This window comes from Salvia hispanica, chromosome 4 (assembly GCF_023119035.1).
Source record: "Salvia hispanica cultivar TCC Black 2014 chromosome 4, UniMelb_Shisp_WGS_1.0, whole genome shotgun sequence".
NCBI lineage: Eukaryota > Viridiplantae > Streptophyta > Magnoliopsida > Lamiales > Lamiaceae > Salvia > Salvia hispanica.
In genome coordinates this window covers 2063680-2132478 of record NC_062968.1, presented here as the reverse complement: position 1 = coordinate 2132478, position 68799 = coordinate 2063680, and the positions used below count along the sequence as shown (strand labels likewise).

Genomic DNA, 68799 nt, shown 5'->3' with positions numbered 1-68799 from the left:
ACATCTACCACTGAAATATATTTAGTGAATAGTGTGAAGGTTTTCATGTGAAGGGTTGTCGAAAGAGAAGACAGAATTGAAAGTTTTCAGTTTTCACCAGAGGAAAACAAATCAGTTTTCAAATAGTTTATTTTTATTATTAATAATTTTATTCTAATTGTTAGATCGTGCTTATATCAACATGTTTTACTTTAGAAACCCTTCATTTCGTTGTCCGACTTTACTAAGCGGATGCAAATCATATTTTATTAAGTACAAATTTTTTTTCTTTCTAATAATGTGGGTATCATATTTTCCACTGCCAACACTCTAATCACTTTTTCCTTTCGAATTCTTTCTTATTTTACCAGTTATTATTTCGTCTCGTTTCAAATATTGTCTATTTTCTAAAGACGGATGAAGTATGAAATTCGATATAATTTTGGACATAAATATAAAGGTACATTTTAACAAAACCTCTTCAAAGATACCTTGGTGAGATAGCTAATCTCACAAATAACATACAAAAAGAAATAAACAAGAGTAGAAGCTACTAACAATCTAAACAAGAATGCGATACAGATCTGATGACACTCATCACAAGTAAAATATGTTAGCACGAGTAAAAGATAGCAAATAGAAGCCATCGGAGATGAAATCTAGAGAGAGAAAGAGAAATGAATATAAATGTGAGAGCGTATGGGACAGAACGAGAGAGTCAGCGAGACAAGTGAGACTAAGAGGATTTCTCAGCAACCGTATGGAACAACACGTGGCAACAATCGTACAATTCTTAGATAAGTATGAGTCTAAAGAGGATCGATGTGATACACTCAATTCACACATAAATTAAATAATTATGTTGGGCCGTATGGGCCCAAACATCACAATGTGAACATGACAATTATAGTATTTTTTTGTGGCGTTTAGTTGTCATGACAAATAATCATGAGACTATTCATCTAGGATTATTTTAGTTAGAGGGGAAGACTATATATGATTAATTATCATGAAACTATCCATCCAGAATTAAGTTATGAGGATTAATCTTATAAATCAAACTTAATACATATTTAATCATGAGATTTAGTATGGCCAACTAAACACTCTTTCATTTATTTGAAAGCTGGAGACGAGATATGCTAAATTAGGCATGAAAAATATCACGTGATGTATCAGTGAGGGGCAATTAATGAGAAAACTATTCCAAAAAAAATCGATAAATTATCCTGTTTTTTTATGTATTTGAAAGTTGGAGACGAGATATGCTATATTAGGCATGAAAAATATCACGTGATGTATCAGTGAGGGGACACCGCTGCAGCAATAAAGAACATCTATATGTATACAAATCAATCATTTCTCTTTCCATTTTTCAGTATAATATTTTTCGGACAATCATGATATTTAGGCATTGATTCGTTTTATTACATGGTAGTAGCTCTCAAATTTTCCGGAGGTTCTACTAATTTAATTTTAATTAAATTTATCTTCAATCAGCATAATTTGATGTGTTTCCCTCAAAATTGAATCCTAGTCTTGCACTCGTATGAAACCAAATAATTATTAACTTACTTATAAAATTCGATCGCGATACTTATTTAATAATTAATTGTCAGATAAGCACAACGTTCTTTTAAATTTGCTAGTTTCAAATACTAATTGCTAAAGTACTATAATTACAACTTGCATTTTCAATTTTCGTATTTATGGTATCCCAATAAAATGAAGTGTTTCGAAATTTTAGTGAAATAAAACTATTTCAACATATTGTATGCCTATTCTAGCAATTCACTTTTTCTCAATATAGTAATTACAAGCTCAATTGGGTACCCAATATATGCAAATAAGCACAACCGATAAAAAAAAATCATATTTTCATTTACATTCATGTATAGGCTTCACTCTAGAAGACGATACTACTAATTTTACTAAAAATTCTATAATCACATAAAAAAGAGAGAGAGAGGGGCATGGATCCAAAACCAAAAGCACAACACTTTTCAAAATATTTTTTGGATTGTAGGGGCGAAATATAAATAAAGAAAAACACATAGAACATCCAAACTTTATCACATTCTTTGTTTGATGCAATAAATACACCTATTTTTAATATGGGTTGTCTATGTTTGCCTTCACACATGTACCAATTCCCAAAATCCAATTTTATTATTGTTTTCTACTTATGATTTTTGGCCTTATGAACATATAAATCATTTCAAAAAAGTGTATCGGTTTTCCTATCTCTAAGTACAAAAATTTTAATTTTTTACTTATTTCAAGTAAGAATATAAACATACCTAAAGAATCTAGCATTAGTACTTCATTAATTTAAGAAGCCAACTACACTGCGGGAGTTGAGCCAAATAAGGATGGCAATAGACCAAACAAACAACATTACATTGTATTTATTGTTTTACAAAGCCAACATGCAAGACATTTCTAAAATAACTATGGAACAAATCACTAAAAAAAACTTGTTATCTACGGATACAAAAATCAAGATGCAATATGGATTAGAAATTTTTATAAAAAAGCAACAATTTTGGACGCAAAAGAAAGTGTGAATATATTAAGGATAAATTAATTTAATCATTTACTTCTATTTTTATAGGATGTTTCCATTTGCATCCTCTAATTTTAGTTGAGACACTAGTAATAAGGACGTTTTTTTGAAGCATTGGTGCTATATTTAGAAACACAAATCTTTAATTTCTTAAAAAAATATCCTTAATGAATTTTTTTAATTGTAGTGAATTAAAAATGTATGGCATTTTTCTCAATAGTTTAGTTGGTTACACTTTCAATAATGTGCAATTTTTGGATTTAAATTGTGTCAATTTTCAGCTTTCAATTAGTTGCAAGTTTAGTAATGATAAAAACATTTCTTTATGCTAATGAATTAGCATTTCTTTTATTAAAAAATGTACTCCATAGGTTATATAAATTGAAAAAAATAGTACTCCATAAAATATGAGAAATGAAAATTTCAAGAAAATGTCATAAGGTTCGGCTCTGTTATCATTTCAAGTGAATTTTTTCACTGACATATTTTTTGATGTGACCTTATGTAGGAGTAGAAGTTAGGAGATTGTCACAGTAGTATAATTTGGACAAATTTATATATATATATTTTTTTATGCGTATGACTGTCCTATGGCAATTTAATTAGTTGATTCAAGTGTATATGTATTTTTCATATGAGACGGAGCGAGCAATAATTTAATTTTCTTTTCTTGGCTTGATTGTAGGTGTTCTGAAACGATCGGATTGATTCTGCTCGATCGGACTTGCAGATTAAGGCCGAAAATCTCCCCGCTGATAGTGGGGTTTGAACCCACGACCTCAAGGTCTCCACAACTCTGCATTGCCAAATGTGCAACAACCCGTTGTTGGTATGGAATTCAATATTTTAGTTAAGGGTAACTTATAAATACTACTCCCTCCGTCTTATAATAGATGTCACACTTTCCATTTTAGTTTGTCCCACAAAAGAAGTCACATTTCTTTTTTTGGAAAAAGCTACCTCTCACATTAGTGTAAATATACTAATTTTTCTCTGCACCTAACAGACAAAACAACATCACTTAAAATCATGTGTTAATCCTAAAATGTACTATCTATTATAAAACGGAGGGAGTACGTGACTAGGGTTATGGTCATAGATGATAGGTTGGATATTTAACACCAAACTTATACAGATCTTGAATTCTTGATAATTCTTGAATTCTTGATAGGTCGGAGAACAGTAAATTTAGAGACTATTTTGCTATAAATGTTCGATCTTGAATTCTTGATAATTCACACGAATAATTCTTAGATATACTATATTATTAATGTTTTTAAGTTGGTCTCCAACATATGCGAATCTTTTAGTAATTTTTTATGTTTGCCCCAAAAGTAGTGTAGGAAGCTTTTGTGAATCTCTCTAATTACCAAGTACATAAAAATTGCCCCAAAAATTACTATTACATTTTTATTTTAGTAGTCGTACTATTCCGGTATAATTTTTGTTTTTTTCTGTAATTACAACAAATTACTTTAAAGTACTTAATGCATATATAAAAATAATTTAGTATTAGCAACAAATTACTTTACCGAACCAAACATAAATGATAAAAAAAAAATTAATATACTACAATTACGATATATATTTAAAATAATACGTGTAGAAATTATAACTATTTGTATTTTTAAAGAAAAGCTCAAGTCAAAAAATGGACGAGTTGAAGAAATTCAATACAATCAGAGGATCGACAATGAAGCAACAAGAATGTGCAAAGGAACATAAAAACACCTAACAGATTAACCGACACACCCCGACACTATCCTAACAGTATAACAACCTCAATCTATCTCCACTATTACAACCAAAAGCAAAAAACAAGTATAGACAAAACATAAATTGTCAAAGCATTAAGCAAAAAAGAGTGTAACACATACCAAAGTGTGGAATCAAATTTCACCATCAAGCAACCACTCTTCACAACTAATTGCAATCCACGCAACTAGCGAAGGAGTAATGTAAAAACATACCCGATGCAACCCGACTTAGATTCTTATGTGATTTAATTTCATAAAAGTGGTGTTATTTTACTTTAATATATTAATTCGTAATAAGCGAATCAAGAACTACACTCAGTAAAACTTTTTACTGCACTATTCTCGTGTTATTAATAAGTCTCACATCACTTCTAGGCAGATCACTTAACAATTACCACCAAAAACACTAAAATAGCACATCGACATTATTCGTCAATCATCATCAATTGTAATCGTAAAGAACATAGTGCGTGGTGCACGCACACATGTCACAGTGCGCAAGCCGTCACACATCTACAAGTTGTGCACGGTGAGCCGGCGATCTACATCGCGGTGTGCCCTCCGTATGCACGCCGGGACGTGCGCCAAGTCGTGCATCGATGATTCCCTAATATAGATACATTTATCAAAAGGTGAGCAATTCTTGAACCAGTAAAAATCTGTTATTAGTGTTGTGAATGTGATGTTAGTCCATCAATTTGTCATTTCAACGCTCCAACCGACAACCTTAATTATGCCGCCACCACCTATAATATATTCACAAAATTTAATCTATATACATACAAATGAGAATAAAATAACAATTTTTTGTGTTTGTAAGAAAGCAGACCATAATCTGGTAAGATTGGGTAATTGGGAATCTTCAACACAGAAACCACAGTTGAAGCCCACGTTATTTTGCCGATACTCTCATTCTATAATCAACATATCTTATAATAAAATATTATACTTTGATATATTTATTATTTACTTTTTTCTGAATTCAAGAGACAATAGACGAAGTAGTGCAGTTGAGAGAAGTAATATACAATTTGGGGAAATGCTCAAATTAAGGCTGCCTCCATGTGACAACGGATATATCTATATATCTCCCATTTCTCTCTATTTTATTAAAAAAAAATGAATTTATTGAGGGAATCTATTTCTATCAATTTTCGAATTCACCATCATTTCCCACTTTTACAAACTTATCATATTCTGACATTAATATAAAGTTTCAATATTTTATAGGACTAGAGTAATAGTGGCATGTGCAAATAGGTTCTTTTATAGTTATTTCATCTTGCTTTATATGCGTCAATCAAGATAACTCTTTGTTTATAGTAGACAAAAAACTAAGATAGTAGTAGTACTTTATAAAGTGTCACTTTTAGTGATAAAAATTCTACTAAAGATAGATAAAATTACCACAGGTTTAAAATAATGTACGGTAATCAGAAAAATAGAAAGTGAAATTGGTTAGAAAAATTATAAATTATTGCCAAAATTTAATATTCGGATTAGGTGATCCTTTCCAAATTCACAATCTTTAAAAATGCTAGGATAAATCATGAATGTGCGAATATCCCATAGCAATTATTACTAAGAATTAGAGGCTAATGGATTGCTACTTAGAAATTAGCCAATATGGGATTTATTAATACACGTCTTTTTCAGAAATGACACATGTTGCCAATCACCCTTTTATAGGCAAAAATGAACAATAATTTAAAGTTCATGTCACTATATACGAAGTCATCATTGACCTCAGGCATTACCATTTATGTTAATCCAACTCACACACATATAGGGGTGAGCATTTGGTTTTCAGTTCGGTTTTTTGCCAAAATCGAACTAAACCCGAAAAATGAATTTAGTTCAAAATCCAAACCGAACTGAACCGAACCTGAAAAATCGAAAAACTGAAATTTTCAAAAAAAACCGAAAACAATATGGAGTATATATTAATATATAGTTTATTTTATTTTATTTATACTAATAGGGGTCATCTTCTATTGCTTACACACATATACCGTCTCCATTCTATTGGTCGAAGGTGTGCAATTTATTGAAAAAATTGATTAATTAACGCATAAAGAAAAAGAAAAAAAAAGTAGAATGTATAGTAGATTTAGCACATACGTGTATATATAGGTGTGTTGTATGCATGTGGAAGTGTATATTTTTGTTGTAGATTCCATAAAATCCACATTGTAGTATTCCAACTACTAAAAAATTCAACAACAAAAAAACATACTTAGAATGAAGAAACATTCCGAATAATTACGGATGGCGTGCATGTGTCTTTTGTTCTTTCTCCAAATTACGGAAATTACAACCCATCTTTGATATATAATGGTTTATGCAAATATAGTCTTCGAATGTCTAGGATATTTTGTAAGAATGTCTTAATATAACAATTTATTTCATAATTTAATTAATTTGGAGCTATCTGTACAATTGGAAATTTGTTTTGAGAATTGAAGTTATATTACAGAATGACATGCCTCAAGAAAGACACAAGAGGTACACTCTGAGTGCGATTTTCTGGTAGACTTGCTTGTTATTTGGTTGTTTGGGCTGTGTTGAGTAGCTGAATGATGTTGATAATGTGGTTTTGGTTTGATTTTATCTTTGTTTGTCGATGCTTGGATCGTTATCTTATTTGTATTTGTTCCTTTTTCTTCTCCTACTTTGTCTTTGTGATTTGTTTCTGACATCCTTTTTATAGGCAAGTGAACATAAATTTAAAGTATATGCAATGGTGAATCCGAACACATGACCGATGACATCAAGCACTACCACTTATCACTAGGCCAATTGACACACACCCGTGGCATTCTTCTTTTTCATGATCAAATGAATAGTACATAAATTTATAGGTCGTATCATAGTGAACTTGAACTCGAGACCTTTAACTTTAGTAATTTTGTTATAGTCAATGACGGATTTAAGTTTGATAGACTTCAATATTGGCCTATCATGGCCATTAAACTTTGTTAAGTTTAATCTTTGAAGTTGTCAACAATCTCACCATATTCCAACCCTACAATTGTGCTCCATTTCCACTTTTCTTCCTAGAATTGTTGAGAAAGTTGTATCATTAGAAAAAGAAATAAAAGTAGAAAGAAAAGGGAGGGTAAGGTCCCGAGGCAGTGGTCAAACAACTCATCATCAGCTTCAACATAAGCACTGCATTCTAGATAAGATGTACCACATTCCACAATTCAGACAACCTTGACGGTCAACACAAAGTAAATCTTCTAATAATATTTCATTTCACTATTTTTTGGGGGGCCAAACATCAAATCAAATCAGCTGTGGTGGGTTTTTTAATTTTTATTGGAAGGGATGGGTAATTGGAATCTAATCTATATATGTGTGAAGTTACATATTTTACTCTTCCATCCCTCTATGCTACCAATTTTGGGCAGCTCAAATATTTCATTTGGTAATCAATCAACGTAGATTTGGAGGGTTTTTTTCGGATTAATTTGTTTGAGTTGAGCTTTGATAAAAATTCGTAACATTTTATCGAATGAGATTTTGGTGTGATTGTAGATATTAAATTGTACTAGTACTTGTGAACTTTTTGGATACACTTTAAAAAAAATAATTTCTTTACTAAAAAAATTCAGTAAATGTTACTCCGTAAGTTTATGTTTCGTAAAGAAATTGGGAGTACTACTTCAAAAGAAAATAAAAAATCAAAAATTGAATCACCAAATAGACTGGCATACCGCATACGACCCTTTTCATATGTATGTTGAGCATGATTAAAACTCCATCTGTCCTAACTTAATCAAGATATTTCTTTTTAAAATAGGATTGAAGAAAGTACGTAATACTCCACTTAATGAGTCAAGTAAAGAAAAAATAAAATAAAATCATTAAAATAGAAGAAATATTAAAGTAAAAGGAATTCATTTTGCCAAAAGATAAAATATCTTTTAGCTTAGGATGTCCCAAACAAAATATGAATTGATTAACTTGATATGGAAGTAGTACACACATTGTTGAAATATCGAGTTTTTAAATTTAAATGACTTTATTTAAGAGAAGCTTAGACACCGTAAAATTCTCCTTAGTAAAATATCTTGATTTCAATCATGTCTATATCCGGTATGGAGTAAAATTTTATTATTTTATCTCGACCGTATTGGTCCCACCTTTATGGTATATAGTATATAGTAATTTAATTAATAATTATGTATCCCTTATAATTCCTAAAAGACATAAAATTACAAATAGTACTATAGGAATAAAAAAGACATGATTTGATTGATATTAATGAGCTATTCTTATACTCCATGCGATGCGCTTATATAGTCTTTGTCATTATAGCATACACCTCATTTAATTTTGAAAGGGTACATAAAATTACAAAATGTGCCCTAAGGATTAAAAAATGATTGTAATCGTAAGCCAATGTTCAAGCATTTCTTGTAGACTATATTTTTTTTTTTACATGAGGAGGGCCGAAGCTCTAGAGATACAAATGCTTAGGCAGCAACAGATCGAGAGACAGACTCACCTATCTTATCTAGCTGAAGTAGATGATCGACGCCTCCTGAAGAATCGTTTAGCAGTCGAAAGATCTCGTGCATCTTCAAACCCCAGTTAGCTATAAAGTCTGCCACCCCTAATATTTGGACTATATTTGGTTTCCCCTAATATTAATAGTGGAAATGTTTGATTTTAAAAGAAAATCGAAGGCAAAATAAACCTGAATGATGATATAGAATATTGGTTTGTTGCATGGGAAGGAGAAGAAGGCATGGAAAATGACAAGTGAATCTCTATATCGCTGTCTTTGGCCTTCCTTTATCATATGCTTTTAAATATTCACCTGCCCTACCTCTATGAATATATAAAACACAAGCAACCCCCATGTGTCCAACCAATCTTTACATTATTATTTCTTACAATTCAAGAACTATATTGACGTTTTACAATCCAAGAATTAGATTTCAACATGTACTTTGTTGTAAATTTTGGAATATAATTGTTAAATTCTCCAAATCCTTGTCTCACATCGGCTTGATGATGATCCTAGCTTTTCTATATAAGTGTGGATAACTCTCCCCTTATGAGGTCTTGAGGCCTTTTAAGGGGTGAGTGGTCAATTTCTAATATGGTATCAGAGCGGGCCCAAGTCGATGATGGTTCTCTCTTTATCTCTTATCTACCTCACGAGTGGAAGACCAATGTCCTTTCCGGTCCACATCGCCCCTTATGATGCCTTTTAAGGGGTGAGTGGCTCATTTCTAATAATAATTAATTGCAAAAAAATTGAAAATTACTTAATATCTTTTGAAAATTCAAATCTAAATTACTCCATAAATTAGAATGTAATGATAATTGTTCATTGTTGGAGTTGGTGTAGTTATTCCAATTAATTATGCACGAAAGAAGAGGTGATCATACATATTTTTTGTTTTTTTGTAGGTGGGAATCCCACCTACACATTTTAATCCGTTGAGGAAGAGACATGTCCTTTTAATCCAAATTTTATTTCATGAAAACGAAATATATCAGCCTTTTTTAGGCAAACACTCATCTATCCTAAACAACGTAGGAAAACTAATTGTTTTGTCCGTTGGGGCAAAGATTGAAATTTTGGCTAGAAATTAATACGATGTAGTAATATTAAGACAGTATAGATATTTACATTTAAAGAGGAGATGACTTGTGGAAAAAATCCCAAATAAATTCTTTAATGAAATGGTCATTAATTTATTGAAAATTGTTTCAAATGTGATTTCAACAGCCCCAAATTCAGTGTGACATTCATTGCCAGACGGAATCCGCGCATAAGTGTGAGTCACATGGTTCATAATTAAGGATTCTTCGCTGGGAATCAACATAATATTTAAAGACTAATAAATATGTGCTAATATAGTAGTAAAACTTTCAAGATCTGATTGAGGATTGGAAATGATTTTGTATTAATTATACATTAGGAATGATTTTCTGTCAATGGGACCTCCAGTTAATATCAATTTTCATTTTATTGCATAACGATTCAACAATTTCAATTGATGAAAATTGCCGATTCCATAACTCCATACCTAGAAGAGAAAAACCACCCCATAAATAATGTGCCCCACTTATGTACCATTATTAAATTACATAATATTACATGAGACAAACTATTCAATCAAATACTACTACTTATACAAAATATAATCATGAAATAACCAATAATGCATTATCAAATACTCAATCCGCAAAAAATGACTCTCATTTTGCCATTTTTAGTAAGTTTGTAATTGAATAGGAGTAACTATTTTTTTTATTATCTCTTTTAGTAGGTTGATCGCACTATTAACTTTTTTCATCCATTTTCCTTCATATTTCTTAAATCACTCTCTCTGTCCCATTAGAAATGAAACGTTTTCCTTTTTAATTTATCGCATTAAAAATGAAACGTTTCTTAAAATGAAAATATCTCTATCTCCACTTTTTCATTTCTCTTACTTTACTCTCTTTTCATTAACTTACAAAACAACACTATATAAAAATCTATATCAATTCTCAAATGTTGCATATTTAATGGGACTGAAGGAGTACAATTCAAAATTAGACTTTAAATCCTTATAAAAATTGAAAACCGAAAACAAAAGATGATTATACATAAACAAAAAAATTTAAAAGGGATGAAAACAACTGATGGAGGCACCAAAATATGGAATAAAAAATCGCAAAGTCGCCTAATCCACTTTGGATGTACTACTTCATTTGATGAGTAGACATTGCAGAACAATCAATTGACACATGGGGTGAATAAATTTTATAGTGATACAGAATAATTTGAAATACTAAGGTTAAATAAAAAAAACGCAATGATCGGAATGAAGAGTCGCAATTGCAATTAATGGGATAAGATCTAAGTCAACACATGGTGGACGCTGTTAAATTCCAAATCTAATGACACGACGCATTTGCATTCATTCATCATAATTCACAGCTGGTAATCGACAAAATTAATTGCTGCGATTCGAGTTACGAGCCTTGTGGCAGAGCGTTCAGAGCAGAAGCAAAATAAGAGCAGATTTATTAACCCTATTTATTATATTCCAGTCACACCACTGAGTGTGTGAGAACACATTTATTCAAGTACAGTAAAAAAATACAGATGCAAGTATAGAGGTGGGGTAATATTGCATCATATCACTCCCTCCGTCCTCGATTAAGAGTCACACTTTTCCATTTCAGTTCGTCCTCGATCAAGAATCACAATTCATTTTTACTATTAATAAATAAAAAAATGAATCTCATATTTCACTAACTTTTTCAGTCAATTTTTCTTTACATTTCTTAAAACTCGTATCAGGTCAAAGTGTGACTCTTAATCGGGAACGGAAGAAGTATAATGAAAGCAGATATTTATAATAATATTAAACACAATAATTGCAGAATTGATAAAAAGGAAAATAAATACTCAGCAAAGTACTAATGAAACAGTGAATGCGTACAGGTGAGAGAAAACCCAGTCGCGAAATGAAGCGCGTGGGAGGCAGGCGCACCTGCACCTCACATGTCGCTAAAGTCCAGAATCAAGAGCCTTTTGAAAAGTAGAAAAAACAGAGATTCCATTTAACTTTCCGGTAATCAAAAGCAGATATGATGAAAAAGAGAACCTCATCTCCAAACAAATCTCGTTACAGACAAGGCCGAGAATATTTTGCTTTTCGAATAATGAGAGTTAGCACCAACAACAACAAACTCACCGGAATTTTACTTATGTACATAATACTATTGAAATTTTGTCAAGGAAAGGAAAAAATCAATTGGAAAACGAACCTTCATTCAGAGAGAACGTAATGCTGAACCTCAAACTCCCAATTATTCGAAGAAAGGGGGAAAAAAGAGTAAGCGGAAGGTTTAGCATTACCCAAAAAACAAAAACTCTAAGCCTGATTCTGATTCTGATTCCTCTCTCTCAAGTTCGATCTGTGCGGTTCTTGCTGTGACTATACTGACTTCTGTTCCCAGCGCTGCTACCGCCGCCGCCGGTTTCTTTCCTCGGTTGCGAAGCGAACAATGGAAAACCGAAAACGACGGATTTGGAGGAGCCGCGGAGGGAGCACACCGGCACGTTGAGGACGGGAGTGACGCGGACGTTGGCGGAATACGACCGCTCCATTCCTCGATGCTTGTGTCTCGGCCCGCCGTTGAAGGTGCTTGGGCTGCTGGAGCTTCTCTCCAAGCTGTGGAACACGATTTTGCCGGAGGAGTTCATCCGAGGACTGTCGACGGAAACGCCGCGGACTGGAACGACGATTTCAGGAGCTCTTCGCATCGGGCTGCGGCTGGACCGACACGGCGCCGTGCGGTTTTCCGATGACATTGCCGCCGATTTATACTTGGACAATCGGACTCTGGCGAGATTGCTGGCGGTGGATTGATGAGCGTTGCGGCTAGGTTTTTCTGAATCGAGCGAGAGGCGAGGGAGATCGTCGTGCTCGTGGCCAGAGGAGGACGATGAGAGAGAGAGCCTGGACGAGATGGATATTGATTCGTTGTCAGAGTCCTTTAAGAGCGGTTGATTTAAGGATGAATCGATGGATGTATTCAATGACGACTTGGAGCTGCGTTGAAGCAAGTTCTTGAGGCCTCTGGAGGAGTTTCTGTTGTTGCTATTCGAGGATAGAGACGACGCCGTTCTCGGATCCTCCTGCTTCAAATTGCTGTTCTGGTACAGCTTCTTCAAGCCGAGAAGCTCCTTCCACCGGCTCGAGCACCGAGGCGCCTTGGGAGAAAACAAATACGGATCTCTCGACGATATCTCATTCCTCCGCCGGTAGCTCGGCGTATCCGGAGATCTGGCTTCGGAAAACGCCGGAACCGACGTCATCGAGTGGCGGATGGAGGAGAGGTGGAGCGGCACGAGTTTTCCGTCGGCGAAAAGCTCATCGGCGGGGAGCATCGCCACCGGATCTTCGAGGCGGAACTCGAAATCGACGAAATCCTTGCTGGAGACCTCCGGATCTGGCTCCTCCAGCTTCTCCTCCTCCGCCATCGGCAGGCGCTTCGGCGACGACCGATTCGCCGCGCCTTTCGAGGCTTCCTCGTCGGGAAACTCGCGGCTGAAGGAAATCCTCGGGCTCAGCCAGCCGTACGACGGGAACGCCGCCGGAGGACAGTCGAGGAAATTCTCCGGCGACATTCCGATGTTATTCACGCACGCAGACGCCATCTCCGGCTAACATGCAACGATTCCGCAAACCACAGCGCACGAATCAAGGACAAAAAAAATTCAAATCAAAATCCGACGCGAGATCAGATCAAATCTCAAAATACAGATCAGCGAAACAACGCCGAGTGAAAATGCGGAAGCATGAGCGGAAACGGAGAGAGAGAGAGAGGAATGTGGGGAAGCTAGGGTTTGGAGATACCCTTCTTCTCAAAACTGAATAGTGTGTGTGGAGGGAGTGTACTAGTGTGTGCCCCAGCGGGCAGAGTACAGGGTACATATAAATAGCAAACAATCGTACAGTGGGGTCCCCGTTCTGTTCCAATGGGGACGAGCCACGTGTACAGGCGGTCAAAGTAAGGTTGACGTGACGGGCAGCGGGAGATCGTTGTGATGATGGTTCTTGGAAGCATCCTGCGGAGGGGTCGGTGTGATATTATACCAAACTTAAGTGGCCAAAACGCTCATGTTTATCCGTTAAGATCTGGAATTTAAATTACTTTTTAAAGGGCCAGAGAGTGATGGGCCGACCACTGTAGAAAAATGATACAGCTAATTTTTAATTTCTTTTTTTTATAAAAGGACTGCACCAGACTGCATTTGGGCCAAGGATTCCACAAGTTTTTGTTGGACAATAATTTTCTCCTACACTTCCAATTTCTAATTTAATAAACTATTTACACATGATTTTTTATTCAGATTATTCAACATGTATTTCACCTATTATATATGGGGTTGCGCTAGCGTGCTAACTAATTTACAATAATAATTAATAACTTTTAATTTAGGGGCTACTTGGTATGTTGAAATGGAACGGTGGAATGAAATGTGATTCCTACTTCCATTCTATTCATTTGCTTGGTGTGATGGAATGAACGAGTGAATGCATGAAAATGCAAAGGAAATCCAAGGAAATTGACATTTCATTCCTATCTTCATTTCATTCCAACCTCCATTCCATTCCATCCCATCATACCAAGCATGTCCTTAGTGTATTAAAATTATGTACACAAAGATATAATGGGGAGTGTTATATTGCTAACTCAATACCTAATTGTTAACTACAACTAAATAATAGCCATTAGATATTCAAATTAAGGGCCTAGATCATCAACCACGAAATGTCAATACGATCAACAAAAAACGTCAATAAAGCCATATGATTAATTCCATAAAATATCAATTGGGGTATTAATGTCAATTAACTACATGTTTGGTTATAACTAACTTTTAAAAGAAATCCCAAAACGTTAAATTCATATAACATATACCAAATTAAAGATAATTTTATATGGATTCCAACGATATCATACATGCATATGTTCCGACGTCAAAATTTGAAAAAATATTCAAATTTTTTTCAATTTTTTCGTAAAGCAGAAATGTCAACATATTATATAAAATATGTCAATATAATACATGTAGAATGTCAATATAAGCAATGGGTTAACATTCTTAAAGCATTGTGTTGACATTCTCAAAGTATTGTGTTGACATTTCCGAAACACTATATTGACATTTTCATCTAAAACCCTAATTTGACGTTTTTTTATCTTTTTTATTTTATTAATAAAAATGAAAATTACACGTGGCAAATTATAGACCACACGTTTTCTAAAATCTTATGGCCTTAAATTAGTTGTAGTTAGTAATTAAGTGATGAGTTAGTAATTGATCACTCCCCAAGATATAATTATATCAATACAACATATAAATCTAAATATCAATACAAAAGACATAAGTTTATCAAGACAAGAATTTTTCTTTTAAGTTTATCAAGACAAGAATTTTGATATTAGTTATTAGTTATTACTAAATTTAAGTATTTAATCGTACGCCTACCAAAGATAATGTTAAAATTCTAATTCGGCATTGATTTACGAGTAAGCCACCATTTCTGAATATATTTGATATAGTAGAAAAAAAAAGGATTAGCATCCCAACATTTCTTGTTACAATAACACATAAAGTAACTTTGAACGTCAAACCTTTTATCTATGCATCTTAAAAAATGTGCGTAATTAGTTCGCATGGATATGAAACTTTGATTGGAGCAAAGAATGTGCGTAAATGGATTAATAAATTAATTTATATAGATAAGGTTATGTTGCATTATAATTACTTGTGGAATAAAAAAATTAAATAAATTGAATTAAATTATAAATAATAAAGTATGTGACATCTCCAATCCAAATATGCATCAATTTAAATATGATCATTACAATTTTGTTATTTTGTAGTATAACTGATATATTAAATGGGCAGTAATATTTTTGTAGTAATAGATAAAAATAATCATTTAAAAAAAAATACACCCTCCATCCTAAGATAGTTCAATTATTTTAGCTTCAGAAATCGAACTTGCGTCTCCTAGTTCGTAGGCAAGGTTGTCAACCAACTAGCCCAAATGATACACTATTGACAAAATCTGCATATATATTACTCACTCCACTCCATTTTAAGTGATACATTTTCCAAAGAACTCCCATGCACCCAATTAGGTCCTCTCTTGTTGATAGTTGTATATTTAGAAATACAAATTAGAGTCCTCAATTGTATTAAAAAAAGTCTACCGGCCTTTTTTGTTGTAGTGATACCATTTTACGTTACTACTTATATGTGTTATTAACTTGATACTCCCTCCGTCCCACAATAAGAGTCAATTTTTTTATTTGGGTTCATCCCACAATAAGAGTCAATTTTTCTATTTCGATCTATCCCACAATAAGAGACACAGTTTATTTTTTCCATAAATGTTATATAAGTCTCATATTCCACTAACTCATTTTACTAACATTTTACTACAAACCAATATAAAAAAGTAGACCACATATTGTACTAACTTTTCCAAATCATTATTCTGTACATTTCTTAAAATTCGAGCTCACACCAAATGTGACTCCTATTGTGGGACTGATGGAGTATTAAAGTTGATGTAGCATGCAAATGTTTTCTCATAAATGCAAACTTACGTACTCCCTCTGTATCATAATAGATTACACGCTTGAGTAGTGACACATAATCTTATGAAATATTGTTTTGTGTGCTTTTTATTGAGAAAAAAATGCAAAGCCAACACAGAGCGGCGAGCAAGATAGTTCTACAAAAAGCCAAAACCAACAACAATAAACATATACTCCCTCCGTTCCTTGTTAATTAGGGCGTTTCTTTTCGACACGAGGTTTAAGAATAGTGTGTTAAGTGGATGGTGAATAAAATAAGAGAGAATGAAGTCAAGGAAATGAAGAGAGAATATAGTAAGAGAAATTGTTACTTTTTGCCAAAAAATGAAATGACTCAATTAACTTAGAACTTCCTAAAATAGTAAAATAACTCTATTAACATTAAATAGAGGGAGTAACGCATGAGCTAGGTGACCCGCAACAAAGTCACAAGACAACCTCAGCTCAACATGGAAACCAACAAACCAACGAGCAAGACACCAAAACAAGAAAATAAAACCAACTAGTAAGGAAGATCAACCAATTGTATAAACTTGACTAAATAATAGATATTCGGCCAGGTGGCAATGAGAAGCTCAAACACCTTCCTTTCACCCAATACCTAAGATGTCATAAAAGCCTTCTCTTTTTTAGCTCCTAATACAGATGAAACTTTTGAAATATTACTTTGTTGTGGATGTCCCAAATAAACCAAAGAATGATGTAAACATAGCGATCCAATTTTTTGTCAAGCTTTTGAACTGGGGATCCAAGCCAACTTAGAAAGCAAGTTAATGGATCTTTGGGATATTCCATCACAGCAAAAATACCAGAGGATGTTGGAAACCTTGCAGGAGAAAAAAAATGGGTTCAATAGACTCAATTTCTTCATTGCAAAGTGAGCAGAGATCATCTTCGACTCCTTTGACACTCATTCTAAAAAGTCTTTCTTTGGTATTAAGTCTTGAAATATAAACCAACAAAGGAGTTGTGCTCAAGGTGGAGCAAGGGTCCTCCTCACATTCCTTCCTGTTTCAGCGTTTATATCTCGAACACATGAACACATGAGTTTGTTAACCTGCAAAACGAAGCTAAAAACCAAAAAGATGTTTCATTTAGCAAAACACTAAATCCTCACATCATTCGTGTTTTCCCTCATGGTAAAATGGCCCACGACAACGTAGAGATCCCAATCGCGTCCTCTTCCCAAGCAAATAGATTCTTCCATCACCTAAAATCTCCATCTCCAAGACATGTTTCCCACTCTCCCATATCCTCAATATAGTCATCTTTCTGCTTGGATAGGGAAAAGAATCTTTAGGCATTCCTCACTCGCTCAAAGGCTGTGCCAGAATCATGTTTGAGCACCATCGCCTACCTTCACATGCTCTCCTCTCATTGCCACTTCTTGAATTGCTTTGTTGAAGTTCTTGAAGCTTGGTAGTTGACCCTAAATACTTGTTCAGCTCTTACTATCCATTCTATGGAAATCCACCAAGGCATTTGATATATGGTTAGAGACGATTATCTTGTATTCTTGGTCATTCGCAAACCTCAAGGACCAAATTGAACAAGAGAGCGACATTTTTAATAAAAATATTGTCCACTCCCAATCCTCCTTTATCCACTGGTTTCTAAATGGTATCCCAAGCAATCACAAACATTTCTTCGTTGACCCTCATTGTTTCCCCAAAAGAACCTTCTTTGGAGTTGAATAATGCGTTTAGCCACCGTATTAGGTATACACAACAAACTTAGGTAGTACGATGGCAGGTTGTTTAGAACAGATTTGATGATAACCAACATGCCTGCCTTTGATAAACTCCTAGCTTTCAATAAGGTCGGTCTCTTTTCCATCAATAACTAGTTTTCAATTTGAGACTTATATAGTTCAGCGCCGAGTGGAATGCCAAGATACATGATGGCCAGTAGGCATGTCAAATTGGGTACCCGCGGATATCCGATCTGAAATTTTCGGGTATCCGATCCCGAAATTTCCAAAATCCAATAACCGATACCCGACCCAAATTTGATTTAGGATACCCGAATATTCGACTCGGGTATCCAGTCCCGAAACGAGTTAATTGATTAAATTTCCTGATTTATAAACATGAATAATACTATTTAGTTTGATTAAATTTCCTGATTTATAAGCCCATTTAGTATTTGGGCCTAGGAGTTAATTGGATTAGGTCAAGGCCCATACTAGTAAACGGATTCAGAAAATTCGGAACCTTGAAATTGGGGTTTCACTGTCGTTATAAATACCGAATTCGACGCTCTAACACTCTGTGGCTGCGCCGATACCTAAAAGATTTCTTCAACACTCGTGAAGAGAGGGCAAAAGTTGTAGCTAAATCTTCGAGCAGACATGAGGGCTAAGGTAATTCTCCTTCCGTCTGGATCTGTTGTTTAATTTGAATTTGAATTTGAATTTGAGCTCGTTGAATTCCGTTATCATCCGCAATCTACATTCGCGATTATCGCACCGATTCTCTATGTTTGTTTTTCAGTTTGTGTGTTAATTCTATTTCTGATGCTTGTCTAATGTTTAGGCGTGCGATTTGATAATTCGTTGCTGTTTTAATCAGTTAATGTTTATGTTTTTTTTTGCAATTGAGAGTTTAGGTTGGAAACGCATCGATCTATTTTCATTTGATGTGTTTAATTAGCTTGAATTGAATGGGAGATTGTATGTTTTGCTATTCCCTAAAATTGATCCATTGTAGTTTTGTTTCTTTGGTTTACGATGTGGTAGAGGTAGAGTGAATTTTGTGATTAAATTAGATATGAATTTTTTGCAGTGGAAGAAGAAGAGAATGAGGAGGTTGAAGAGGAAGCGCCGAAAGATGAGGCAGAGATCTAAGTAGAGAAAAGGCTTGTTTTTTTGCAGTGGTTTACTTTGCAAGAATGACTTCCTAGTCTTATGAAACTCTTTACCATCTTATCTAGGTTTGGTTTATTGGAAAACATGAGACTTGTTTTGTCCATGCTTAATTAATGTTATTGTTCAAGACTATTGCTTTGAGTATCTCAACCTTACTACTATTTCAACACATTTATCATTTCATGTGTTCTTGATTTGAGTTTTTATGGTGTTGTTAGATAATGGTGATATAATTCTTGCAATTCAAATTTATACATAAGTGTGTGTGTTAGAGAGGGAGGGATTGGGTGTTGCCCATTATGATGATTAGTAATGATGGATACAATTTTGATTGGGTTGGGTTTTGCTTGAACTTTGGTTCTTGTTTTCTTTGTGATTGTTTTCATTTCCTATTATTTGCATCAATTGTGCTATTTGTATTTATAATTCTAGAGTAATATGTATGATCCCATTGTTTGTTTTTAGTTTATTAGTATTGTTTAAATTGTTAAGTAATGTAACGACTGCTATTAGATAATGGTGATATAATGCTTGTATTTGACAGTGGTGTGTATATACTTTGTGAGAGAGAAATTATATTGTTAGCTACCTTATTGGTTTTGTTAGTGTATTCATGTCCTATGGTTTATAATTGCCACGCCAAGATGTGCTCTGTTTATATTTACGATGTTAGATTAATATATAGGAGTATGATCTTATTGCTATATTACTTATTCCACAATGTAATGGAGATACTCATTATGTAACGAGTAATTGAACAAAAAAAACAATAAAATAAAAGAACATGGCTATTCGTTGCAAAGGTTGTAGTAAATTTAGTGGCAGAAATCCAGACTCTTTACAAAGAGAGTCCATAGTATGATTTGACCAAAATTTTCCATTTTGTAGAACGAATATAATCTTCAAGATACTAAATCAAATCCCCAATGGAATCTAAAACTTGTATTCCTATTCAAACTGAGTGGAATCTAAACATCTGATCCATGCCACAACAATGTAGGCCTAAGGTTGTAGTAAATCAGAAACTAAACCTTCTCCTCCTCCTCCTCCTCTATCCACCACCACAACGAGTAATGTACACGACGAAATACACAAAAAGAATCACCAAATTTTTCAATCAAGTTGCACGGAAACGCCATCGAGATCGTATTGCATAGCAAGTCTTTTCACAGTATTACGGCTCATGACTTGCCTCGAATGCAGCTCCTTCAAGAGCGCAGCTGCCAGATCCCTTTCTTGTTCGTATATAATCCCTTCAACTATGATGGTATATGTCGTCTCATTAGGCATCTGCCCCTTCTCAATCATCATCTCGAACACCTCCAGAGACAAGTCCGTTCTCTGGCATTTGCACAGTCCGAGCACCAGTGCATTGTAATTGTCCACACTAGGCTGATAGCCGTTCTCTTCCATCACCCTCAAAACAGCAATGGCAGCACCCAACATCCTCTCCAAACACAGCCCCCTGATCAGCGACGAGTACGTGTAGGAGTCGGGAGTAAATCCACATGAGGTCATCTCGTACAGCAGCTGAAACGCTGGATACGTGTTGCCCTTCCTGCACAGGCCCGAGACCACATTCCTGTAAAAGTCATGGATCGACAAGTCCTGCTTATTCCTCAGGCTCTGGAGGATCGAAAACGCCTCTTTCACCATCCCCTCGTAGCAGAGCACAGCAACAGCGTTGTACGTTCCCTCGTTAGCGCTGCAGTTCCTGAAAACCATCTGATCAAGACACTTCACCACAGCATCCACATTCCTCTCCTTACAGAGGCGTTCGAGGATGGGATTGTAGCTCGCAGCGTTAGGCCTGAAGCTGCCATCCCGGAACAGATCATCCAAGACCTCAAGCGCCTGATCAGTCCGGCCATGGAGGGCGAGCGATCCAATCAGAATGTTGTACGTGACAATGGATGGGGCGCGGTCATCACCAACCATCTCCGCAAGAAGCTCGTTCGCATCCTCCCACCGCCCCTCGTTGCACAAGCTCCTCAACAGAATGTTGTAGCTCACAACATTAGGGTTAAACCCCATAGAAGGCAAATCCCTAAACAGCTGCATTGCCTCCTCAACTCTATCTTCCTTGCAGAAACCAGTCAACAACACATTGTAGCTCACCAAATTAGGGTTCCCACCCTTGGAAATTATGTCATTCAACAGCTCCATCGCCTCGTCCACGCCTCTCTCCTTATACGCCGCCTCAAGCAAAATCGAATACGTGAACGCATTCGGCACCAGCCCCTTCTGCATCAACCTCTCCACAAATTGCAAACTCTTATTCAAATTCCCACACATACAAAGCCCTCTCACCAACGAATTATACGTCACCGTATTGGTAGGATATCCGTACTCCTCCATTGTTTCGACTAGCTGCATCGCGTGCCCTACATTCCCCCTCCTGCACAAATGATTCACCAGAAAAGTATACGCGGAGGCATCGGGAATGCTGCCAGATCTCACCATCATCTCCATAACCTTGGTCGCTTTCCTCACTTTATTCGTTTTGCACAAATCATACAAGAGCTGAGTGGCGCTAGAAACATCAGGCCTGTGCCCCTTCTCCACCATGTATTCCAAATATAGAAACGCATCGTTTACCCTAAGTTCTCTAGTCCTCGCGTCGGCTCGGCCAGATCTCCAATTCGGCAGCGTGAAGACGCTGGCGATCGGAGGTATGGCGGTCTGAGATGAAGATAAGGCTTTGTTAAACGAGAGAGAGTGAAATTTCGGTACCTGCGCGCGGAAGCTTGAGGAATTTCCAGTACGCTCTAGCGATGGATTTGTGATTGGAGAAGATGAATGGAAGAGAATCGCCATGGATTATACAAAACCGTGAACAGCTGAATGTCAATTCTGCTTAGAGGTGTTCTCATGGAACAAAATCAATCGGCAATTTGCAGTTTCTGAGGCTTACATGAGATGATCAAATCCTGGCTTCCACCAGCAGATTGATAGGCGGGATTTAAGCTTGGAGAGAAATTGAAAGAGAGAAATGATAAAACAAAGGATGAAATGAGCCATGGGAATTCTATCCAAAACTCTTGTTCCTCTTTGGGTTCGGGCTGGGCCTCAAATTGGTTAATTGGGCTTAGGCCCAGTCCTCCTCCACCATGGGGTGGGAATATGGATATCGGGTATTGGGTTTACCCGTACCCGACCCGATATCCACCGGGTATTGGATACCCAATATTCAATTTTATGGGACTGGGTATGAGATTGGGTATTGAAATTTAAGATAAATCGAGTATTGGGTAATCCGAATGGGTATCAGATATTACCCGAATATCCAATTTATTATTTAAAGTATTTTTTAAATTAGGTTTAGCCATTTTAGGCTTCTAAGAGCTAGGCTAATTTATTTACTACTAGGCTAACTTTCTCTAAACTTATATAAATAAGTCGATCTCTCTTACTCTAGATCACGACTTCTCCAAACTCTCAAGTTTTACGTATTTCATAACCAACTCAAGTGGTTTTTATATTTTAGTTAATTATTTTGATTTTTAAATTATATTATTGGTTGTATCTACAGTTTAATTAAATGCATAACTTTTATTATTTTACTTACATATTGAATAGCCAACCCCCATAATTATAATCATATACTTTAAAATAAAATTAACCCATTTTTTATAGTTTTATACTACAAAATAAATGCACCATTAAAGATATTAGTAAAATTAAATATTTCTATATCTATATTAATATAATAAAATTTGATTTTTTTTATTACTAGTTATTAACACCTGTAAAGAATCGGGTATTTAGATACCCGATACGTCGGGTATGGATACCCGGGGCAGGTATTGGAGTACCCGAAAATATATCGGGTCAGGTTTTGAATAGACATTTAGATGATTTTCGTGTTTGGATATCCGATTTTTTCGGGTCAGGTATCCACGGATACCCATATTCCCGCCCCTATTTCTGATATTCCACAGATTTTAGTGAATTAAGGAATTTCGTTAGAGATTATCTGCAAGACATAGATGGCCAAATGTCGAGATCAATTAAATGAAATTTGCAAAGTATACAATTTCTCAAACAAAAAATAAAGAAAATGGAATTTAATATTATATATTAAAAGCGGTACATAATTTTCCAAAATTCTACAATTCTGCAGTTACAAACTATTTTAACACCTCAACTTGATCAAAAGGTAGAGCGTTACACACAAAATCGTATACCGGAGCAAAATCCTCCAGCTCCTTCCCTTCCGCATTGTATAGAAGGCGCAAGCTCACGATTACTTAACCGAAAACACAGTTAAGTACGAAAAATGGCCTATTCCACAACACCAGACCTCCTCTCCAACAATGATTCTAGGAAGTCTGAGCATAACTTGGGCAGGGGAGGAAGGGCATGAGACGGTCCACTAAATATACCTTTCCAGGTTTTTCCCGATGGCATTGATGGGAATGCGGTCTGATCTGCTTTCAAGCTGAACTCTGGCAACTCACCGTACACTGATGCATACCCGTGTGTATCTGATCAAATGAAACCAAGAGGCTTCGTTAGTATGAATCCATAGTCGATCATAACTTAGTTTGATCAAATGAAACCCCAAACCCATGCTGTAACAAGAGAAATCCAAATCCTCACCTGTTTCATCAAGGTTAGTAAAGTCTCGTTGACGAGAAATGTCTTGCTCACTGTGTGGGTTCAAGAGAACATACTCACGAGCACCATTAATATAAGCAAGTACTTCATCTGTGCCTAAAGTTCCGGAAACTTTGTCTTCATCTGAACTGACAAATGAAAGACCTCCTCCTTGAGCCTGAAATAGTAATTTTCAATATACGATTACTAAACAACTTTATGATTAAAATGCTACCCCGAAGTGTCTAGCCAAAGGCTTAAATTATCCTTCCATTAAATAACAGTCCATCCATAGAAATCGAAATGGCAAATGGATTTCATAATGAGACTGATAAGACTCCAAATCCATAACAAATCACACAACCAACAACAGATTTGCATTTATGGTTACTGGTTTTAATTTGAAATGCAACCTAGGTTTCATTCATACAGATTTCAAACTCCTGCATCCATTTGACAATTCCCATCTAGCGTTTGCAAGGTCAATTGAAGCTACAAATGAATGTAACAAATCTAACTATTTCTTTATATAAGAATTTTGCCAGTGGCAACTCTGTTAACAGCTATTACACTGCACATATACACACCACACCTTAACAAACAGAAACCAAAGAAGAAATAGTAATGCAAAATTTCATTAATCAATTTGGCAGAAAAGGAGTAACAGATAAAAGAAGAAATAACTACTAGTATAGATAGAACAAAAAAGATAAGACAGAAGAGCCACCTCGCTCACAAACCACACCGACAAGGGAACTGCTTTTTCTGCATTGAACAACAAAATCACATCCTCTGCATGCTTTGATGATTTATCCGCTGATCCATTTGGCTTAGATCGAGCAAGAACCGCGAAGGTGCAATCGTCCATCGAACAAGTGATTGCTGCACAAGATACATAATATCTTACTGATGAAAAAGACAAGTATTATACCCAATAAGAAAACCTTTACAGTAAGTAGCAGGCTGTTGACTACAATAACAGAATAAAGAACAACTAAAAGAATGCAATGGTTTATTTCAACATACCACTATTGACTAGCAATAATGAGCTTAGTGAAGTAAAAGGTCAAACGAGAATACTAAAATACCCAAGACACAAGAACAAGTTAAAACCAATCGATTTTGTATCAGTGCAAGACATTAGTAGGTTGTCGACATAATACCATATCAAACTTAAATAGAACCCCATTATTCCCATAAAGCTTGATAACCTGCAAACATGGTAAGAAAATGAGATAGTCTTGAAGGAACCCACGCACTTACCCTCTATGTCAAGCCTGTAGGACCAAGCTGCGCACAGCTTCGACATACTCCACACAGTCAATTGTGGATTTGAGATTTTTGACCCTCGTGAAGCAGAAGCAGATACAAGATATTCTGACTTCCCAACGAATGTAAGATTAGTAATTGGCTGTAGAAATACACAAGTCTAGTTAGTACAAATCTACTCCAGGGCACAAATCCAAAAATTAGGTAAACCAACTCCAGATACAGTTAGAAACGACCTCTAGACTATCCCCAATTACAGCCAACAGCGTGTTCCTATCTGGATCCCACAAGGTAATGACTTTGTCTGCAGCAACAGCGAGGACAGACCCGTCACTGGAAAATGCAGCAGTAGACATAGGCTTCTTCCTGCCAAAAACAATAATTATTAATATGAGGGATCCATGAGATCCATTGGATCTTCTAGCCATAAGAATCATGGATAAATGTCAAATGGAATTTACTTGTATGATCCAACAGCATGACATGTCCAGCCACTCCTTTGAACAGTCTCATCCTTAGGGGTGAGCTCATGCCTATGCACCCACACCTGCAAGTCGGGAAATTCATAAATAATTAGTATGAGTGAAAAGTGAAAAATGGCAGGCACATGTTGAAAAATGAAAAGCACTCGAATTAGTTTATCTACCTTAAAATCTCCACCATGTGATGAACTGACAGCCATGTTGCCAGTTGGTCGGAAAGCTATGCATGAGATCTCAGCATCTCTGTGCCAATTATTGCAAGAAGCATGAAACCGTTAGGTGATTGAGCGTCACATATTAATCAATCTCAGCCACCATGAAAGAAATGAGCATAACTTGTCATAATTGAAAAAACCAAAATAGTTTAATTGCATTGCATCTAGAAAATAGTATAAGGATACAACTCTAAACGATTAAGAAGGTAAACCTGTGGGGTTCATATATGACAGTGGACAAGCTAATTTGTTTTTTCTGTGAACCGCACGCCCAGAACTTAAGAGTCACAAGGCTGCCTATTCCTTCTTCAGGAAGTCTGGTTTCAACAGTGCACATGGTAGAACCATCTCGAGAAAGAGCTACCAAATTCACTTTTACCTGGCCAAATGAAAGTGGAATATATTTATTATATCAAGTATGTTGACTTGGAATATTCCCAAGAAGATAAGGTATGACCAAAGTGAAGTACACATAGTAAAATGGTAAAATGCAAGAGTTTCTAAAATTAGAGAACGAAAAAGAAAGCTCTCTACCGTAATTTCATCGCCAGGCTGATGGTTTCTCTCACAGATTTGCACCTGCAAACGTAAGAAGTCAAGACGATACCTTCTAAAAGCAACTGCAGAGAATAATTAAATAGCAGTCACCAAGGAAGATATGGCAGAACAGCCTTCTTTTATACAATTACTCGATGAACAAATAAATAAGACTTTAACTGTTGTAAAACCATTGAACCAAATTGTTTCTTCGATGGACATTCAACACCCAGGAAAAGTATATAAGATCACTCAATGAACAAATCAAAAATCTCTTATCATATCTCAAAACCAATACTCCAATGATCCATCTCAAATCATACTCGTGCAAAAAAGATACATCATGTTGCTCTACAATGTCCACCGCTCTAAAAATGTAAAAAAAGAAAAAAAGAGGAGAAAGAACGAAATGCAAAGAGAGAACAAACATTAATGCAAGACACTAATCCAGACATTCCAGAGATTCTTCAGCAACGTACAACTTCCACCAATTTACAATTAAGTCAAGGCAAACAACATATCTCATGCCACACTCACCTGAGAAATCTCACGATCATCAAACAAACTGTAAAGTTGGACACGGTAGTTCTCTGCAGGTACTGCAATCAAGCCAGCAGTGGGATTGAAAACAACAGCAGAGCCAAATCCCTCGTACATATCCATATGTGAACATAGAAGCTGATATAAACAAGAGAAAATTTTAATTTTATATGCAAACCAACCTGTCAGCTTTACTATGTGTTACAGAACAATAAAGGTATCATGCAACTTCGCATCTCTTGTCCCTAACAACCCTTGTTAAAATGTGCAAATATCGTGATATAGTTGCTACGAGAGAGAATGCTCCTTTTTTCTAAACAATGTAATTTCTTATCAATAACTAAGATCATTAACTTTAAGTAACAAACCTTGATCCCCGAAATGGACCGCAAGATCTCCATCGAAGGCATTCTAAGAAGTTGAATTTGATTATCTGCGCATGATATCTGAAAATTTACAGTTCAGAACTCATTCTATTGAAGCATTATGAAGTTGTGAGAAAGAACAATCCAAGTATCTTATAAATCTTACAGATGATAATGTAGGGTCTGGAGAATTGATGAAATACAGAAGTGGGGATCCAATCCTTGGAAGGAACTTTTTCTTTCCAGTATCTAACTGCCAAACAACCAAAACTCCTTCTTTTCCACCTGGTAAGACCAAAAACCTTAAAAACATGCGTATTCGCAGGCACTTGCTTCCACCGGATAAATCAGTACTAACAGTCACATACAATACCTGAGTACAAATAAGCACCATCGGAAGAGAAGAAGAGCATGTTCACTTCTGAAGAATGCCAATGCCATGTGGTACATGAATCTGCATCATCAGTATCCCTCACTCCAGGCATATCCTCTCTGTCCATGTTCATTCGGCCATTAGATGACTTACTATTGGAGAATGTTTCACGCCCAACACCTCTCCATAGTAAGATCCTTCCTGTGACATCGCCTGCTGCTACCACCCTCTCATTCGGATGAAAAGCCATGGTAGTAATTGGCCTTGTATGATGTAAACTGACTTTCTTGTAACCAACATGCTCGGAATCTTTTGCAGGTATTTCCCATATACGGAGCTTGCGCTTTTCACACGTTCCAATGTACTTCCCTGACGGACTAATGGTTACATAACGTGGTTTCCGAGTCTGTCAAAAAAACAAGTTGTTACTTACTTAAAGAGGGCAATGCAGAAGTTACAGAACCATTTATTACTTGCCATTACATTTTCCTAACAACATACGGAGTTCAAACAAAATAAGTACAAACCAAATAGTATATACTCCGTACTTATTGGTTTCAATTTGTAAAGTACGCAATATCTAGCTCTATTTGTAATTGTGCCAGAGGTGTCCAGAATATGCCACTTCATGGGTAATAACTATATAAATAAAAATAAAAAGACAATTGCATCAAATCATATAAAAGTCTTGCACATTTATGATGTTTCTAGCTATCAGGTAATGAATCTAGAGAAAACAATCAATCATATGACTTTAAGTTATAAACATATAGTCCTTGTTTGACGAACCAAGTCAAACTATAGCAATTTTATTAATACTACATATATTATGAAAAGGTTATTGAAATTCTTCTTTGGACATTCATGGTGAACTCAACTTATTAAGTGATAAGAGTTTCTTAATAAATGTTCAACACCAAATTATATGCAAATTATTGTTTCGTATGATCATCACAATAGTACTAGAAATTAAACCGAAAGCAAACCAACTCAAAAGCACCTCAGCTAGAGTAACTCCACAAACTAAGCGTGACTTTGTAAGGTTACATTTCTGTATAGCAAAAGAGCTTGGTTTTCCTTCCTGTTTCATATCCTCAGTAGAGATATAAGCATAAAGATCAGGAACAGGAAGCTTGCCAGTGCTGTCAGTTCTCTGGCATAATAGACTTGGAATCACCTGGAATTGGCAACAGCATGTTAGAGTCATAACACAGATATTTAGTCATTTAGTCATTGTGCATAGCTAACTAATTCAAAATAATTATTTTTGTTCCATGTTATATTGCCTATCCACAGTCAAAACAGATTAATAGACATACACATACTGTAACTCAATGCTGTAACATGTATAATTTTCTAATTCACTCCACTTAGGATAATACTGTTCCCCATTCTTGACAATCCTCAACCAAAAGACAATAACATGGACAACACTGCATTCAGAAACACCTCAATTCAAACGATCAAAATGTAAAAGTAAATATCAATCTGGAAACAATCACCATCGAGTGAATTCGGAACCGAATGTCAATAGTCCTCATCAATTCCGGCGCGGCGAAGTCCCAGTAATTGATCTTCCCATCGAGGGAAGACGTCCAGCAATAGCACAAGACTTTACTTGCCGGATTAGTTGCCGGAACGACTATAACCGAAGTCACCTGCGCCTCGTGCCCTTCCAACTCACAAGTCTGGAACACATTAAAATAAAGCCATGAGGATTCGATTTTACAGTGTGTGGAAGAAAGCAATCAGAAATAAATAAATTGGAACCTGTAAGCCAGTGGAGGTGCTGAAAACAGAGACGGTGTTTCCGGTGCAAACAAGGAGTCGCTTGGCGTCATTCGAGAACGCCGGCGGCGACGAGACGAAGCTCTTTCCGCCTGTAAACATTTTCCTATGCTGTGTGGCGAAACGAGGGAGGGTTTAGGCTTTGAATATAAACCCTAGCCCCCAATAATTTGTACCGGTTAGTATTATTATAAATAATGCTATGCTTTATTTCGAATAAATCGATTATTTAAACGTATACAGTATATAAAAAGTTTTGGGTAAAATTACGTAGTTGCCATTCAGCGGGAAATTTTTGTTCGGTTCGGGTTTTTTTCGAAAATACTTCATCCATCACCAATTAAGAGTTACACTTTGACCAGACACAAGTTTTAAGAAATGTAAAGAAAAGTTGGTTGGAAAAGTTAGTGGACAATGTAACCCATTTTTTTATATTGGTTTTATAATAAAATGTGAGTGAATTGAGTTAGTGGAATGAGGGGACCTACTTACTATTTATGGTAAAAATGAAGTGTGACTCTTAATTGGGGACGAACCGAAAGTGTGACTCTTAATCGGGGACGGAGGAAGTAGCTGTTTTCCAAATAAATTTTCGTTAAAGCGAACTGTGCAAATGGTCCATGAACTATATATTTTGTAAGCAAACGGACCCTAAACTTTAAACATATCTTGGATAGTTCTTGTACTAAGGTATAATCACATTCATAGTATTTTTTCACTATTCATCACAATTTTATATACTATCGAAAATGCCCTCAACCTCAAGGCATGGAGTGCAATTTTAGACTTCCATATTTAGGTACTGGATATGATATTTTTCTATCTCTTGAGTATTTGATATGACTTTTTTTATAGTTTGAATATCTGAGATGATATTTTTCACCTTATTTTTTGAGTCACTTTATGTTATCCTCTTTCTTTCTCTAAAAAGGTAAAAAAATTAAAATAAAAAATATTGTGAAATTATTTAATATTATTAATTATAAAAATTAAAACTATAAATTTAATTATTACAATAACGTTATTGTAGCTAAATTTAATTTTGATTGTGATTCAATTATATTTTAATATTAAAAATAAAAAAAATAAAATTTCAAATTTTAGGGCTAATTAAAATTTTTTATTTTTAATATTAAAAAATAATCAAATCACAATAAAAAATAAATTTAGCTACAAATTATTTTGATATTAATTTATAATTTTAATTTTTATAATTAATATATTTAAAAATTTCATAGTATTTTTTATTTTAAATTTTTTAATTTGTACTAATAGTTTAAGAGAGAGAGGATTTGATACAAAATAATTAAAAAATTGAAGTGAAATATCATTTTAGGTACTCAAACTATAAAAAAAAATATCATATCCAGTACATAGATATAAAATTCCAAAAATACCCATTTATGCCTTGAAAGCATTTTTGGTGCAAAATTGTTATGAATATTGAAAAAGTACCATTAATGTGATTACACCTTAGTTCAGCTTCAGGGACTACCCATGATATTTTTAAAGTTCAGTTACCGTTTGCGTGCGAAACGCATAGTTCAGGGACCGTTGTGTGTTCACTCTTTTTCTTTTTTACTCAATTGAATGCATGAGATCATCTCTTTAATCTTTCCAATTCAATGTTAGGAAACAAGAGGAATAAGATTCTTACCAATTTTTGCAATGGATGTGAAGCTTCAAACTTTTAAATATTTCTTCAAACTTGTTGTAGTGTAGGCAACGGAATTACACATATCACTTCAAGGATAACCAAAACACAAATATTTATATGCAAACAGGCTAAAGCATCCCATCATGCACCAAACACTAGCATAGCATCTGAATTCTAATAGGCTTCCTTACTATTCTCGACCTTCATCAAGATTTGGTCGAGGCCGAGGGAGATCTTCCAGCTGCACATTGTCAAGCTCATCAGGTCCTTCTCTTGGGCAAGAGCTCTCAGTGTCAATCTTATCAAGCTGTTCATCAGCACCACCATACATCTCATCATTGAGTAGTCAAAGCAGATTGAGTAGCAGAAAGGCCCTTGCCATAGATGTTGTAAGCGTCGTCCGTGGCAAAACCAGATTCCATCCCTTTCTCCTGGTTGAACAGCCTCTGATCATACATAACCTCACCCCCTCTTGCTCCAGTGTTGGCCATCTCAAGAGCTGCTTTCTCACTCATATCACGGTCTCTATCCCGGCTACTTTTGCTGTTCTTCCCTATGTGAGCATATTTTGCCCCAAGTTTTATTTCCTTCTCTTTGAGCTCTTCTCTAGTTTCCTTGGTTTCAACTCTACCCCTCTCTGATCTTTCCTTCTGTGCCAATATGTATAGTTCCATAAATTCCTTGTCCTTCTCAGTCCTCATCATCTCCTTTTCAACCTTCACCCGCACTGCAACAACAGCCACTACAGCCTTGTGTTCTGCAACGTATAGTGCCTCGGAAAGCTTGACAAAATTATCATTAATCTGAACCTTCCGCAGCCCACAACCATCAGCAGTACGGCTCTTCACACAGTTACAGGTGGAGGTGGAGAATGCATGACCTTGATTGCAGAGAGGAAGATAATAGTTGCATCAGAAATACTCCTAAACCTAAGAACAACTGATCATATATATCATCTAACTTGATTACCTGCAAATGTTTTTGTCAGCTTTGGTCACATTTAGATTTGGGAGTAAGCTGAGCACTTCCTGCACAAATAAGGTTACATTTCATAATGGAGGTAAAAACCTCAATTTAATTAAAATAGTGTATCAGAATAAAGTCCTTACCAAGGATGTTGTCTCTTGTAGGCTGAATCGCAATTGGCAACCAGCAAACCAAGTAAGTCTTGAGCTATTGAAAGTTTTTTTTCGGTTTCTGTTTCTATATTTTTGTTTCTATATTTTTGATTCATAGATTAATCACATTTTTCCATGTGTTTGGTTATGAAATTTTGACTTTTATCGTTTGTCTATATTTCGATCATGTGCAATAATACTCCTTAGTGAAAAGATGAATGTGGTATAGATTGGTGTTGCTAGAATTTGACTAGACATTTTGTTGAAACTTGAAAGCAAGAATAATAATTAGACAATACAACAAATACTAGTGATGTACATTTAGTAAGTGGTCGATAGCCATTACAAAAACTCTTCTTCGTCTTCTTCAGACAGAACACGTTCAAGAAACACAAATGCTAGCCACTTATGCTCTGATCTTCTCGAGATTCTCTGACACGGTCTTCATCTGTGGCCGGGCATCCGGGTCACCCTCTGTGCACGCTAGGGCTACATGGAACGCTCCGAGCACTTCCTTCTTGGCTTGTACCTCTCGGAGCAACTTAGGGTCCACCATGTCCGACAACGGGCTCTCCTCCTCGAACCCCTTTCTCACCCATTTTACTAGGTCCAGAATATCCATAGAGGCCGAGCTAGTCGGGGAGATCTCCGGAGACTTTCCTGTAAGTAGCTCAATTAGCACTACTCCAAACGAGTATACGTCCCATTTTTGTGTAGGACGGGCACCAGGGATCCGGGCCTCTGGTGCGCGGTAGTTGTTGACCTTTTCTAGTTGGGGGGCTTTGAGATAAGGAAGGGCGCTTCCGATGAAGCCACCGGAGGAGGAGGGGTTGTTCCCGGTGATGGTGATGAGTCGGTTGAGGCCAAAATCAGATACGTAAGGCTGGTAGTCGTTGTCTAGGAGGATGTTTGATGGCTTCACATCCGCGTGGACAAATTTCCTCGGGCTGCATTCGTGGAGGAAGGCGAGACCACATGCTGCCCCCTTCGCGATTTTCAGTCGGATCGACCATGATAACGAGGACAACTGCTGCCCTGCCTTCCCTGTAGTAGTAGTAGTAGAATCAGAACACAACTAGAAATCTTGACATTTTTATCTAACTGAAAAACATTGTTGGTTCCTAGTCACGATCACATCTTTAGCCAAATCCTAATCAAAATCATGTCTTGACACAAAACATGGTTCCACAAGAATCATTGTCTATATAGCCAACAATTTACAACATCATTAAAATATTTTATGACATAATCCCAAAAACACAAAATCATTGCTTGTTTTTGTTACTTCTAATTAACACCCTCCACCCTAACCACCAAGCAATCATTCACACATCTATGAAGAAAGCATATATCACAAATGGCGACAAATTCTACCTAAAAGCAAGATCATGTGATCCTAAGTCCTAAGTACACGAAACCATCGTCTGCAACGAAGAAGCAAGAAAATTACCGCGAAGAGCAGAAGCCAAGCTACCATTCGAGATGAAATCGCTGATGAGAAGCTTCTCGTCGGGTGCCCAATAATACGCCTTCAACTTGACCACATTCGGATGCTTCACCCTCCCAATCGCCTGCACCTCCGCCACAAACTCCTTATACCGTTGCTCGCCTCCTTCCCCCAACCTCCTAACCGCCACCGGCACTCCATTCCCAAGCACAACCTTGTACACTATCCCCAAACCACTCTTCCCCAACACATAAGCTGATGCCCTCAAAAGCTCATCCAACTCAAAGTTAAACCCCTTGTCAATAGCCACAAGATCACCCTCCCTACCACTCATCCCGCCACTACCACCACTGCCACCGCCCTTTTCCGACTCCACCTCTGAGTCATTACTAGGGAAACCCCCAAATACGATGCAAGGAAAAGCACAACACCCCGCGTGCTCATCTCCCCCGAGCTTCCCTTTCCCGGAGCAACTACAACCACGAGAATCCTTCCTCTTCCAATACACATAAACCACAACCAACCCCACAACCGCCACTCCCACTGCATCAGCCACCGATATCAGTATGATCATCCCCGGTCTAAGACCCTTTCGCCCCCCAACCCCGTCGTTACCCACCAAACCATACTCAACACTACCTGAACTAGTACTATTCTTGCAAGACCTCTGCAGAGGGAAGCCACACAAACTAGGATTATCCAAGAATGCAGTTGGCCCTTGATTCGAAAACGACCCCGTTTGAGGAATCTCACCACTCAGATCATTTCCTCTAAGATCAAAGCTCACAGTCAATGGCAAATCACCCAAACCATTCGGAATTTTCCCTCCAAAATGATTGTAAGACAAATTCAATGTCCCAGACAATGACTTCAACTCCCCCATATCACCCGGGATCGAGCCACTGAACTCGTTCCCGGATAAATCAAGCTGCTCGAGATTAGCCAGCTCCGGAAAAATCCCCACCGGAATCCCGCCGGAAAACCTGTTTCTTGCAAGAATCAACCGCCGCAGCTGCCGGCAATTCTGCAAGAACTTCGGCAGCTGCCCGGAGAGCGAATTATTCGAAAAATCAAGAATCCGCAAGCGAGGGATGCTGCATAAAGAGGGAGGCAGAGGGCCGGAGAGATTATTCCCATAGAGGAAAATGCTGTGGAGAGAGGAGGCATTGAACAATTGATCAGGAATTGCGCCGTTGAAATCGTTGCCGTGCAAATTGAGGCGCCGGAGATAAATCAAGCTGCCGAGCTCCGACGGAATGTAGGCCCGGAGATTCTTCCCGGCGAGGGATATTCCGATCACGCGCGGACCATCCGAGGCGGAGACGTTCGCGCACGTGATTCCCGTCCAGCGGCACGGCGTGGCGTCGTTCTCGTTCCAATCGGAGAAGATTGCGGCGGCGGAGGCGGCGGATTTTAGAGAGAGAAGAGATAGGCCATCGGGGTTTAAGGAAAAAACGCGCAGACAAAAATTTAGCACTACCAAGAATGCTGGCAAATGCAGCTTCTGTAACAACATTCTACAATCAAGAGATTCAGAGATAAAGAGCAAAAAGCAATGATTTTTCGCCTCTTTTCAAAACCAGAAAATGAACAGGAAAGCACCCATTTTTTCTTCTCGCGCGAAATAAATGGAAGGGGGGTTGGTTAAAGAATCGATTTTTAGGGAGAATAAACAAAGGAATTTTCTCGTTTGGGTCTCAATTTTGAGAATTTTGCCTTTGAAGAAACGACTCCATAATTTAAGGGAAAGCGCAGCTTTGGCTGCCGCACTTTGCACGACGCTTTAACTGAGAAAAGAAGGTCGAATAGAAATGGAGTTAGCGACGTGGGAGTTGAGGATTTATGAGAAAAAGACTTGAGCGGGAGAAGGGGGCATGTTGCTCGGGCCCACACAGAGTGAGAGGCCTTCCTTTTCTCTCACATCATTGAGAAGGGAGAGAGCTCTGTGAAGAATGAAGAGAAGAGAAGAGAAGTAGAAATAAAGCAAGACGCCTTTTTGTGCAAAGGAGTGGGCTTGCTCATTGAGTTCCATAATTATGTTAAATGATGATTTTTGTTTTTTTTTATCATTAAAATTTTAAGGTTTTTATTGTTTTCCTTTTTGTCTCTTTTTGGTTAGGGGCAAAAAAGCATAACATTATTATTGTAGAGCATTTAATTGGAGTACAATTTAAAAAGAAAATAAAAGCAAACTGCAAAAACATAATGTTTTGGATATCCCATCGTTTTGGTTATCAAAATTTGCATTAAATTACATGGTAATTCCTTAGTTTCATTATGTAGTATGGGTTAATATAGGATGTAGGTAGTTATCTAAAATTTAACATAACAAATAAATATCAAAGTTACCAAATATTGAACATGTACCTTTGAGTTGTATTATGTTTTAGGCAAAGGTGCCAAAAATCTTCCATGTGAAAGTTTTCCTACAAAGATGCAACAGGATAAAGAGATGAAACATCTCCTCTTATCCTATTTTGATTGATCACTAAATTTGTGAGACCCCCACACAAAATTTCAGACATCATTTGACCTATAATTTCAATTATTTTTACCAGTGAACAAATTAAAATGCAATGAATTATACATCAAAACATCTAAAAAATGTCTAGAAATCTAAAATTATTTTGATAAGATATATTCAAGTACCAATGCAATATCTTTTTTGTCAAAGCATATTGACACTTAATATCGTGGAACTTTCAAAAAGTAAGATTTTTCCCACGAACTTTGAAATTGACAAATAATATCACGATCTTTACCTTGAGTTTGTTATTTCCCACTAATGAAAAAATTCTGGCTATATTAATAGATTGAAGAACAATTTTGGAGGGTGTGCTTCAAGAAAAACTATCTTCAAAGATTGAAAAATTTGAAGCTCTCGAAGTTTTTGTCAAAAAATTACGATTTTTTTTTTGTAAAATAGAATTATTAGCCTTAAATTTTTCATTGGTGGGAAAAAACAAACTTAGGATAAAATTTGTGATATTATTTGTTAATTTCAAAGTTCGTGGAAAAAACCGAACTTTTTAAAAGTTCATGATATTAAATGTCAATATACCTTTTATCAACTATAGTTCATATACTTGCATTCACCTTGTGTTCTAATAGTGTCACCTTCGTTATTGTGCATTATTATATCAGAGTATGTCATTAGTGATAATGATTTCCCTAGTATACAAAATCAGTTAGAAAATGTGTAAGCAACATACAATCATTAGCTTGATAGCAATGATAATACTCATTTGTACTCAATATATATGTAAATGAGAGGAATGCACATTCGTTTGGTACACACCCAATGAATTAGATACCAAGCAAAGCCTTTCATTTTACCTTATTTTACTCCCATTATTTTTTTTTTGTGTGTGTGTGTGTGTCGTATATCGTATATATTCAAATTTTGTACGGGATAATTATTTCCTTATACTTTTTTATTTAGGTAGGGGCTTTTGCACATTAATTCACACAAATTACTAACAAAATTATAATATAATACAACTAGAAGTAAAATGTGTCTTCTTCTTCTTCGAGCCATAGTGATGAGATCCCTTTATCGGTAAGACTGCAAAACTTGTTCGATGAGTTCTCTATGAAACAGCCTAGGTGCTATGGCCCGAACCCTTATGGGGAGCTTTGAGTATATGTCGGAGTTTGATATCTTGAGGTGGTGGTCGAGGATGACTATGCAATTCCCTGTAATGTCCTTGATCGCGAAGGACATATTGACAGCTCCGGCCTTGACTGTTTCTGTTGAGCAAGCATTTGGGACGGAAGGGTACGAGTTGGACCAGCGAATGTCTGATCTCACTGAACAAGACGACTTGCATACTGTGGAGAACCAGTTGCTGCATGGGGATTGGACGAAGGCTGCGAGTCGAGGTCAAGAGAATGATTACGATGATGATTTTGGTGATATGGGTGATCCGATTTCCGATTCAGAATTAGATGATTGAGCAATGAAATGCTGCATTTGTCTCACTAGCTGATTTGATCTTCTTTTCTTCTGTTTCCCTTCTTGGTAGATTATTGAAAAGGTTAAAACTTGTTCTATTAAATATTCACAACCAATCTTCTACTTTTGTTCATTGCTTGCACATTAACCTAAAAAGAGTTAACTTTGAAAACAGAGTGTGTATAGTGCTGACTGCTGAAGATAAAACAAATTTTTAGAAATCTCTCCATATATTAATGAATAATACAACTTTTAGTATGAGATATTGATATGAGATGCAACTTTTAATATGAGAAAAAAGAAAAGGTTAAATTTGTAACTTTTTTTAGTACAACATATAGATTATGCTATTGACTAAAGAGACCACCATTGCTAATTTCTCCTTGCTGCAACTCCTTTCTCCGCTGCTCTTCCAATGGGTCAGGACTCTTCATTACTCTTCGCGTTCGCCTAAAATCACATTTAAAAAGCGAGAAAAAGTGTGAAAAATCAAGAATTCAAGCATGTAAGAAATCCATGATCAGACAAATACCTGTCTTGTGCACCGTGAGCAGGAAATGTAGGCATAAACTCCTTCGACTTCGGAAGAGGAACTTCACGGAACCAATCGTGATTAAGAGCTTCTTCAGCAGTGATTCGCTGCACGGTTTTCACATTCAAGATAAGATACTCATTCAATCTTCTGGAATATAAATGCAGATAATGTAATAGGAAAATACCTTATCAGGATCGTATGTTAGAAGCCTGTTCAGGAGATCGAATCCAGCATCGGAGAGCACAGGCGACCCAGTGAAAGACGTTGCTGGGAATTTCCTCCTCAGTAGGTTATACCTGAAACAAATGTTGGTGGTTAGAAGCAGCAGAAAATCTAACTCAACCAACTTAAACTGTCACCAATCGAGGCCTGAAGGCCAACACCAGAATCACCCAAAGCCGGAAGCCTGGGAAACAGTGGCAAAAGAAAAGAAGATAAATATTTGAGATCAACTGAGTAAGAATTGCATAAACAAGATAAGGATACTTACTTATGCTTCACAAAGTTGACCTTCACTCCGGGGAGTTCTGAAAATCCGGGCCAGATGGTCTCATTTGGAGTGCCGAGGATCTTGAATATCTGCAGTTTCACACCAAAAATAATCTACTTAGACCACATTAGATTAATTACCCAGCACTAGGTCACCAGTTTCTCATGTGTAATGTACAATAAACGATGACATTTCTGTATGAGCAGAGGTAGATTTACCTTGTCCAGTTGCTCAACCTCTGTCTTCCCATTGAATAGTGGTTCCTTTGATAATAGCTCAGCCATGATACACCCCAGAGACCACATATCTATTGCCGTGGAATATAGTTTGGCACCCAAAAGAAGTTCCGGCGCCCTGAAAGTGAACATATTATTTATTTTTCCGATTGAACCAGACCTAAAAGATAGAGACATGGAATGCTAATAACCAAAAATAAAGCAGTAAAACAAGTAGGGTAAACTGCCCTCGCCCCACCCCCAAGTCGAAATGTGAGATATAACGGTTGCTATAAATGATGCTAACCTGTACCAAAGGGTGACTACCAAATGGGTATATGGTTTCAAAGGGCTGCCATACTGACGAGCTAGACCAAAGTCACAAATCTTCAGCTCACCACGATTGTTTAAGAGCAGATTGGAAGTCTTAAGATCTCGGTGAAGCACCCAGTTGTCGTGGAGATACTTGACGCCTTCTAAAAGCTGGAGCATCAAGCATTTAACTTCACTTTGACTAAAAGGTTGCTTCATAGTCTCCATCAACGCTTTAAGATCATGTTCCATGTACTCCATAACCATAAAAATGCTATCAAGGTTGCTTCCCACAACCACTTCTTTGACATCCACAATTGAGGGGTGATCAAAAGATAGAAGAATGTTTATTTCCCGGAGTGAGGTTAAGGGAAACCCTTCTCTCTCTTTCTCCATCTTGACCTTCTTCAAAGCAACAATTTCTCCAGTTTTCTTATCCTTGGCCCTAAACACGACCCCGTAAGTACCCTCGTCTATCTTGTTGAGTCTCTCGAACTCGTCAACACTTCTGCAACCTTGAAGCATATTAATCCTTTGCGGGGGTTGTGCTGGATCTGTTAAAATAGGAGAGTCTGGATAGTCCTCAGATTCAGATTCAGGCTCGTTTATGCTAGAACCATCACGATTGTAATCATCACCAGTCTCCATGGGATCATTATTGTCATCATTGTCTTGGTAACTATCTCTACTGGAAGATCTAACACGTTCCTCTGACCTTGAGGACCTCCCTCTAGCCGTTTCAGAACCTTGTCTGGCCTGCCCAATTTCTGGACTTACTGATTTACTATGCTCTGAACAGGATTTGCTCCTTGGTTTAGGCATACTTTCATTGTCAGAAATCTCACCTTCATCAGATGGAGACTCAGCATCACTAGCCCAACGAGAAGATACTATGGTTCGTGTGGGTGCGTAGTCATCTTCATCTACTTCCCTCTGATCTCCTTCATGTTGCAGTGAATATGTTTCGGCAGGGACTTCAGCTGTACCAGATCTCAATCCACCACCGGAAAGTGATGCTACTAAATTAATCGCACAGTCATTAATTTCACCATCATCTGCGGGGGCAGAAGTCTTTTCATTGTTACTAGGTTTAGGTTTAGGCTGAGGACACTGGTAATGAGACTTGAGCAATTCGGGTGATTCAACGATAGGATTAGGCGCACTATCCAAAGTACTCCTACTCTTGATTGCTGCATTTGTCTCCCTATCATCTCTATCCCAAATAATTGGTGAGAACTTCCGCTTCCTGGTCTGCTGAGGAGATAACCACCTAGAAGTTTTCATATTTTTTGAATCAATTTCTCTACTAGCTAGCATTCTCGAATCATCTGCCTCGTCAGACCCATCACTATAAAGCTCTCCCGGCTCTCGATCCACAGCTACTACTGCAGGCTCGCATTTCCTTCGCTCACCACCACTACTTCCAGAATCACTTCGACTAGAAGTGGAGTGGTATCCACCATTCATTTCTGTGGCATCCTTCTGTCTGAGCTTGCCCTTATCTTCAAGGCTAGCTCGACCCTGAGCCTGTTGCTGACCCTTCTCATAGTCCCGAGCTCCATTCCCATCCAGTTCATAATCGCCTCTTCTAATTCCATTTTCCTTCTTCAACGTCTCAACTTCACTCTCGCAGCCCCTATATTCATTTTCTCTGTAACCACCACGTTTTCCAGCAGCCATGAATGTATAATTATTCGAATTTGTCGAAAAATTTACACAAAACCCCAAACCACCCAATATTATATTTTTCCTTACAAAAAAGCCCTAAATCCCCAAATTCAATACAACAGCTAAGGAGTACAGAATCGAATCACAAAAGGAAGCAAAACAACTACTATATCTCCATTTTCAAACTCAAAACTCAACACAGATCTGAAACAACATGAAAACCCATACCACAAACACCCAGCGCCTCACCGATCAATAGCCTTCCAATTTCCTTTTTTTTTCAATTTTTCCCTAACAATACCAAACAAACAAATCGAAAGATGCAAAAATCTCCAGATGTCAAGCGAAAATTGCCGACCGAAACAGAAAACCCTAGAAATACAAACGCTAAATGACCTTCCTCAGTCCTTCCACTCTCCGCGTCCAAAATCAGAGACTTACCGATCGATCAATCGGAGCTTGCGGCGGCGCTCGGATAATTCTCTAGCGATGAACTCTGGAGGCGGCGGAGATTCAGCCAAAGGTAGAAGGAAAGAGTGAGCGTTGAAAGAGAGTCTAATTATTGCTTCTCTTTTGCTATTTACTGTAATTGTTTTTTCTTTTTTTTTTGTGGATCGGTTTGCGCTTTCGCTTTCAAATCTTGGCCGTTCAAACAGCCCGCGCAATTTATTTTAATAAAAAAAGAATTATTTCGAATTACTAGAGATTAAAACTAATTTAATATGTTATGATAATTTAAATTCATAACATATGGGGAGAGAGAGAACAAGCATTGAATTTGTTTTGTAGTTCCAATACAGAAAGAGCAAGAAAATAATTATGGAGAGATGATTAAATTCATAGTAGTACTTGAAATGGAAAAGTATATAATGCATGATTATAGGTTGATGAACTTAGTCAAAAATGTGGCAATTAAATCATTACTTTGTATTTAAGTGCAAAAATGGGAAGTATTAAAAGATGGAGTAGTGAGTAATTGCGATCGGGAAACTTTTGAGCGTGTGTATTCATAATTTGTACTATTTGAATGTCATTATATCTTGAATAGCTATAACAAACCAAAATATTTTCTTATAAAAAAATTATTCTTGAGTTTTATAATTGCACAAAGATTAGCTATAATAAGAAAATAAATCTTAGCTTATTTGAATTTGGCAAGTGTCGGGATTGTATTTTCAGTATTTATTAGGCTCCATAAGCCAATAACTATGGCAAATATTCTAACATAGTTAGATCTTTTTAGTTGAAATAATGTGATACGGTAAAATAAAAAAACAAAAGTCCAATACCTTCTATTTCTTCACTTTTTGATTGCTCTATTTTTTTTTTCAAAGAGTGATGGAGGCAAAGTTAAAGATCAAATTATTTTTAATCCAATTAGATTTGTAAGATTATATCCGAAATTAAATATGCAGTGTATTTGGTTTATGAGATAACTTAATCCTAGATGGATAATCATAGGATAATTAGTCATAAAACGATCATATGTTAGGGACCACATTTGGCCTTTACTCTATATTTTAATATTATTTTCTCTATGAAACCGAACGCCACCTTAGTGTATTAATCGTTGCCAAATTAAAAAAGTCGTTGGCCGTCAATTTTTACTGCCTCCATCACTTTCAAGCAAAAGATGCACTAAATCGAAAAGTTTGTATTCAATTATTTTGAAAACCAAAATCCAAATACTCAACCTATTTTGTTTTATTTGAGAGAGAAGGAAGAAGGATAGTAAAGAATTATCTGTTGTTTTTATATCCAAAAATATGTTCCACAGTGTGCAATTTTCAGTCACTGGATTATGGCATGTCCTATAACAATGGTAGCTTTCTCCCTACAGCCAACTCTGCTATTCACATTTCTTCATAAACTGGAATTCAAGAATATGCACTCCAAAAAAAACCTAATCTAATCTTCGTTTTTACGAGTCTGGTGCACCACCACGTCTGCGTAGATATTAGAGTCAAGAAATCATCAGGCTCGGGCACCATAGTGAAAGAGGAAATGGCCTGCTGCTGCTGTCGCCATTCCCAGCGTCGCACCAGCAACAACCTGCAAAGATTTAAAAAATTTCGTTGTAGTTTGTGAAATCTAACTGAGAATCGGATAGATTTCTTGATTAAAGATTTTGAGAGCACTTTGGTGTCTTATTTTTGTGCTGCACTGCTGAAACTGCCGAGGAAAGAGTAGAGTCGAACCTGAGGAGGAGTGTGGCCAAGAAGCTCGCGCAAGGGCCTGCTTTCAGCGAGAGGGTGTTCAGATGGAAGCTCGCATATGATTTGGTTCAAAACCTGATGTTTTCCCAATATGCAAAGGCATTAGGATCTGTACTGGTTTAAATCTAGGAAGAAGGCGGGGGAGAAGCTAGGAACGAACCTCTGCTTGGCGCCCAGCGTGCAATCTCACTCCAGTGGCGTCATACATCACCTACCACGGGGCTCACCACGTTAGATTACGCGTATGTGAATATGTGAATACACACTATTTCAGACAAAGTTATGTGATCTTAATTTATGCTAACTTAAACTATGCAACATTTTAGCAGTAACTAAAAAATTCAGAAAATGGCTTTTTGAGATTAAAGAAATACTAGTAGGGATCAAATTCATACCACAAATGCCATGATTAGTGCAACGGCAAATTGTGATCCTCCAAAACCCTCTTGGAAACCGATAGCCACTGCAAGAGCAGCAACGGTTGCTGAATGGGACGAGGGCATGCCCCCGGAGCCAACAAGTTGCTTGATATCCCAACGGTCTTCCCTATACCTGCAGGACTACCATGGTCGTAAGCCTATTATAGCTCCAACGCCGTAGGCTGTGTGTCTGATCCTTTCCTATTTCAAGCATCTAGTTGTGTAGACGAGCCGGGTTGATTCAGTTCATACACAAGCATGTATACAATCTCCAAAATTAGAAGTAAAATTAGGGCACAATCTAATTCAGCTTATATCATCTCTGAGCTCTAAACATTATGTCTTAGGCACAATCCAATTTATGCATGATCCAAATTCCCAATCCTCTCCTTCAGCAAAAATTCTTCATTGAAATTCACATAAATAGGTGCTCATATTTGATCAGAAACAGTTCAGAAAATGAATATTCAAACAACTCTTTGTAAAAGAACAGATTCCAGCAACAAACAACATTCTACAATCACAGATAACCATAAACCTAATTTTACCCCCAAAAAATATCGACCATGAAATTCAATGATTCATCAATAATTAGGGCACAAACACACATTAATTCGCACATATACTAAAAGGGGGAATGGAGAAGCATACCATGAGGACAAAACCTTCAGTGACTGCGCAATCGCAAAGGCGAAAAGAGCTGACATCAACGGAAGATTCGAAAAAATCGAATTGGAAGGATACGACGTCTCCTTTCTCGTCGCATGTGAATCTACTGATCTGCCTCCTTCGTCCATCCCAAAATTTCTGCTTCTTCTTTTGTTCTATCAATTTTAACCTTCAAATCTTGCCCCGTGGGCTGCAAAAGATTTGATTTTTTGTTTCGAATAGAAGATAAGAGAATTTCTTGTTTGGAGAGAGAAGGAGATGGAGAGGGAGAGCGGGAGACGGAAGCTCAAAACTAATTTTTCTATAAAGAGAAGAGAAGGTGAAGCGTCTATCCTAACTAAAGAAACGGTCAGCAAAACAATTTCTTTTCCCTTTTTTTGTTCCAAAAAAGGTAAATTTAACTAACTCAATAACGTATTTTAATAAATCTAGTATCCAATTTTTTAAAATAAAAAATATTACCCTCTTCGTCCAACAATAGGAGTCCTATCCCGGTTTTTTCTACATCCGTCCCTACTGCAGCTGCCATGGCCACCACGACGCGTGCTCAACTCTCGAAGCATCGCCTAAGCATCTCAAAACCTCATACATCTCCTCTGTTCTAGGATGTGATCTATCAACAGAGTAAAAGCCATGAATCATCCCCTCAACCTCAATCCAACTGCACCCGGCCGCCTTATAACCACCCCCTCCGGTTAAATCCGCCCTAACCCTCCTCGCCTCGTCCCATTTCCCCATCTCGCCGTGTAAATTAGCCAACATCGCCCTATACCCTCCGTTGCCAGGACTCATCTCCACAAGCTTCCCCACAGCAAACTCGGCCAAATCTCCACGCCTATGGATCTTGCAAGCGTTGAGCAATGAGCCCCAAACCACCTCATCCGGTGGCACTCTCATCCCACTCACAACCTCCAACGCCTCCTGAAACCGCCCTGCTCGCCCAAGAAGATCCACTAAGCACCCATAGTGCTCAATCCGAGGCTCAATTCCGAAATCCCCAACCATCATAGCAAAATATCCGCACCCTTCCTCAACCAACCCTCCGTGAGTGCAAGCGTTCAACAAGCCAACGAATGTGATTGCATCAGGCTTCAGCTCTTCTCGCCCTCGCCTCATCATGTCTTGGAATGCAGCAACCGCTTCATTGCTCCGGCCATGCAATGCATAACAGTTTATTAAAGCATTCCAAGATGCCAAATTTGTTTGATCAGACATCTCAAAAACAGTTCTTGATTTATCAAAACTTCCACATTTCCCATACATGTCAATCAAACCACTCGCAACAAACAAATCTAAACTATGTCCACTTCTATACACATATCCATGAATGCACCTCCCAAACTGCAGCATTCCACTGTCCCCCAATGCCGACAAAACGCACACCACCGTGCCTTGATTCGGCCTATTCGCTCCGCCTAAAACCATCCTCGTGAAAAACTCAATAGCCTCCGAAAACAATCCATTCTGTACACATCCAGCAATTACACAATTCCAAAACGGCGTATCCCTAATACCCTCCGGCATCTCTTCAAACAACAGAATCGCATCCCAAACCCTCCCAGCTCTCATATACCCCGAAATCATCGCAGTCCACGACACCACGCTTCTCTCAGGCATTTCATCGAACACCTTCCTCGCAACTCCAATTTCAGCTCCACACCTCGCGTAAGCATCCATCACTGCCGTCTGCACAACCGGGTACCCACAAAACCCCAATTTAACTATCTGCGCCTGAACAGTTTCCACCCCGTGACACCTCGCCACCTCCGGCCACGATTTCAAGACAATCGAGAGGATAAATTCGTTCGGCCTCGAGCGATTCTCACGGACCATGTCGCGGTAAATCAGCGCGGCTGCTCTGTGGTCGGTCGCGCAGGCGCAGGCGTCGACGATCGCGGTGTAGAGGTAGATATTGGGCGAGGGGAATTTGTCGAACAGGTGGCGTGCATAGGTGAGGTCGCGGAGGCGAGTGGCGCAGAAGCGGATGAGCTTGAAGGCGTACAAGTGGATGTGGCCGTGCCCTAGCGTGATGAGATGGGCGTGGAGCTGTTTGAGGTGATTGAGATTGCTGCATTTGGCGAGAATCGCGCAAATATGGCTGTTGAAGGTGCAAGAAGAAACCATTCGAATGTACTGTATTTATATTTGTTGTTTTTTTCAGTACGGATTTACAGCATTTGTTGTGATGGTTTCTTTCATTACTATGATACGAATTTGTGACATTTGATTACCAGTATTTTGGACAAAATAACATACTCCGTTAAGCTAGGATTTTAAATGTGAACAAACAAGTTAAGATAAAAATTTATAGATTAGAATATAGGATAGTGATAAAATGCAAACTTATATATTCTACAAATTCAAAACTTCTCAATCCAGCTTCAACACAGTTTCAATACAATATCCACAGAGTGTAAAATTTCAAGATTTTAATGTCAACATAGTATCAACACAACATCAACCATTGACTACCATTGAAATTATGTTGACAATTGACTACCATTGAAATTCTGTTGACATTTTCTTGTTAATATTTTTTTTGATCCATTGACATTTTTCAATGGTCAAGATCATAGTTTTGAGTTTGTATATTATTTAGAATTTTTCATTTGATCATATCCCTTTGAATATAATACTCCCTTCGTCCCCCATTAAGAGTCACACTTTTCCATTTCGGTCCGTCCCCAATTAAGAGTCACACTTCATTTTTACCATAAATAGTAAGTAGGTCTCACATTCCACTAACTCAACTCACTCACATTTTATTATAAAACCAATATAAAAAAATGAATCCCACATTTCACTAACTTTTTCAACCAACTTTTCTTTACATTTCTTAAAACTCGAATTTTCAAAGAGTCATCGCATCCCTTTGAATATAATAGTATACTCTATATAAAAATTGAGATAAAAGAACACATTTAAAAAAAAAAGGCTCTACGAATGTCTGGTTAAAGAAGAATTGGCAGTTCTAGTGTTTGAATCAGATATGGGCTTATTGTCCAGTTTCGTTTCCATTATTTTCAAATCGAGAATCACCGGTTATCTATCAATTTGGTCCATTGAAATTACCGGGAAAAACCATCGGTTAGCATTTCAAAAACAAAAGCGCTGGTTGTCGTTCCACTTCCATCGAAATAGTAACAATGGTTCAGAATCACTGGCACCCTGAGTAATCCAAGATGTTTGGAATCATTTTCCTCATTAGTTATTTTTTTCTGAAGTAAGATCTATCTAAGTGAAACATGCTCTTCATTGTCGAAACTACACATAGGCATAGCCCCTTATGCCTTGTATACTATTCTGCTTTCTCATTCCCAAGTAAAATCAATTCATATCCAAAAATCATTCGTCCCAACTCTAAATTTTTTTCAAAACTATTACAAATTACATTTTTATTTGACAAAAGCAAGTTTTAACATAACTAACAAATGGACAAGCAATTGAATAAGAGAGCTTCAAGTTGAAGCAAATGAACCGAATCAATATAACAAAAGAGCATAAATTTAGGCATATCATGTTAATGGTTCAACAATTAAAATGAGATTAACAAAGAAAAAACATAACGCAATTAGTCATTCAAGAAATGAAATCAAATTTGGTAGTAGTATAATTTAGCATTATACAATTACATTATACTGAATTAACTTCAATCAAATACAACAAGAGACTGTAAATCCACCAGAAATGAACATTTCCAGTGTAATCAAGGAATACACTGAACAAATCTGGAAATAACAAACCGCAATCAATCACCAAAACATGACAAAATGAGAGGCATGTGTAAAATTGTGATTCCATATAAAACTCAAATCATTGTCTTATGATAAATTCAGTCTCATTAACAAAAAAAACTTCATAATTCAAACTACAGCAAAAAAAAATGGAACCAAACGCTGTATGATCGCTTCAGAACCTGAGCTTTGAGAAAAACCAACGGTTCTTCCCGGTCTTGAACCTCTCCTCGAACCTGCTCTTCACCTCCTTGCACGCGGAGACCTTCTTGTCGCGCGAGACGAGCGCGTCCACGGACACCACGTCCTTGAGATCCACGTCGAGCGTGTAGCGCGTGGGCATGATGTGGTTGTAGTTCACCAGCTTCACGAACGCCTTCACGCGCGACTTCTTCGCCTGCTTCTTCGCCGAGTCCTTGCGGATGACCTTGCTCGGGTACTTGGCGATGCCGGCGACGAGGCAGTGCCCGTAGGGGCGGTCGCGAGTGCCGTCGTCGAAATTCCTCACGATCGTCGCCTTCTGGCCGGCGTAGCGGCCCTGGAGGAGGACCACCGCCTTGCTCGGCTTGAGGAACTTCACCATTGTTGGATTTGGGGCTGCTTCTGTGTGCCGATCGGGAATTAGGGATTTGGTAGAGATTTCGATTGCGTTTATATATGAGTTTGGGGGAAATGGTTCTAGGGTTTTTAATCAGGATGGGCCTCGCTAAGTGGGCTGACTCTATGAGTAACAACGTTCAAATTTCAATAGATTTATTTAAGTCGCGAGTTTTAATAACCAAAAAATAAAATTAGAATCATGCTTAAAGCTCAGGCATCTCCATGGTTACCTGCGGGTATCCGTACCCGATTTTAGCTAAATTTGTTGTCCCAATACCCGCCCTAAAAGCAACATATTGAGATTGACCGATACCTGTGTCGGGTATCCCGTACCCGACATTGTGGGTACCCGTACCCAACCCGAAACTCAAATAGAAAATTTGAAAATCCTAATATCCGACAATATTCCCTAATTTACTTTATTAATAATGATGGTAAGCTTTGAATAGATTGAGAATAAAAGTGAAGGGACATTTTATGATAGTTACGGTGAGTTTTCAATTGTATGTTCTTTGGTACATAAAAATGTTTCAAAAGAACTCTTAAAACTCTTAGATTCTATTAAGTGGAGTATTAAAAGATGGTATATGGCTAATACTAATAATATCAGACATTATCGAGATTAACGAGTATATCGCTACCCGCAAACCTCTAAAACACGCTACCCGATCTCATCCCATTTTCTATCATCGTCAGATAATAGATACCGATACCCGACAAATAGCAGGTCGAAATGAGAATTACCCATTCTCCGCTATCCATTTTGTCACCACTAGATTTAAGTTTTTAAATCACGACACAAAGACAGAGAAGTGATAGAATATGAGAACAGGCCCAGAGCCCAAACCAAATCAAAATTTCATCCTTTTCAAAACATAGGATCAGATTTTTTTCTTCTGCTCTCATTTTCCCCAAAAAGTTTATCTTCCCTCTCAAATTCTGGTAACAAGAATTAATGTTAGTAGCATAATTTAGCTGAAATGATTATCTACTCAGGCCCCCTTCACCACCCTGTTCTTCCTCCTTGCACCAAATCCTCCCATTTCCGGCCACACAAAAATCTCTCCCTAACCAGCCACAGCCACACCGCTTTCCAATACTTACCAATGACTGCTCGTCGCGACCATTTGCTGCCACCCCTTTCCGCCGGCTCGGTATTTATCTTCATTCTTCCAAACTCAAGTAGTTTGAATTTCTGGTTTTTGTGTTGCGTGAAAAAAACGGATTCTTTTATTTTCATTGCTTTTAGTTTATTTTTTATTATTTGTGATTCATAAAGTAGATTATTTCCTGATTACACCTTTTTGCAATTGCTGTTTTGTATGCAATCAGCCTAGTTTTTTTTTTTTTTTTTTGAGAAATGTCAATCAATCCTTTTCCCCCTTTTGTGGCACCTAGAAGAATGAATGAGCTAAGTTAGGTAACATGAATTAGTTTTGTCTCTCCTTTTTGTATGTTAGTTTGCTTGCAATAAGCAAGAAATTCTTTGTTGTTGAGGTTGTGTGATATTCCTTGCAGAATGTGAGTGAAGATACTGATGATATGTATGATGACTTATTCGAAAAGTATGGGAAGGTGGTGTTCAAGAGAAATGACCAAAAGTCTGTTATAGCAGAGGTTGATGATGATGCCGAAAGCTTGTCATGTGAGTTTCGTACTTATATGTGCACCATAAGTATGGTTATCGGATATTCGATTGCATTATCTCGCCAGATATTTTAGAGTTTTGCTACACTTGTGCTCTTTTGGTAATGCTAGCTTGCAACAATTATGTGGAGTGTTATGGCATAGCACTTACCTTGAATGTACTGTTTGTTGTCTCGCGCGTGTGTGTATGTGTGTTGAGAGTCTGCAAACACATGGAGAAGCTCAAAAGAATTCATTTTTAGTAGCATATCGCTTCAAAATTGGCATTCAGCCTGCTCATCTATTAAACCTAACAATTCTAGTCTCTTTGGTCGGGCCGAGCGAAATGGTTCCATTGCATCCTTGTTTTGCATTTACAGCTCCTTGGAGAAGAGGGGTATACCCGGATTCATGTAATGTAATGAGTTCTTAGGTTCCTTTTTCACATATTCCACGTCTTGTGAACTACATCGTTATCCCAATAAATGTGTACAATGAGGAGTATATAGCTGCTTCTCTCGAGCTAGAATTACAAATTAACCGACAGTCTCTTGTGGTTGATGCAGTTGCTGTAGCACTGGCCAAGGTTGCTAGTGATGTAAAAGCAGCAGATATAAAGCTTCTTTTTGTAAAACCTCTAGTTTACTGGACTCGGTTTTTCATCATCGCCACTGCATTTTCTCGACCTCAGGTTGATGCTATTGGGTAAGGCGCTTACTTTGTCATCTAATCTTGTTGACAGTTCAGTTAATTTATCGCTTATTATACGTCATCTTACCTGAAGTATGATTTATGTTTTTATTCTAGTTCCAGAATAAGAAATTTAGCTGAAACAGAATACGGGAGAACCGCAACTGGAGATTTCAAGCCCAACTCTTGGACATTGCTAGACTTCGGTAAGAGTCTTGGGTTACAACTTTGATTGTGGTTTTCAGAAAAAAACAAACTAAGCCTACTTGCACGAGTACACTGCAAATTTATCGCAAAAATGCTCTAAAAGATGAAAAGTAATAGTATCTCGGATATGGTGGTTTTCTACTTTTTTATGCTTCACCTATATGGTGACTGGCATTAGTGTTCAGCAGCCCTTTTCATATATGAATGCCCTTCTGTAGGAAGTTCAGCCTAGGATATGATCGACCTGTCTCATTTTGTGACACGAGATTTTAGCAAGTGTTCATGTAGTGCTTGAAAACTTGGCCTGCTCACTGTAAAATTTATGCTTATTTCAGGTGATGTAGTTGTACATATATTTCTTCCACCACAGAGGGATCATTACAACTTGGAAGAGTTCTATGCAAATGCAACGCCTATCGAATTACCTTTCGAGGACCAGCAACCTTTCCGCAATTGAAATGTAATCAGAAATTATGCTCAGTTTGAACTCCATATGATTATTAGACCATCAAAGTTGAAGAAGATTGCGTATAGGATATGTCACACACGCCTTTGTTGTAGCAATTGATTAAGAAGAACATTTATTCAGAGTGCATTGTGCATTTGTGCTTCATCAATCAATTTACTCTAAAATCAAGACAAAGTTCGATCAATTGATAATCAAAAATTACGTTCTCAAACATTTCAAACAAGAACCCTACACTCAAGAGAATTATCAAACCTTGCCAAACATGTCAGAATTGTTAACTAAGTACAAATGATTTCTTTCATAACAAAGATTCAACATAGAAGAGATTTTCTAATTGACAAAGTATCATAGAATCTGCAGCAGTCAGGTACAAACTAGGGATTACAAAAGTATAGTCACAGATTTTGATCTCAATTTTCCCCAAAGCATATAGCACTGCTGAAAGTCCAACTCAGCTAGTTTGTATCATGATTCATGGCTTAGGTGGAGGAGAACTGCTGGTGCTGCTGCTGCTGTTATTCCTCCCTCTAATAGGCCTGACAGAAAAAATAGTCATGTAATCAAACATGGTCTAGTTTCAGATTAAAATGAACACAAAAATTTGCAAAATTACCTTCGAGGGCTACGGCTACGGCTCCGGCTCCGTGATACCCTACGAGGTCCCTGCAGCATATTGACAAGTTATAGAAGCATTAGTTGAGCTGATCTAAAAGAGTATACGCCTTAGAATACTTAATATCAAGAGATACAGACCCTGCGAGGTGGACTAGGTGACGAAGAATAAGACCTCCCACGTCTAGAAGGCGGCACTCGACCTCTGCACAGATGACAAAAGAAAACACCACAGTTAATTTCCAGAAAAGTTAATTTCTCATTGTTCTCTGAAGGGATAAAAATGATGAAATGGTTGTGAAGTAATGACAATCAACCAAACTAATGAAACGTTCAAATTTCACCTTCTAGGAGAGGGTGATCGTGATGGCGAACGAGCAGGCCTCCTAATAGGAGAGCGACTACGTCTGCGACCAACAGGAGATCTTCTTGGAGGACTTCGGAGACGTCTTGGTGAACTATGGCAATGAGAGAAATTGTAATGAGTAAATGGCCCAGTACGGCAACGAGAGAAATGGTAAACCATGAGCAAGGTTGTTAAACTCAGAGTCTGGAGCATTAAGATATACAGGTTCAATGATGGTGAATCATGTCTACAATTTACCATTGCCTAACACATACCCAAAGCATTATTGTTAGTAAAGAACCAACATATATTACATCACGGACTGCATCCAGTGGAAAAGGACAATGAATTTAACAGTTACATTTCGAAGCATTATAACTGTAAAAGTTGAACAAAAGCAGACATATAACCAATGGTATCTTGTGTGTAAAGCATATATTGATCTAAATCTAATTAAGTTGAGATATTTTATGTCTGTCTAATCATACAGCTCACCTATTTTTCAGAAAATTTTCTCAAACTAACCTCATGAATCATTTAGTGGTGTTAGTTGAAAGTTCAATTCGGACAAGAGACACAATTATGGTCCCAAGGAATAGTAGTGTACATATTTAGGCAATGATAGCACCTAATAAGACTTGCAATTTGTTCAAATGGTCATTTAACTAAACTAGCAAACCATGAAGGCCCATTATCAGTAGATTTTCAACATTATTTTCAACATTTTACATCCTGTAAAATCTAAGAGGCCAATCCAAACAAGATGAACAAAAGAAGTTTGCCCATTACAAAAACACCATTTCACCAAAATATATTACTCCAACTTCAGTAGAGTTAGAATCTAGGTGTGGCCAATAGAAAAGGAATGGAAGAACAATAACATTTGAAGCAAGATAATCCTTATAACAGCACAGAACAGCAGAAAAAGGGGAAAACAAGGAGGTAAAGGAATTGTGACAAGAACAATGCAAAGGCAGTCATGCATTTAACATACCGCCGCCTAGGTGGAGGAGGAGATCGCCGACGAACAGGACTACCACGTATTCTTCTTGGAGATGACCTGCCAAGTACAAATTATCAGAAGCTGCCCCAAGACCCCAACCCCTCATTTCAGAATAAAATAATAGAAAATGTGCAGGGGTATTTGGGACAGATAAAAGAGAGCTATACCTTGGCGGTGACCTGAAGCGTCTCGGAGGAGAAGGTGAACGGCCTCTGGCAGGAGATAGTGGAGGCCTTCTCCTAATTGGAGGGGAGTCACCTCGACGGTAAGGAGAATCAGCTCTACGGCGAGGTGGTGGTGGAGAATCTTGCTCTCGTCTAGGAGATCCTCTTCGTGGTCCAGGAGATCCTCTTCTTGGTCCAGGAGATCTCCTTCGAGGTGGAGAGAGTGGCTTCCGACGAGGAGAAACTGATCATATCATGAAGATTTTCCAAATCTGCTTAAACAACTATAAAACAAAACAGCCCACATCACTTACAAAATGAGCTCTTACCATCTCTTGGGCGTTTTTCACCATCTCTATCACCATCCACAGCAGTGTCCTCAGCTTTCAAGGCATCTCTCCTTGATGTGGTTGCAACAGCTTTGGGAGGAGAAGCAACCTTCTTTCTCTCAGGTAATGTAAACTTCGCCCGAACAACTTTACCATCAATTTGAGCCTGAAACACAGGAAGATAGAAATTGATTGCATGATAGCTGAAACAGAAGAATCTTTGATTAGGAAAACTAAAAGAACCATACACCATCCATATATAGCTGGGCCTTTTCAGCATCTGCCCTAATCTTGAACTCAACATATGCAAATCCTTTGGGAAGGTTAACCTGTGGACAGGAAATAACTAAATCAAAACTTAAGCAAGTATCAATGATCTGGGAGTAATTCAACAAAATGGGGGCATAAGACTTACAACATGATCCATAGCCAGCCGTACATTCACCACTTCACCAAAATTACCTTCGAACGGGAACAAACAAAGCAACAAAAGCCCAGACTTAAGAAATGATTAAGCAAATTATTGGACAATGTCAACAAACATTCAATAGAATAAACAGCTCCCAGTATAACTGGCACATAATGCATCTAATCTATAAATTTATAACAAAATAAACATAGCAACCGATTAAATGTTTAAGTACTGTAAATATTACCGAATATTTCTTTCAAGTGGTTTTCATTAACATTCCTACTGAGCTGGTCCACATGCAGCACAAGAGATTCAGGAGCAGGTGAAGCTTTCCTGGAGACATACCATAGATAAGAATAGGAAAAAGCACTAGTAGCACTACAAATATCTTGAAATGCCAGTACTAAAGACAGTTGCCCAAAGTATGAAACTAAAAGAACAGCAGAACCAAAATTGGAAATTTGCAAGTAGACCCCAGCAGAATAGCTGGCAAATGAAGGAAAGAAACATGCATACATAGTTACATAATCAACAATCAGAACATGGAAAAACTAAACCGTAGCCATCTTGATTCTCGATTATCAAAAAAATTCTTCCATTAGCCAGAAAATTCAGAAAATGGCACATCAAAGCCCATAGAATATTAAAATTAGTCATAAACTGATTTTTTAAGGCACAAAATTTCCAATAAATAGGTTTAGGCTTCTAGGCTGCATGATCTGATTCACAATTCTAAAGCTTGACATTGTATCATGAGTAGAGTGGAGCAAAATCTCAAAAACAGTCTGTTGGGCTTCGTCCAGAAATGGAATGGAAACAAGAGTCCACCTTTCAATCCAACTCAAGGAAGAATTTCTCTCACCTTGGAGGTGGGGACGATTTCTTAGTTTGTGGTGGAGGTGAGCGACCTCTCCTCGCCCCTTCAGCAGGACTACAAAAACCATAATTGGAAGGAAAACACTACTAATTAGGTACAGTTCAAGAAGCATGAAAACAAGTAAGACCACAAATATGCTACACAATAGGCCCAAAATGGTTATGTTAAGACTGTCCATTGTTAGCAAATTGACATACAATTGTAGCTGGAGGGAAACATATTGCCCAAGGGGTGCAGCTCATGAGAATCAGAAGATAGCAAGGGCACATGCCAACGAATTAATCAACTAAATACCAACCAAAAGGAGTTATCAGAGTCTCCCCACCACCAACTAAATAAAATCTACTCAATCAACACTTATTCAAGATATCTTGGAAGAATTCCAGAATGCTGACGACTTTTTTTAAAAAAAACAAGTCCACACAGATGAAGGCATTTCAAAGCATCATACAAAGAAAATGGAAAAACCAAATGCGAAATCTCGAATGAAATTCACCTTTTCCGCGGCGGAGGGCTGCGGGAGCTGCCGCTACGCGAATGAGAAGAGGAGGAGGAGATGGATTTAGAGCGGGAGCGAGAGCGGGACCTGGAAGAGGAGCGGGAGCCTGAGCCGGAGTAAGAACGCGAGCGGGAGCGGGAGCGGGAAATGGAACGAGAGCGGGAGGAAGAGCGAGAATCTGATCCCGACGGCGACGCCGGGCGGCCGCGGGCGGGTTTGGCCATGGAAGTAGAGCGATTGAAATCCTGTTCTCCCGATAAACCCTAGCCTAAGAGATGAAGGGATGGGGCTCTGCTCTCCTCCACTTTTATTTTCAATAATTGTACTAGTAATTTTTTCTATATAGTAAGTATAGTAGTACTAAAAAAACAATATCAATAGGCAAATTATACTATCATAATTTCACTAATAAAAAAAAAAATCCAAGTACATGTGAATAAGCAGGACATAATATTTTGAAAATTATGAAAGTTACTATTACTATAAAATACATACATATAACCACCATCAATGAGCATTATATATTTAATTTGATTAGAATACATTTAAAATTGTTATTGCTACTAAATTTTTTTATTTATTTCATATAATCAAAGTTTGATAAATAAATGGAAAATAAGGACAAATAAAGCTTTGATTTTCTTGACAAAGTGGGCTCAATAAAACTCATTTCCACAGTAAATTTTTGGTTTTGTATCCGCTAATCCTGCTCAACCGGGCTTGTGGATTAAGGCCGAAAGTCTCCCAGCGGGTGATGAGGTTTGAACCCGTGACCTCATGATCACCACAGCTGTCAACTGCGCTGCGACCCGTTGGTTCATTTTCACAGTAATTAAATCCATCTTAATTTGTGATGACTTTTATATATTGATTTTGTAAAATGTCAATCGAAATAAAAAGATCAAAGATTTAAAAAAAAGTTGAAAAATGTAAAAATAAAATTTTGAAAACTATGTCGTAGGACTAATTTAATTGTGTAAAATGAATGCATGATCATATATATTAATAAACAAAGGTATTGGGGATGTGAACTAAACTACAAGCTTTTCACCCACTTCTCTTTTTTTTTCTTCAAAATATACAATATAGATATAGACTAATGATGTTCTAAAATTCGATACTCATTTCATGTGTATTTAGTTTGTTTTTACTACAAAAATATCTATAATATATTATAAATTTTTATGTGTTTTGACTACATACTTTTAGATAATTCAGTTATAAAATATCTAGACATTTTTATTGGTGAATCACCATCTATTAATGTTGAAGATGTTGATGGAGTTTGTGATCTACGATGATTTTACAATTGTTAAGGGCTATATTTGTATTGATTTAATAACAATTGTTTAATTTTAGTATGTCATTGTCTATAGACTATATTCATATCAATTGGTTGTGTTGGTCAATATGTTAAGTTTTAATGTTAAAAGAGGCTTATGAGAATTTAGGAATGCATAGTACTAACAAATTAGAGTCGAAACCACAAGCAAAAGGCATGCCTAGCGGTCAGATGGATTCTTGCACCATGCTAACCCAGCAGTCCGCTTGAACATCAGCCGGAGAGACCATAGCCTAGCTAGCGGGTGGCTTACTTTGTTGAAAGTAAACCTAGCAATCCACCTAAAAAGCATAATTTTCATTGTTTCTTTGTATAAGGATGCTTAGGGTTCGATTGGTTGCCTATATTGGAAAATGTAGGAAATCTACTTTACAATCCTTTCCAACTTTTCATGATAGAGATAACTAACCCTATTCATTGTTTGGTTGCAGGTTAGAAATTCTTCCGCCACATTTTTGTTTTTTTTTTCAAATAGGCAAATAATAGAATATGCAACAAAAAAGACCACTATATCCCTTGAATTAATCTGTAAACCCCATGTTACCCTTGAACCCTAATTTAGCGGTAAAAAGAGGCAAAAATTTCAGAATCCCGCCACCATATTTTTCATCCATTCAACAAATATTAAAATTTCAGTCTCCCCTCTCTCATTTTCATTGACAGCGTAGAACTATTGGAAAACATCCTACCAATCACTGCGTGTGAGTTCGAGCTCTAAGGACAAAGCACAAACTTGGGTCCATCCAAGTAGATCTAAAACGTTTACCGGTGAGAGTCGATTTAATTAGGATTGTGAAGAAATCGATACCTTCCGAATCAAGTCCGTATCAGACATGTTTGAAGCCTATCGCGTCGTCCTCGTCAAGGGAGCACAACGAGTTGCGCGTGGTTTCTTTTTTCCCAATTTCGGTTTGCCCAATTTCTGTTCGCCCTAATTGGGCATTAGATTTCGTCTCCCTCACAATTAAATCAGATTGCAATTTTGCTGAAGTAGATGAAAGGTAAATTGATAAAATCTAATTTAGCATTAATTTTTGCATCCATAGATACAACTGTATCGCAGGGGTGGTGGGGGGTTAGAGATAGCTCAAAAACTTGGTTAACTATCCAAAAAACTGAGACGGGTCAGGATATTTTTCCGGGTCAATAAGCTTTTCCCAAAAGTGAACCAAACAGAGGAAAACGCAAGAAAACATTCCACTAACCTATTGTTTCAAGGCAACCAATCAAACCCTTATAGGTCGTTTCTCTCCAACTATGCAAGGATGCCTATAGCTAGGTTTTTATATAGTTTTTTTTTTATGTTTTTCATGTCATTCTTTAATTTATTTTTAAGTTATCTGTCTATAGATAGCTGAATCCTTGGTTAGCTAAATCCTAAAAGAACTGTAGATTTTGCTAGCAGTTAACTTTGAATTTTTTTCTAATAATTTATATAACGTCCATACCTCATTTTTATTTTAATAGATCATAGTCATCATGCTTTGTTGTGTTTTATGAGACTTTGAGAAATTAGTATTAACCATTTCAACACATAAATTGTTAACACCGAGTCAATAATAACTAAAGATATTTGTGAATCAGTTTAGAGGGCACAATGGTTTTAGAAGATTTAGAAGATGCTACAATACTCATGATTCGTAATAGTGTCAAGTTTATAATCAACGATCACGGATTTTAAGAAATGTAAAGAAAAATTAATTTGAAAAGTTAGTGGAACGTGACGCACTTTTTTATATTAGTTTTATAATAAAATGTGATTGAAGTGAGTTAATGGAATGTGAGACCTATTTATCATTTATGGTAAAAAAAATGAAATGTGATAATTATTATGGGACGGACCGAAATGAAAAAAAGTGACAATTATTGTGGGAACGAGGGAGTATGTGATATTAGTGATAGTTTTAGTAAAACAAATCACGGGTAATATTGGATTTGCAAATTCAGTTCAGTTATTATATGTACAAAACCAAAGTCACATACATATGCACATCGCAATTTATTTTATTATTCTTATTTAAATTATGTCTTAGTTACAACACTAGACAAATTATTCTTGTTCTAACTAGTGTTTGAATTTTACATATGCCCATCGCAATTTATTTTATCATTCTTATTTAAATTGTGTCTTAGTTATAAAACTAGACAAATACTAAAACATGCTTGATATTAAAAAACCATGTACTAAAATAAAGAGAGAGAAAAAAAAATCCGCAACCGGATTCCGCATCGGAAACCGCCGCCCGCGAACGGCGAGCAGTGATTGCACGGTTGCCACCGCCCCCACGTCCCCCTAAATGCCCACTTGCAATAGCGCCGACAATTTCGCCGCACATAGTCGGCAAAAAAAAAACACTATTGTAAATGTTCTTAGCACTAAAAATACTATTAACTGAACTCTACGTCTCGACTATTCCCATTTTATGCGTTTTGGATCTTTTAACTTATAACCTTTAAGTAAGAGTTGAACCCGTCAATGATTTATATCTTAGTTGTATTGAATAGAGCCCCCGAAACGTGTGAAGCTTATCTTAGTCACATAACATAACCCACTTTCTGTCATTTATCTTATCCAATTGATGTTGGATGTGTATACCTTTATTTTTTGTTTACTTGTTCTTTTTTATTTGAATTTCGTATTCACTTTATCCAACCATAAAAGGTGTGATCGAGTTTTTAAGAGCACTGGCTTTCACTTGGTAGTCATTAATATAATTACTCATATGAGATTATCACACCAGAAAATAACTTAATAATTAATTAAATCGTATGATAAAATTAACGATTTTTTTTATATGAATTTATTTGCCGCCACCCTCCCGTGTTTTGGGCCAATCCTGGTCGGGTTGCGGGTCAATCTAGTGCAGACTAATCGGGTCAATCATAGGTTGCTACCGATAAGATTAACATGTAATCAATCCAATAAATAAGGAAGAAAATTAGTTACATTCGTAAATTGTAAAATATTTAATTATGATAAATTTGCGATATATGCTTAAACTCAATCATAAACATGATAAAATACTAATATTTGAGATATTTCGTGAATTTTTAATGCATATTTTAGAAATTTAAATATAATTTAAAGTTTTTAATTTATTTATTAATTATTATATTAATAATTTTTTTCCGGGGTTATCTAGTTTCCTTTTGTAGTTTTTTATATTTAAATTTATAAAAAATTTATTTTGGAATAACATGCAGTAGTTTTTTTTTTTTTAAATTTGTGAAATTGAGTTGCTGAAAAAATGGGGTGAGACTGATTATTTTGGGTTAGTGTGGATGATCAAATCAATTATTCCATCAACCGATTATTTTAAAAAAAGTAAACCAAACAATAAGTAATTTCCCAATATCTGAATATTTGCACAGAGATATAAATAAATAAAAATAAAAATAATCATTCTAGGGTTCCCAAATCTAATCGCCATCATCGGCGACCAGAGAGATTCCAATCCACAATTTTACAGCTCTATACTTCCTCACTATTCCATCATCATTATCTGTATTCAATCGATTCAGCTACGCCTCGTCGAGGTAATTTCTATGCCACATCAAACACCTTCTTCAAATCCCCCACTTTACGAAATTCACCATTTCTGTTAAACTGTTTGGGGCTTTTCCAATTCAAGGATCTTCGCTCAACTCCCGCACCTCAATCCCCACCGCAACCCACACCTCCGACCACATCACGAATCGCAAGGAAGTTGCTCAACTTCGCGCCTTCTAATTTGAATCTCCCTTTTCCAGAAGCCCTAGAAATTTTGTCTAGAATTTAGTTGCACACTCCTCCATCTCTTAGATTTAGATTTGACGCTTTGACCTACATACATGTAGCTTCTAGGGTTTTGTAGTTTCTAGCAACTACTTATCCAAGTTCGGGAAATTTGCAAAATATATTGGGGGTTATTGTTAGCTGTGTAATAGATTTTATTGTTTTGCTTCATGGCAATTTATTTTTAATTGATTAGAGCATATAATTTCGAAATGGATGGATACGAAGGCAGCGGCAGTGTTAGCGATTCATCCAAGCTTCAGGATCTTAAACCTTTTGGCTCAGCCCCAACAGGTTAGTTGTGAGCTTATCTTTGTTGTTGATTTTGTAGTTTAAAGCTTGTATTTTGTGTGGATATGGCTGTAATTATTTCTTTAAGCATTGGCATATTGATTTCAATATTTCGTTATGTCATACAACTTGTTCATTGAATGTGAAAGTGCTGTGAATGCTCTACTCCTATGCACATTTACTAAGATGTATCGGGATAGTTGTGATTTTAATATCCATTTGTCATGCACCATGCACATTTCATCAGTCGCTCCATAAATTCTGCTAAGACATAATTTGCTGTTATACCTGAGACCTGACCTTGCGGAAGTTTTACTTGCTAGTGGTTGTCTTTCAATTGCTTTTGGAAGACGGAGCTAAACTCATTTTTGAGTTTGACTTTTTTTTTTTTTTAAAATTTTCTTGAAATTTTAGCTGGCTGTTGCCCTTGTCCGACTATTGCATTCGAAGAGCTTTTTTGTTCTAATATAATGATCTTGATGATGAAGGTTCCTAAAATGTGGCTCTGGTGTTTATTCTTTTTTTAGAAATCCTCTGTTTGGTGATGCAGGGGGTGCACTGTTTGATGCGTCACAATATGCATTTTTTGGCAATGATGTTGTGGATGAAGTTGAGTTAGGGGGACTAGAAGATGAAGAAGATGATGTTGCTCCAGTTGCGTTTGAGGAAGAGGACTTTATATTTGAGGGGGAACAGGTTACTTTTTAAGTGCTGAACTATGTGTATTATAGCCCTTGTCAGCCTCCTCTGTGGGTGTGGATGGGGCGTGAATTTAGTGTATTTATATTTTTAACTTTACATTATTATAAGCCCATTGTTAGGGGTCTATAATTTTGACATTTTCATATGGATTTTGCTTGGTTCTAAATTTGTTGCTGGGCTTGTTGTACGAAATTTCTTGCGTGTATGCTTGAGTTGATGCTTTCCATGTACCAGCAAATAACTTGAAATTCAGTTGCTAGATTGCTCTATATTAGTAGTCCTTTGTTGCCTTTTACTCATCTTGGTGTTTACATATTTGTTAATTTGTTAATAACTTAATATGTATGTACAATTGTACATGGCTTCTGACCTTCACCTAATCAGTGTCATTTTTTTGGGATATGTGCACTTTTGCATAATCTGTTATCGTGTGCTATGCTACTGATTAGCACACTTGTTCTCTTATTGCATGCATGGTTGCATAGTTATTACTGCTGATTCTTGTGAGTGTTGCTACAAAAGCTGCCTTTCTGCAGGCTGTAAACATTTACTCCTTTTATTGGCTGGAGTTTATGTGTTTTGAGGTGGAATGGTTGGTTTGGTTTTCTCAGAATTTCTACTAACTAGTTTTCTTTTTGGATTGAATTATATTTTGGTATTGAATGTACAATCACGGGGTAGTAAAAAATAAGGCTCATGAAGAAATCCACAGATATAGTGATATGCTCATTTTGCTTGATTGCTCTTGACAGCCTTTGATGATTAGAAAATCCATGTTTGTAGAATGGCAGCAATTTACATAAAGTATTTCATGTTTTCTTTGCTTTTTTTGTAGCTGTGTTACGGGCCTCTTAATAGCAATGGTTAGTATAATTATAATTTCCATATGTATGCCCTTTTCACATTTCGGTGCAATAAATATAAAGTTGGGCTGATTTTTGAAATTGTGTATTCCTAAGGTACTCTTAAAAGACCTAGGTTAGTTGCTTTGCTACTTTCTTTCTATTTGAGTGTGTTGATGTAGGATATCATTATGCTTGCTGCTTTCTTTCTTTTTTAATGTGTTGATCATTGATGTGCGATATCATTATGTTTGCTGGATGAGCTTATGCCTGTGTTTCTGATAAGTACTATAAATCTATATAGAGATATTTCCAGTCTGAAAACGTTGTTGTTGCATTATTATAGCGTTGCTGACACATTATGTGGTGTTACCAATGTTAAAAGTTGTTTTACATGCTATCGTGCTTGTTCTTCTCACATGCATTTAGAGCATTTCTAGATGTTAAGTTTGCACTTTCCAAGTTAGGTGATATCCTATTGATGCTTAAGTAATAAGAGTGACATGTCATCACCATTCAATAACATGACTTGCCCATTTGGGATTGTACTTTATTCTCTCTCTGTTATATGTTCTGCAGGGAGGTGGGTTGGGATCTCTGGCTGAAATTAGTGATCTTTCAAATACATTTTCGAAGGTGAGGTATCGAATTTGTGGAGAATTTCGTTTAAATGCTTATCAATTTCAGATAATTTTCAGTTCTCGAATATGCTTATATTATATTTCTATATCATTTTCTTCTCTACATTCTCTGTCCACCTCCTCCCCTTCTCCCACGAAGTGTTGTCCTTTAAGGGCTAATTCACTACTCTAATATTCAAACTGATTGTACCAGTTGGTTGAGCCTTGTTCCATTGTGCGTGATTAAGTTTCTGTTTGAACCTCTCTCTTTAATTTCCCTTCCTTGTACTAGCCATTTCTTCTTATAATTTTATTGGATAATTTGGAAAGTATTAATACCATATATGTTCAATTACCTCCAGAAGTGTTTTTTTTTTTTTTGACATACGATCATTAGATGAATGCTCTCTGGTGCTCATGTTTCATAGTTCTTGTTTTGACCTTAAATTGCCTCTTGTACCTTATGAACTTATTATGTATTACTTCTGTTTCTATGTATAGTTGAACAATGTTGTCAGTGGGCCAAAAAGTGCAGGAGTTCGTCCAGACTGGGATCCCAGAGAAAGTAAGTTCATCTAGGTAGATTGAAGTTGCTTTTCCATAACATTATTTTATTCTGCCTACTATCAGTTCCTGAAAATTGATTGAAGTTAATAGTCTGATTTACTCTGTCACCAGTAAGTTTACATTAACATTGGTTTACATTAAAATTGATTGAGCACACTCTTATGGGATGACGGGAGTATATGCTATTACATTTTCCCTTAAAATTAGTGAACTATATAAAAGGGATAATAAGCAGTCAATCTTGTAATAAATAGAGCTCTTTTATGGAAGTAGTAGTAAATTAGTTCAACCACAGATGGTTTCTAGTAATAATCAATGTGTATTGCATGTAGTCTTGATTTTTGGGATGTAAATGGTATCATGCTAAGGTTCTCGGTGATGTAGATTACGATTGGAAGCTCCACCAAGGCTAAAACAAAAGGATACTGTCCTAGTATGTGTTATTTTTCAGAAGTTTTTACTCAATATTGTCTTTGCTCATGTGTTTTCCTGCAGGTTCCTCTGCTGTTGAGTGGGTGCAAGGGCCAGACAACACTAACTGGCTCGATCGGCGTAACTTTAATGTTGAAACCACTCATGAAACGGGTCAATTGTCCTCACAACCTTATTCCTCTTTCCGGATCATGGAATCCAAGTCATTGCACAGAACATCATCATACCCTGAACAGCAGCAACAGCAGCAGCAGCACCCATATGAACCACAAAATCTACATCATAACTATTCCAGCGAACCGAATCTTATTCAAAAACCACCATTTACTTCATATCCACCACCTGGTCAGTCCAACCATCCTAATCATGCGAACCACTCTAGTGGCCACCAATTGCCTATTTCTTCATCCAATCCTTCACCATACAATAATACTCAGCATCAATTGACTGGCTTGTCTCCTGGGGCCCAATTTGGTGGAAACTTACCTCAGTTACCTCATGATTTGCCTGTCAATGGTCGACTTCAGAACCAATGGGCGAATCAGAATAGTTATCCTGGTGATCGTCCTCTCCTCCCGGGCAATGTTGCTACTCAGCAGCTATCCCATCCAAATGGCTTAATGCGCTCACAGTTGATGCCTCCCCAGCATGCTCAGCAAATCAGAAGTCAGCATCCATTTCCACCATCATATGGTCATCCATCAGGGTTGCAGTCTCAACTATTCAATACCCGGCTTTCTTCTTCACCACCTATGCTGAACAACTTTGACGTACATGGGTTCCCTGATTTGAGAGATCAAAGAGCTATGCTGATGCCGAGAGGTAGACAAGGAATGCGCTATCCTCATCAGGGCCCAGATTTTGGTAACCAGAGGGGTAATACTAGCTGGCCGAGGTTTAAGTCGAAGCACATGAGTGCAGATGAACTCGAGAATATTCTCAGAGTACAGCTTGCTGCTACCCATAGCAATGATCCATATATTGAAGATTACTATTATCAAGCTTGTCTAGCTAGAAAATCTGCCGGTGCTAAACTGAGGCACCATTTTTGCCCAACTAATTTGGTGGATGGTTCTTCGAGGGCCCGTGCAAGTGATGAGCCACATGCTTTTCTCAAGGTTGATGCTCTTGGAAGGGTTAATTTCTCCTCAATACGCAGGCCTCGCCCACTTCTAGAAGTTGACTCCCAATTATCAAGTGGGGCTGGTGGTGAAACAAAACCAGTTGAGAAGCCTTTGGAGCAGGAGCCTATGCTTGCAGCTAGGGTGACTATTGAAGATGGCATTTGCCTACTACTTGATATTGATGATATTGACAGGTTTATGCAGTTTAATCAGTTACCAGATGGTGGGGCGCAGCTGAAACAAAGGAAGCAAATTCTGCTTGAGGAAATTGCATCATCATTCCATCTGATTGACCCACTTGGGAATAATGGCAATGCTGTGAATTTGTCATCCAAGGATGACCTTGTTTTCTTGAGATTAGTTTCTCTTCCAAAGGGTAGGAAGCTTCTTTTAAGGTATCTTCAACTTCTTTTTCCCGGCGATCTTGCTCGAGCTGTCTGTATGGCCATATTCCGAAATTTGAGGTTCTTTTTTGGAAATCTTTCTCCTGATCCTGGTGCATCCATGACAACTGAAAACCTTGTGAAGACTATATCTGCTTGTATCCATGGTATGGAGCTCAAAGCACTTGCAGCCTGTCTTGCATCAGTGGTCTGTTCAGCTGAGCATCCTCCTTTGCGTCCAGTAGGGAGTCCTGCTGGAGATGGGGCTTCGGTCCTTCTTAAATCTGTTCTTGAGAGGGCAACTGAGCTTATGACGAACCCCCATGCTGCTGATAGTTGCAGCATTTCTAACAGGGCTTTCTGGCAGGCCTCTTTTGATGCGTTCTTCAGCCTTCTTACAAAGTACTGTTTCAATAAATATGACTCTATTGTGCAATCCTTCCTCAGCCAGGGCTCACCAGACACAGTTGCCATTGGGGCTGATGTAGCCAAAGCAATTAGCAGAGAAATGCCAGTTGATCTCTTACGTGCAAGCCTCCCCCACACAAGCGACCAGCAGAGAAAACTGCTACTGGAATTTGTGAAGCGGTCTATGCCTGTGGGTGGTCTGAGTGGAGGAAGTGGTAGCTCATGATCACCCGTGTACCTCTCTTTTGGCAGGTACCCTATCAGATGACCCTCAAGTGTTACAAACCACTTGCCGCACCCTTGAAATGAATTCTATTGGCATTTTTGAATGTATAAATTTGAACTTGGCTAAGGTTGGTCAAGCAAGTCACCTCCATCAGCTCTAAGCTGGAAAGATGCTCGTCATCCAAGTTGGTTTTGTTTTGCAATGAGTTTCACCATCTCTCATTGTACCGGTGCATGGTGGGATGAAATTCTAAGTTGGCTCTCTGTGGACTGTATTTTATCGTCCTCTTTTTTCGTTTTACTCAATAGCTTACATTTGTCGCTCTGTTGTGCAAATCGTGAATGGCTTTTAGAGTTAGAATTGTAAAGTTGGAAAAAAACATGTTGTTCCTTACTCCTGAGCTTTTACATCTCAAATAGGGGTGGGGAAAGTATCTGCTGTACTTCACCTATGTTAAGTGAGCTTGCTCTTCTGTTTTTCGTCGAATATGAACTGGCTAATAATTTCTCTTTGAGACTTCTGAGATATGGTGTCTGAAGATCCTTACTCTGTTTTACTATTGCTGTTCACAGCTTTCTAGTGTTGTTTCACCAAATTGAGGCAATGTGAAGCTTTGATTTGAGTTTATGGTCTTATAGGTTGTTATTTTTTGCAGAGGCAAGTAGTTACTAGTATGTTGTACTATAATATAATGATTTTGTGCTGATTAGTGTCATAAGACAGAACCATTTCTTTTTTCTAAATCAGAGAATGATAATCATTTTATTTTCAAAAAGTTCTAAATTATGCTCGAGATCGATTAATTATAGTACATAAATTTTAAATATTATCAAATTATTAAATTCATATACATTTGAGAGATGGTGTAACTGGCAATTTCACTAAATTCATACCCTTTTAATTAGGTACATATGAATTTAAAAATGCAAGCACTGTGATTAAATTACATTGTATGTAATTATGACAACAATAAAACAAACGTGCAGATATACTTACATCACAAGAAACATAAGTTCTTTTCATATAACCTATGTCGGAGAATGAAGAACCTATATAATAGGCGGCCGTTTTTCTTGAAAGATTTGTAACAAATTTTAAAAACTATTGTCCTAGTTAGCGGCGTATTCAAAATTTTCGATTTGAGGACGCGACAAATAAATATAATGACTTATAATGATGAATTATCTGAACTCAAACCATGGATACTACCTGCAAATGACTGATCTCAAACACTGTACTTGCATAACAGTATAAGCTAATTAATTTAATACCATGCATATAAAAGTTAGTAATTGCACGCAGTGACGGACCCATGATTTTGATATTGGGAGTCTAATGCACTGGTGAGTGGTAACAATTATAGGGTATTTGATACCGGTGTAGCCGGAAGTAGAGTCATTATTAAATGAGATAGAAATAATTAAATGATAGGTAAACTAGATTGATAGTACAACTTTTTGATCAATTATAACATACTTCTGGTTCTACTCTAAATGGAAAAGCATTACGTTAAAAAAAATACATATCTGATAGACATTTTTCTAATAAATCTAAAATTCAACACTGAATCAATCGAAAATATAGTACGTGCCAAACATTAGTCGACACGTAATTATAATTAGTAAGCATATTCAACATGATTTTAATTCATACTCCCTCTGTCCCATTAAAAATGAAACGTTTTCCTTTTTTGTTTTTTCCCATTAAAAATGAAACGTTTCCTAAAATGGAAAAAACTCTATCTTTACTCTTTCATCTCTCTTACTTTATTCTCTCCTCATCAACTCACAAAATAACACTACATAAAATCCCGTGCCGATTCTCAAATGTTTCATTTTAAATGGGACAACTATGTATTCCCCAAGGTTGTCAAACTTCTCCACTAAATACTCCACTACGCTTAGCTCACCTTTCTTCACAGCCAAGTGCAATACCGTCTGACCACGGTGCATTCTCTCCATAGCCGGCATAACATCCGAGCTAAGCAGCTCTTTCAGCATCTGAACATCCCCGGCCCTTCATGACAGCAACATGAATCGGGTTCATGCCTTGACTGTCGCGACACCAGCACACCTCTGGGGCTATAATATAGAATGGACAATAAATATTAAAGGTACATATAATGATTGTGTCTGTGTCGAAATAATTGAAAAATATATATATTTTAAATAAAACTTAATTTTAAAAATAAATTTACTAATATTATAGTATGATGTATATGTATTTTTATGGGGTTAAAGATTTTTTATTTATTAATAGATCATAAGAACATTACTTTTGGATATTGAATTGTTGGTAGCGTTGTGTAATAGAAAAAATTTAGAATATTAGGACCTGCATT

At 37.1% G+C, this 68799-nt stretch overlaps 10 protein-coding genes and 1 long non-coding RNA gene across 23 annotated transcripts; 3 read left to right on the top strand and 8 right to left on the bottom strand.

Annotated features, from left to right (window-relative positions):
• Window positions 1-11859: 11859 nt before the first annotated feature.
• On the bottom strand, window positions 11860-13725 carry LOC125223452. The gene has a single exon (XM_048126610.1). It carries the CDS (start codon window positions 13481-13483, stop codon window positions 12227-12229), a length of 1257 nt encoding a protein of 418 aa, XP_047982567.1. The 5' UTR covers window positions 13484-13725; the 3' UTR covers window positions 11860-12226.
• A 4947-nt stretch (window positions 13726-18672) lies between these two features.
• LOC125219648 lies at window positions 18673-19487 on the top strand. The gene is made up of 2 exons (XR_007176175.1): window positions 18673-18805; window positions 19227-19487. It is a non-coding gene; the product is annotated as an uncharacterized LOC125219648 (long non-coding RNA).
• Window positions 19488-20128: 641 nt separating this feature from the next.
• LOC125218450 (pentatricopeptide repeat-containing protein At1g79080, chloroplastic) lies at window positions 20129-22325 on the bottom strand. The gene has a single exon (XM_048120120.1). It carries the CDS (start codon window positions 22124-22126, stop codon window positions 20423-20425), a length of 1704 nt encoding a protein of 567 aa, XP_047976077.1. The 5' UTR covers window positions 22127-22325; the 3' UTR covers window positions 20129-20422.
• Window positions 22326-23361: 1036 nt separating this feature from the next.
• LOC125222523 (WD repeat-containing protein 75) lies at window positions 23362-29646 on the bottom strand. Its single transcript, XM_048125184.1, has 16 exons — window positions 29460-29646; window positions 29192-29377; window positions 28690-28866; window positions 27690-28095; window positions 27483-27601; window positions 27320-27397; window positions 26949-27089; window positions 26409-26453; window positions 26087-26253; window positions 25824-25902; window positions 25639-25724; window positions 25414-25543; window positions 25172-25319; window positions 24636-24790; window positions 23912-24086; window positions 23362-23796 (listed from the first exon to the last, which is right to left on the bottom strand). Exons 1-16 carry the CDS (start codon window positions 29577-29579, stop codon window positions 23594-23596), a joined length of 2415 nt encoding a protein of 804 aa, XP_047981141.1. The 5' UTR covers window positions 29580-29646; the 3' UTR covers window positions 23362-23593.
• Window positions 29647-32505: 2859 nt separating this feature from the next.
• Window positions 32506-35614, bottom strand: LOC125219322 (receptor protein kinase-like protein ZAR1). Its single transcript, XM_048121271.1, has 2 exons — window positions 33703-35614; window positions 32506-33296 (listed from the first exon to the last, which is right to left on the bottom strand). Exons 1-2 carry the CDS (start codon window positions 35213-35215, stop codon window positions 32659-32661), a joined length of 2151 nt encoding a protein of 716 aa, XP_047977228.1. The 5' UTR covers window positions 35216-35614; the 3' UTR covers window positions 32506-32658.
• A 2330-nt stretch (window positions 35615-37944) lies between these two features.
• LOC125219879 (cyclin-dependent kinase G-2-like) lies at window positions 37945-41473 on the bottom strand. 9 transcript variants are annotated; one of them, XM_048121971.1, is made up of 8 exons: window positions 41316-41445; window positions 41103-41165; window positions 39202-40857; window positions 38898-39033; window positions 38680-38768; window positions 38374-38485; window positions 38187-38293; window positions 37945-38104 (listed from the first exon to the last, which is right to left on the bottom strand). In XM_048121971.1, the coding sequence occupies exons 3-8, from the start codon at window positions 40671-40673 to the stop codon at window positions 38002-38004; spliced, it is 2019 nt and encodes a 672-aa protein (XP_047977928.1). In that variant the 5' UTR covers window positions 40674-40857; window positions 41103-41165; window positions 41316-41445; the 3' UTR covers window positions 37945-38001. The 9 variants fall into 9 exon arrangements, 6 of the variants coding, with proteins under 6 accessions (XP_047977928.1, XP_047977927.1, XP_047977925.1 ...); XM_048121970.1 differs by lacking the exon at window positions 41103-41165 and having other exon boundaries at window positions 41316-41473; XM_048121968.1 differs by having other exon boundaries at window positions 39202-41165; window positions 41316-41447.
• Window positions 41474-42603: 1130 nt separating this feature from the next.
• Window positions 42604-46400, bottom strand: LOC125222294 (pentatricopeptide repeat-containing protein At1g33350-like). Of its 3 annotated transcripts, XM_048124815.1 has the most exons (6): window positions 44641-44763; window positions 44161-44368; window positions 43486-43642; window positions 43251-43301; window positions 43073-43165; window positions 42604-42926 (listed from the first exon to the last, which is right to left on the bottom strand). In XM_048124815.1, the coding sequence occupies exons 2-6, from the start codon at window positions 44304-44306 to the stop codon at window positions 42849-42851; spliced, it is 525 nt and encodes a 174-aa protein (XP_047980772.1). In that variant the 5' UTR covers window positions 44307-44368; window positions 44641-44763; the 3' UTR covers window positions 42604-42848. The 3 variants fall into 3 exon arrangements, with proteins under 3 accessions (XP_047980772.1, XP_047980771.1, XP_047980770.1); XM_048124814.1 differs by having other exon boundaries at window positions 44161-44682; XM_048124813.1 differs by lacking the exons at window positions 42604-42926; window positions 43073-43165; window positions 43251-43301 and having other exon boundaries at window positions 43592-43723; window positions 44641-46400.
• Window positions 46401-47960: 1560 nt separating this feature from the next.
• LOC125222295 (60S ribosomal protein L27-3-like) lies at window positions 47961-48558 on the bottom strand. The gene has a single exon (XM_048124816.1). It carries the CDS (start codon window positions 48493-48495, stop codon window positions 48088-48090), a length of 408 nt encoding a protein of 135 aa, XP_047980773.1. The 5' UTR covers window positions 48496-48558; the 3' UTR covers window positions 47961-48087.
• Window positions 48559-49343: 785 nt separating this feature from the next.
• Window positions 49344-51637, top strand: LOC125222596 (protein Iojap, chloroplastic). The gene is made up of 5 exons (XM_048125300.1): window positions 49344-49666; window positions 50031-50157; window positions 50705-50843; window positions 50946-51034; window positions 51371-51637. Exons 1-5 carry the CDS (start codon window positions 49493-49495, stop codon window positions 51490-51492), a joined length of 651 nt encoding a protein of 216 aa, XP_047981257.1. The 5' UTR covers window positions 49344-49492; the 3' UTR covers window positions 51493-51637.
• A 26-nt stretch (window positions 51638-51663) lies between these two features.
• LOC125222595 (serine/arginine-rich splicing factor SR45-like) lies at window positions 51664-56065 on the bottom strand. The gene is made up of 12 exons (XM_048125299.1): window positions 55744-56065; window positions 55233-55301; window positions 54615-54703; window positions 54374-54420; window positions 54207-54287; window positions 53959-54124; window positions 53633-53873; window positions 53457-53522; window positions 52461-52574; window positions 52258-52321; window positions 52118-52167; window positions 51664-52040 (listed from the first exon to the last, which is right to left on the bottom strand). Exons 1-12 carry the CDS (start codon window positions 55968-55970, stop codon window positions 51977-51979), a joined length of 1278 nt encoding a protein of 425 aa, XP_047981256.1. The 5' UTR covers window positions 55971-56065; the 3' UTR covers window positions 51664-51976.
• A 4408-nt stretch (window positions 56066-60473) lies between these two features.
• Window positions 60474-66981, top strand: LOC125219684 (protein PAT1 homolog). 3 transcript variants are annotated; one of them, XM_048121730.1, is made up of 6 exons: window positions 60474-60625; window positions 61060-61157; window positions 61705-61850; window positions 63278-63334; window positions 63820-63883; window positions 64381-66981. In XM_048121730.1, exons 2-6 carry the CDS (start codon window positions 61076-61078, stop codon window positions 66456-66458), a joined length of 2427 nt encoding a protein of 808 aa, XP_047977687.1. In that variant the 5' UTR covers window positions 60474-60625; window positions 61060-61075; the 3' UTR covers window positions 66459-66981. The 3 variants fall into 3 exon arrangements, with proteins under 3 accessions (XP_047977687.1, XP_047977685.1, XP_047977686.1); XM_048121728.1 differs by having other exon boundaries at window positions 64378-66981; XM_048121729.1 differs by having other exon boundaries at window positions 60481-60625; window positions 60721-61157; window positions 64378-66981.
• Window positions 66982-68799: the final 1818 nt, after the last annotated feature.

What these genes read in the sequence shown, in the direction of transcription:
- LOC125219879 (XM_048121968.1), bottom strand. Translation starts at nt 40,886, where the DNA reads ATGGCTGCTGGAAAACGTGGTGGTTACAGAGAAAATGAATATAGGGGC. An exon ending in AGGTTGAGCAACTGGACAAG is followed by an intron (nt 38,769 to 38,897) that starts GTAAATCTACCT and finishes GTGAAACTGCAG; the next exon opens with ATATTCAAGATCCTCGGCAC. An exon ending in TAACATACGATCCTGATAAG is followed by an intron (nt 38,294 to 38,373) that starts GTATTTTCCTAT and finishes AAAACCGTGCAG; the next exon opens with CGAATCACTGCTGAAGAAGC.
- LOC125222295 (XM_048124816.1), bottom strand. Translation starts at nt 48,495, where the DNA reads ATGGTGAAGTTCCTCAAGCCGAGCAAGGCGGTGGTCCTCCTCCAGGGC.
- LOC125222294 (XM_048124813.1), bottom strand. Translation starts at nt 46,302, where the DNA reads ATGGTTTCTTCTTGCACCTTCAACAGCCATATTTGCGCGATTCTCGCC.
- LOC125222595 (XM_048125299.1), bottom strand. Translation starts at nt 55,970, where the DNA reads ATGGCCAAACCCGCCCGCGGCCGCCCGGCGTCGCCGTCGGGATCAGAT. An exon ending in AGCCCTCCGCCGCGGAAAAG is followed by an intron (nt 55,302 to 55,743) that starts GTGAATTTCATT and finishes TGGTTTTTGTAG; the next exon opens with TCCTGCTGAAGGGGCGAGGA. An exon ending in CGCTTCAGGTCACCGCCAAG is followed by an intron (nt 53,523 to 53,632) that starts GTATAGCTCTCT and finishes TGTACTTGGCAG; the next exon opens with GTCATCTCCAAGAAGAATAC.
- LOC125219322 (XM_048121271.1), bottom strand. Translation starts at nt 35,215, where the DNA reads ATGTTGTTACAGAAGCTGCATTTGCCAGCATTCTTGGTAGTGCTAAAT. An exon ending in CTTGGCTTCTGCTCTTCGCG is followed by an intron (nt 33,297 to 33,702) that starts GTAATTTTCTTG and finishes CTACTACTACAG; the next exon opens with GGAAGGCAGGGCAGCAGTTG.
- LOC125218450 (XM_048120120.1), bottom strand. Translation starts at nt 22,126, where the DNA reads ATGGCGATTCTCTTCCATTCATCTTCTCCAATCACAAATCCATCGCTA.
- LOC125223452 (XM_048126610.1), bottom strand. Translation starts at nt 13,483, where the DNA reads ATGGCGTCTGCGTGCGTGAATAACATCGGAATGTCGCCGGAGAATTTC.
- LOC125222523 (XM_048125184.1), bottom strand. Translation starts at nt 29,579, where the DNA reads ATGTTTACAGGCGGAAAGAGCTTCGTCTCGTCGCCGCCGGCGTTCTCG. An exon ending in CAGACCCTACATTATCATCT is followed by an intron (nt 27,398 to 27,482) that starts GTAAGATTTATA and finishes GTAAATTTTCAG; the next exon opens with ATATCATGCGCAGATAATCA. An exon ending in TACTAACCTTGATGAAACAG is followed by an intron (nt 23,797 to 23,911) that starts GTGAGGATTTGG and finishes TCATTTGATCAG; the next exon opens with ATACACACGGGTATGCATCA.
- LOC125222596 (XM_048125300.1), top strand. Translation starts at nt 49,493, where the DNA reads ATGATTATCTACTCAGGCCCCCTTCACCACCCTGTTCTTCCTCCTTGC. An exon ending in CACCCCTTTCCGCCGGCTCG is followed by an intron (nt 49,667 to 50,030) that starts GTATTTATCTTC and finishes TATTCCTTGCAG; the next exon opens with AATGTGAGTGAAGATACTGA. An exon ending in CCTCAGGTTGATGCTATTGG is followed by an intron (nt 50,844 to 50,945) that starts GTAAGGCGCTTA and finishes TTTTTATTCTAG; the next exon opens with TTCCAGAATAAGAAATTTAG.
- LOC125219684 (XM_048121728.1), top strand. Translation starts at nt 61,076, where the DNA reads ATGGATGGATACGAAGGCAGCGGCAGTGTTAGCGATTCATCCAAGCTT. An exon ending in TTTTGGCTCAGCCCCAACAG is followed by an intron (nt 61,158 to 61,704) that starts GTTAGTTGTGAG and finishes TTGGTGATGCAG; the next exon opens with GGGGTGCACTGTTTGATGCG. An exon ending in TTATATTTGAGGGGGAACAG is followed by an intron (nt 61,851 to 63,277) that starts GTTACTTTTTAA and finishes TATGTTCTGCAG; the next exon opens with GGAGGTGGGTTGGGATCTCT.